Source organism: Schistocerca americana, chromosome 3, assembly GCF_021461395.2.
Source record: "Schistocerca americana isolate TAMUIC-IGC-003095 chromosome 3, iqSchAmer2.1, whole genome shotgun sequence".
NCBI lineage: Eukaryota > Metazoa > Arthropoda > Insecta > Orthoptera > Acrididae > Schistocerca > Schistocerca americana.
In genome coordinates this window covers 558,121,340-558,193,428 of record NC_060121.1, presented here as the reverse complement: position 1 = coordinate 558,193,428, position 72,089 = coordinate 558,121,340, and the positions used below count along the sequence as shown (strand labels likewise).

At 41.4% G+C, this 72,089-nt stretch overlaps 1 protein-coding gene and 1 pseudogene across 1 annotated transcript; one reads left to right on the top strand and one right to left on the bottom strand.

Moving 5' to 3' along the window:
• Nucleotides 1-15,683: 15,683 nt before the first annotated feature.
• Nucleotides 15,684-41,978, bottom strand: LOC124606221 (vegetative cell wall protein gp1-like). Its single transcript, XM_047138195.1, has 3 exons — nt 41,906-41,978; nt 38,373-38,786; nt 15,684-15,742 (listed from the first exon to the last, which is right to left on the bottom strand). Exons 1-3 carry the CDS (start codon nt 41,976-41,978, stop codon nt 15,684-15,686), a joined length of 546 nt encoding a protein of 181 aa, XP_046994151.1.
• A 12,181-nt stretch (nt 41,979-54,159) lies between these two features.
• Nucleotides 54,160-54,277, top strand: LOC124608028 (annotated as a pseudogene).
• The last annotated feature ends 17,812 nt before the right edge of the window (nt 54,278-72,089 follow it).

Genomic DNA, 72,089 nt, shown 5'->3' with positions numbered 1-72,089 from the left:
AGTCGGAAGACTCGATACGACGACGAAGACCGTCGCTAGAGTCACGATTGGCTGTGTTTACACCGCAACAGTATATTCTGACGTCGTTGCCTTTCAGTCTTAGCACATTCAAAAAATGGCTCTGAGCACTATGGGACTCAACTGCTGAGGTCATTAGTCCCCTAGAACTTAGAACTAGTTAAACCTAACTAACCTAAGGACATCACAAACATCCATGCCCGAGGCAGGATTCGAACCTGCGACCGTAGCGGTCTTGCGGTTCCAGACTGCAGCGCCTTTAACCGCACGGCCACTTCGGCCGGCCTCTTAGCACATTCCTTTGCGGAATGTTCCAACGGCAATACTAACAAGCGTTATATCATCGTACTCGCTTTTTCAAGAGGTTTCGGATGCTGATAAGAAAGTATATCGAACTATTACAAAAATGCTTCAATTTCTCAGTTGAGTCTATAATGTCAATAATGCTGCAAAATTGTGCGCTCCTCTGCATGTTACTATTTGCCAGAAACGTTGTTACAGTATGTTGAACAGTTCACGAAATGAAAAGGGATATTCCGTCTTACGCGAATCGCTCTGTGTACGTAAATATTCTTCAGCCATTTGTTCAAATGGCTCTGAGCACTATGCGACTCAACTGCTGAGGTCATCAGTCGCCTAGAACTTAGAACTAATTAAACCTAACTAACCTAAGGACAGCACACAACACCCAGCCATCACGAGGCAGGGAAAATCCCTGACCCCGCCGGGAATCGAACCCGGACCCCGGGCGTGGGAAGCGAGAACGCTACCGCACGACCACGAGATGCGGGCTCAGCCATTTGTGATACTTGGGAGCACAACATACGGTTATATCTTTGAGGCAGCGAAATTGAAGCAATACTATCATAATGAAATGAGTAGTTATAATTCGACGTAAGAACGAAGCTCTAGTCAAGGACGTCCTTACGATAGTTTGTAGCGAGAGGGAAGGAGGCGTCCTAGAAGTGAGGGTGGGGAGTTTTCTTGATATTTTGCTGATGAATGGCTACTTGTAAGTAGCCATAAAAAGTTCCAGTTGCGAAACTGCGTAATAACGGCTTCTAAACCATTTTTGTGAAAGAAAACCACCTCACTCAACTATATTTTATTTCTATACCTGAGAGTTAAAGTGGGAGGGGGTGGGGCGTGGGCACTGCCCCCATCGACCTCGAGTGTGGGCGCCCTCGGTTTCGTCTATACCATAGATCAGTGGTAGCTAACCTGGTTCTTAATGTTCACTAGTGAACGTTCCAGCTATCATGTTGAGCGGCAGGCGGTACCGGTTTGAAAATCATTTTCATTATGTTGTCAAATGGTTCAAATGGCTCTGAGCACTATGGGACTTAACAGCTGAAGTCACCAGTCCCCTAGAACTTAGAACTACTTAAACTTAACTAACCTAATGACATCACACACATCCATGCCCGAGGCAGGATTCGAACCTGCGACCGTAGCGATCGCGCGGTTCCAGAGTGAAGCGCCTAGAACCGCTCGGCCACAGCAGCCGGCCTTTATGTTGTTATAAAATTTTGAATACAGTATTTGATAAGTATTTATTATTATGTGCTTTAACTTACTATATTTCTGGTTCATAAATTTTATAAAGTGAAATTACTTCTATACGTTACAAATGACTGTTATTGTGGTATCGGTGGGCAGTTAGAAAATTTTGCTGTTAACTTAATGGCCAATATTCGAAATAGTCACGTACTTTATATTTTACAATTTCGAAAAAAGTATTTATTGTTTTTAATGAATTCTTATATTCCATATATGTTTTAATCCACAATGAATGTCATATTCTACAATTTCAGGCTCAGGGCCTTATTTACACATCAGTATCTCCTTAAAAAGTGTTTTGAGACTACAAATCAACAACAATCAACGAATTTTGCATTTTTAATTATTTTTTGTGATAGAGATAAAGCTAGTATTACGCGATATGTAAAGTATGTTGATATTACCAACAGCGTGCTTAAACATGCTTTCACGTTCTAGAACCAACTTACTCATCATTATCTCTTTACAAATAATGTTGTTGTTGTTGTGGTCTTCAGTCCTGAGACTGGTTTGATGCAGCTCTCCATGCTACCCTATCCTGTGCAAGTTTCTTCATCTCCCAGTATCTACTACAACCTACATCCTTCTGAATCTGCTTAGTGTATTCATCTCTTGGTCTCCCTCTACGATTTTTACCCTCCACGCTGCCCTCCAATGCTAAATTTGTGATCCCTTGATGCCTCAGAACATGTCCTACCAACCGGTCCCTTCTTCTCGTCAAGTTGTGCCACAAACTCCTCTTCTCCCCAATTCTATTCAATACCTCCTCATTAGTTATCTAATCTACCCATCTAATCTTCAGCATTCTTCTGTAGCACCACATTTCGAAAGCTTCTATTCTCTTCCTGTCCAAACTATTTATCGTCCAATAATATTGTTAATATAATTCACCAACAATAATGACGAATTTTGCTCTTTTAATTTTTTAAGGTGGGCAAAAAGTAACCCCTTCCCCCGTTGGTGACGTACGTTATAGAAAATATGTTCGTATCACTAGGGTTAAAAGAGATACAAATGTGGGCGGTAGGTGAAAAAGATGGACTACCCTGCCACAGAGTGTCTAAACGGCATTTTGTGTGTTTACAGCTGTTGTGAACAACAGGAGTGCTATGCCTGTTGCGATTCGCCTTGTATGTCGCAGCTCTGGACGTGACAAAGAGGATAAAAACGGCAAGCTGCAAGCGAGTAGAGCGCTGTTGTTTTTAGTACTGTACTCACCGTATGGCGGCGTGACGAGCGCGCTGAGTGACGTTGCGTTGCTTGACTGTGCCGGGCGCGCTCGCGGCGGGTACTGGCGGAGGAGTAGGCGGCGGCGGCGGCGGCGGAGGCGAGGGGCGACGCGACGTCACAGCGGCCGTGGCGCGCCTCGCGCACACACAGCCAGGGAAACGTCACGCAGGCAGCGCTCTTAATGACGCCCGCTTGCAGCGTACCCCACACGACACAATGGGGATGGGAAAAACCAACCAGTTAAAACCGACACCGGTACTTTAGTTCCGAATAACCGGTAATTTTCGGTAATTGTTGGTCTCTGTTATAACAGATGTTTCTTTTATTTTTTCATTAATGACCTAGTAAAAAACCGAAATATCAATGAGGCATAGCTGCAGTGCTAAAATTTTTCGATTTTAAATAAATCTTTTTTTTAAAAAACGAATATTTTTATTCGCACAAATTGATTGGTTTGAAATATGGCATACGAACTGACACAGTATTGTTGGGACAATTATGTCCCTGTTGCTGAGTGTCGTGGCTTAAGGTACGTGCGTATCTTCAATGTATAACACTTGCCCCCACCTGGCCTATACGGTAGCTTTTTGCTGTCGTCGCCGGACATCCTTCGTACTGCTGAATGATATCAACCCTTGTCTGAAAGCATTGTTACAAAGTGACATAGCAATGAAGTACAATGCTTCATTTGCCTTAAAAGATTAAAGCAGTGTCTGCCGCCGGCCGAAGTGGCCGATCGGCTCTAGGCGCTACAGTCTGGAACCGCACGACCTCTGCGGTCGCAGGTTCGAATCCTGCCTCGGGCATGGGTGTGTGTGATGTCCTTAGGTTAGTTAGGTTTAAGTAGTTCTAAGCTCTAGGGGACAGATGACCTGAGAAATTAAGTCCCATAGTGCTCAGAGCCACTTGAACCAGTGTCTGCCATTTCTATGAACTAATAAACTACTGAACTCCGTCTGAACAGATTTTGAAAGACCCAACGGTACCGATGGGCCGCCGTGTCAACCGCAGCCCACAGGAGTCACTGGAAGCGGATATGGAGGGTCATGTGGTCAGCACATCGCTCTCCCGACAGTATGCCAGTTTACGAGACTGGAGCAGCTACTTCTAGATCAAGTAACTCCTCAGTCTGCCTCACAAGAGATGAGTCCACCCTGCTTGCCAACAGCGCTCGGCAGACTGGATGGTCACCCATCCAGGTGCTAGCCCAGCCCGACAGCGCTTAACTTCGGTGATTTGACGGGAACCGGTGTTACCACTGTGGCAAAGTCGTTGGCATGAAATAATAAAATGGAAGTAAATTATGACAGTAATAAACTAAAAATTTAAGAACATTTCATTCATAGTACACAACAAAAAAAAGTTGATCTGCTGCCTGTGTCTACGTAATACGCCTTTATCCACCTGTCGCCCTCGAAAACGGACAAATCAGCACGTAAAACAGAGTCCTTCAATCTCAGTTTTCATGCTTTAGATATGACTATTTGTAATGCCCAAATAATGGTATGATCCCGGATTACATGATCTTTGAACAGAGTTTCAAAAAATTAGAATATATAGGACAATATTGCTAATTTTTTGTAGTATTCAACCACTTTCCACAAAAGTAGCGGATTGTGGCCGGACTAAATATCCTTTCATTTGCCTATTTAATTTAATATTTTGATTATATGCATATTGAACCTGAGAGAGTCAAAATATTTCAGTCTTTGTTCGATTTCTATGTTTATTACAGGAAATAATGGTAATAAAAAACCGAAAATTGGTTATTTCAGAAACCCTTCAGTCACATTAACCTGGCTTGAAAAAAAGAAAGAAAAGAAGCTATAGCCGAAAACCAGTCGTTTTGTGATAGCCGCCATCCCTACGACACACTCGAGAGCAGAGTGTCTCATCTACTTCACCACCCGAAATAACCTATTGCCCACAAGCAAAATAAATAAAAAAGTATGTAGTAAATGTTGTTAGCTTCCAAAGGAACTTTAAGTTTATTGTAATTATTGTTATTATTATTATGATTCGTTGTGAAAATATGAACTGCGGTACGTCTTTTTAGGGTTCCATGCCTTCATCGCTGCAGTCATGGACTGTGCAGCTGGTCCCGGCGAAGGTTCGAGTCCTCCCTCGGGCATGGGTGTGTGTGATTGTCCTTAGGATGATTTAGGTTAAGTAGTGTGTAAGCTTAGGGACTGATGACCTTAGCAGTTAAGTCCCATAAGATTTCACACACATTTGAACATGCCTCCGTCGGCAAAAACGGAACCCTTTATAGACTTACTTTGTTGCCTGTCTGTCTGTCTGACTGTCAAGAATCCTTTTTCTCAGGAACTGCTAGACTTGTCAAGTCAAAAAATGTGTCACATACTAGGGTCTACAGTTCCTCGGCGGCAAAAAAATTACGCTTCCAAGTCAGTGCAATCAAAAGAGACAGCTAAATTTTGATACTCACAAACTCACTCATCAAAACCTATAAAGTACTTCCCTTTCACCTAGAATCTTGAAATTTGGCAACAAGCAAGGTTCCACAGTGTAAGTAATCCGAAAACTGTTAAATTGTATCACAGCATGTAATTTTTTTTTTTTTTTTTTTTTTTTTTTTTTTTTTTTTTTTTTTTTTTTTTTTTTTTTTTTTTGCCATTATAAACTTGCCTTGCATTCGTAATCTGTCAAAGTCTAGGAAATGCAGCAGGGATTTCAGTTATTGGTAGAGTGAGTCACGAGGAAGGTTTGTGTCTGTAATTTACAAATACTTCGTGCTAATTGGTCAATCTACAACGAAGTGCCTGCGGAAACGATGCCTCTGTGTTCTGGCGGTGACACGCATAAGGCCGCCCGACCACCACGCCGACAGTCTACGCCTGCGGCACGCATAGCGTCTGTCATGTTTCAGAGCAAGCAGTACCGGTAATCGATGCAGGATTGCGCTTCCATTGTTTGGGATGAGGTTCCGATAGCCCATAAAGGAGTCCTCTGAACTGCTCCACACAGCAGTTCTACATTCACGAACCAACAGTAGCCCCGTGGCCGGCTGTACCGTATTCTTCTCTGAACACTTCCGTCAAATCTTGCCAGTAATCACAACTGGGACGAGCGTAGACGAAGTCAACACAACCGCAATTGTCAATTGGCATAGCACATTAATATAGCTTCAAACATTAATAAAATAAATGGAAAGTTACAATATCAAATGTTAAAGTACACAAAAAATAGAAAATTATAACTTAACATTAAAATGTTCTCGAAAATCTTGAAATCCCGGACTAATACCATGACAGTCTTTTTTTTTTTAGTCATCTGTCTTCTGATTGGTTCGATGCGGCCCGCCACGGCTTCCTCTCCCGTGCCAGCCTCTTCATCTCAGAGTGGCACTTGCAGCCTACCTCCTCAGTTATTTGCTGGATGTATTCCAGTCTCTGTCTTCTACGGCTTTTGCTCTCTACAGCTCCCTCTAGTACCATGTAAATCATTCCCTGATGTCTTAACAGATGTCTTATCTTCCTGTCCCTTCTCCTTGTCAGTGTTTCCCACATATTCCTTTCCCCTCCTGTTCTGCGCAGGACCTCCTCATTCCTTACCTTATCAGTCCACCTAATTTTCAACGTTCGTCTGTAGCACCACATTTCAAATGCTTCGATCCTCTTCTGTTCCAGTTTTCCCACAGTCCGTGTTTCACTACCGTATAATGGCGCACTCCAAAGGTACATTCTCAGAAATTTCTTTCTGAAATTAAGGCCTATGTTTGATACTAGTAGACTCCTCTTTGCCAGCAATGCCTTTTGGTCAGTGCTAGTCTGCTTTTGATGTCCTCCTTGCTCGGTACGTCACTGGTTATTTTGCTGCCTAGGTAGCAGAATTCCTTTACATCTACTTCGTGACCATCAATCCTGATGTTAAGTTTCTCCCTGTTCTCAGTTCTGCTACTTCTCATTACTTTCATCTTTTTTCGATTTACTCTCAATCCACATTCCGTACACATTAGATTGTCCATTCCGTTCAGCAGATCATGTAAATCTTCTTCACTTTCACTCAGGATAGCAATGTCATTCCAGAAGCTTTCTTATGTTTTCACCATTGCTTCTTCGATGTACAGACTGAACAGTAGGGGCGAAAGACATCGCTGTCTTACATCCGTTTTAATCCTCGCACTTCGTTCTTGGTCGTCCGCTCTTATTATTCCCTCTTGGCTCTTGTACGTATTGTATATCACCCGTCTCTCCCATTAGCTTACCCCTATTTTGCTCAGAATTCTGAACATGTTGCACCATTTTACATTGTCGTACGCTTTTTCCAGGTCACAAATCCTATGAACGTGTCTTGATTTATCTTTAGTCTTGCTTTCATTATAAACCGCAACGTCAGAATTGCCTCTCTGTAGCTTTACCTGTCCTAAAACCAAACTCATCGTCATCTAACACCTCCTCAGTTTTCTTCTCCATTCTTTTGTGTGTCCGCAACTCGTGGTCTCGCGGTAGTCTTCTCGCTTCCCGAGCACGGGGTCCCGGGTTCGATTTCCGGCGGTGTTAGGGATTTTCACCTGCCACGAGATGAGTGAGTGCTGTTGTGTCGTCTGCATCATCATCATTCATCTACATTACGCTCGGAGGAAGGCAACGGCAAACCACTTCTATTAGGACCTTGCCTAGTACGCCGGTACGGACCTCCCGCACCGTTCCTCTATGCTCTGTCAAGAAGCATGGGACTTCATTTAAATTCCTCTGTGTACTATTCTTGTTTGCAACTTCGATGCATGAGTTGTAAAGCTGATTGTGCGATAATTCTCGCACTTTTCAGTTCTTACAGTCTTTGGAATTGTGTGGATGATATTCTTCTGGAAGTCAGATGGTATGTCGACAGACTCACACATGCTACACACCTTGTTGACTAGTCGTTTTGTTGCCACTCCCCCCAATGATTTTAGAAATTCTGATGGAATGTTGTCTATACCTTCTGCCTTATTTGATCTTAAGTCCTCCAAAGCTCTCTTAAATTCTGATTCTAATATTGGATTCCCTATCTCTTCTAAATCGACTCCGGTGTCCTCTTCTATCACATCAGACAAATCTTCACCCTATAGAGGCCTTCAATGTTTCCACCTATCCGCTATCTCCTCAGCATTTAACAGTAGAATTCCCGTTGCACTCTTAATGTAACCACCCTTGCCTTTAATTTCACCGAAGGTGTTCTTTCGACAATCATTTCTTTTCGACTTCTTCATATTTTTCATGCAACCACTTCGTCTAGGCTTCCCTGCACTTACTATTTGTATCACTCCTCGGCGACTTGTATTTCTGTATTCCTGAGTTTCCCTGAAAATTTTTATGCATCCTTCTTTCATCGATCAACTGAAGTATTTCTTCTGTTACCCATGGTTTCTTCGCAGTTAACTTCTTTGTAACTTTCCAATTTCTGTGATAGCTCTTTTTAGAGATATCCTTTCCTCTTGAACTGTACTGACGACTGAGATATTCCTTATTGTTGTATCTATAGAACTTCAAGCGTGTATCATCATTCCATTCCTATTGATTCTTCCTGACTAATCTCTTAAATAAACCTATTCTTCATCACTACTACATTGTGATCTGAGTCTATATCTCCTAGCCGGCCGAAGTGGCCGTGCGGTTAAAGGCGCTGCAGTCTGGAACCGCAAGACCACTACGGTCGCAGGTTCGAATCCTGCCTCGGGCATGGATGTTTGTGATGTCCTTAGGTTAGTTAGGTTTAACTAGTTCTAAGTTCTAGGGGACTAATGACCTCAGCAGTTGAGTCCCATAGTGCTCAGAGCCATTTGAACCATCTATATCTCCTCCTGGATACGCGTTACAACCCGATATCTGATTTCGTAATCTGTGCCTGACCATGAGGTAATCTAACTGAAATCTTCCCGCATCATCCGGCTATTTCCGAGTATACCTCCTCCTTTTGTGATTCTTGAACAGAGGATTCGCTATTACTGGTTGAAATATATTCCAGAACTCAGTTGGTCGTTCTCCTCTCTCATTCCTTGTCCCAAGCCTATATTCTCTTGCAACATTTTATTCTACTCCTTCCCCTACAACTGCGTTCCAGTATCCCATGACTATTAGATTTTCATCTCCCCTTACGTGCTGCATTGCCCTTTTAATATCCCAATATACTTTCTCTACCTCTTCTTCTTCAGCTTGGGACGTCGGCATGTATATCTGAACTGTCGTTGTCAGTGTTGGTTTGCTGTCGATTCTGACAACAACAACCCTATCACTGAACTGTTCAAAATAACACATTCACTGCCCTAGCAACCTATTCATAACGTATCCTACTCCTGTTATACCATTTTCTGCTGCCAGTCGCGGTGGCCGATCAGTTCTAGGCGGTTCAGTACGGAACCGCGCGACTGCTACGGTCGCAGCTTAGAATCCTGTCTCGGGCATGGACGTGTGTGATGTCGTTAGGTTAGTTAGGTTTACGTAGTTGTAAGTTCTAGGAGACTGATGACCTCAGATGTTAAGTGCCATAGTGCTCAGAGCCATTTGAGCCATTTTCTGCTCCTGTTCATATTACGCTATACTCATCTGACCAGAAAGCCTTGTCTTCTTTCCATTTCACTTCATGACCCCTACTATATCCAGACTGAGCTTTTACATTTCCCTTTTCAAACTTTCTTACTTCCCTACCACATTCAATTTTCTGACATTCCACGCCCCGAATCGTAGAACGTTATCCTTCCGTTGCTTATTCAGTCTTTTTTTCACGGTCACGTCCCCTTTAGCAGTTCCCTCCCGGAGATCTGAATGGCAGATTATTCCGGAAACTTTTGCCAGTGGAGAAATCATCTTGACTCTTTTTCAGTTACAGGCCACATGTCCCGTGTGTACAAGTTCTGTGTCTTTAGTATAGTGATTTCCATTGCCTTCCGAATCCTCATGCCGCTGATTATTGCTAATCCTTCCGCCTTTAGGGGCAGTTTCCCACCCCAGGGACAAGAGAGTGCCCTGAAACTCTGTCTGCTCCTCCGCCCTCTTTGACGAGGTCGTTGGCAGAATGAGGGTGACTTCTTATGTTGGAGTCTTCGCCGCTAGCGCTGATAATTTATCGAAATTTGAACAGGGGTGGGTTTCGAAAATGGGAACAATAACGTTTTGCCTACCGATCAAAGACGTTACCCGTAGACCAAGCGAGCATAATGCCAATAATAGGTAAATATAGTGCAGATCCTCGATTTCCGGGACGGATGAACTACATATAGATAACTACGTTTGCACGGAACCATCGGTGCGTAAGTTCCACTCGCCCTACATTCTTTATTCGGTAATTCACTTTTACTCAATAGCTGTTTACAATCACATTGTACCATTGGCGTAAACATGAGGTTATTAGGAGTGTAACAGTGACTTTGCTTTTAATGTGGTAGCACACAACGCAGATACCCTGGGAATCCCAACTCGTCCAGTTGTTGGAGTTGAAACTAAACATACGGAAACTGTTCAGTCATTCACTCTTCATCAATGTGAGCGTATTGTCATCCCCATCTTACTCGATGTCTGAACGTTGAATTACCGCGCCGGCGCACGTCATTTGATTTGAGGCATTGTCGCCGGAACTGGTCATTGTCGCCAGCACGATCACGAGATGGTCAGCGTGCGTTGGGACCCGCGTGAGCAAATAGACAACGTTGTATCGCCGTAACATGCTACGCAGGAAGTGGTGATATTCCGACTAATACTTTATTTTAATGTGGTTCGAATATTGTGAAGCGGACGGAAATATTAAAAAAAATCTAGACACTAGAGTATGAGATCAAAGCTAAGAGGAAAAATATATGTTGTTTATTGACCGAGTATCAAGGTCCTTACAGAGTTTGCATTCATTTAAAGTGTTTTAGCTTAGGAAAAAAGGATGTTTTTTGGTGATGGACTGAAAGTCCTTTCTGCATGGACCAAAATAGATTTTCACGCTTTTAGTAGTTTCTTGAGGAAAATATTACTTTGAGGATATGCTTATAGTTTAGGAATGTTAAAGGGTCATGAACATTAGGTAAAGCAAAACAACTGGTCTTCAGTCAATATTTATTAAGAAAATAACTGTGAAGGAAAACAATTCAATGCATCATTTTGAGTTTCTTTAGTCATCTTGCTCTTCTCTGTTAACAACGTCACTTGTGGGCCAATGTGTCAGTTAGTGGTAGACTTCTTCATGCTCATTCGGTATATAAGGTAGTAATCTAGAAATGTCCTTTATATTTGCTGCTTTTATTGGAACTTTCCCCATGGGATATGCACAGTTGGGTGGAAAAGTAGAATGAGACATACGGCCAGGTTGAGACAGACGGAATGTGTGTTTCACAATAGCATCAATACACTGGGATGTTATTATAAATCAACAGTGTTGGCTACTGTATGAAAAGTGCATCATTGTACTGATTCCCAAATCTATTTTCTGGTCTCGTAGTACTGACTCCGGTATAGTTTCTTCTGATATTCAGTTTCTTTTATAAAGAATTGGCCACCAGTTCTTGAAATCCAAGATATCCTCTGTTTTCACTTCACATACTTCAAATTTCACAGATGTACTACTTTCTACGATCAGTTTGGTTATTTCATATACACAATATAGTCTTCTAAGGGTGCGCTTGATTGTAGCAAAATCCCTGTCATAGGGCAGAAAAGAATGACCTCTGACTGGAAAGAATTGCTCGATTTGTTTAAATCGGCCAGTGGCTGTTAAAAATAGAAGCAGCCTTACTAAAGCATGGTTCTTATTCTGCCCTGCACAGTTATCGGAATACAAATGTAGCTATGTAATTTCAGCAGGAATGTCCTGCAGGTAATTATACAAGAAAGAGCATACCTCATTACACCCTTTCCTGGCAATTCCCTCGTGATAAATATGTATTTTAGCTTTATTTTTCTCGATATTATGAATGCAAAACACATTAGTAGTCAGCTGGCGCATGTAAAAAGTTTCCTGGACAGGGGTCACTGGTATCTGAATGTTCTGGATAAAACTATTGCCAGAGATAATACATGGTGTTTATCTTTCATTTCAGTTTCCGCTTCAAGTTTATTACAGAATTTTTCAGCCCATCTCTTGTGCACCATCAACTCAGCCACTGCACACCGTTTTGCCGCGTCATTAATATGGGGATTTCGAATCTTAACTTTTAATTCTTCACACAAGCGGCATGCATCTACCTGAGTCGCCCAAATGACAGAGAGTAGTTTTCATTGAAAAACAAAGCAAATGCCTGGTAGCTACATTTAACGTCAGCCCCCCCCCTCCCCCATGAACCATGGACCTTGCCGTTGGTGGGGAGGGCCAGTCTGGATGATTGATTGATCTGGCCTTGTAACACTAACCAAAACGGCCATGCTGTGCTGGTACTGCGAACGGCTGAAAGCAAGGGGAAACTACAGGCGTAATTTTTCCAGAGGGCATGCAGCTTTACTGTATGGTTAAATGATGATGACGTCCTCTTGGGTAAAATATTCCGGAGGTAAAATAGTCCCCCATTCGGATCTCCGGGCGGGGACTACTCAAGAGGATGTCATTATCAGGAGAAAGAAAGCTGGCGTTCTACGGATTGGAGCGTGGAATGTCAGATCCCTTAATCGGGCAGGTGGGTTAGAAAATTTAAAAAGGGATAGGTTAAAGTTAAATATAGTGGGAATTAGTGAAGTTCGGTGGCAGGATGAACAAGACTTCTGGTCAGGTGACTACAGGGTTATAAACACAAAATCAAATAGGGGTAATGCAGGAGTAGGTTTAATAATAAATAGGAAAATAGGAATGCGGTTAAGCTACTACAAACAGCGTAGTGAACGCATTATTGTGGCCAAGATAGATACGAAGCCCACGCCTACCACAGTATACGAAGCCCACGCCTACCACAGTAGTACAAGTTTATATGCCCAACTAGCTCCGCAGATGACGAAGAAATTGAAGAAATGTATGATGAAATAAAAGAAATTATTCAGATAGTGAAAGGAGACAAAAATTTAATAGTCATGGGCGACTGGAATTCGGTGGTAGGAAAAGGGAGAGAAGGAAACATAGTACGTGAATATGGATTGGGGGTAAGAAACAAAAGAGGAAGCCGCCTGGTAGAATTTTGCACAGAGCACAATTTAATCATAGCTAACACTCGGTTCAAGAATCATAAAAGAAGGTTGTATACATGGAAGAATCCTGGAGATACTGACAGGTTTCAGATAGATTATATAATGGTAAGACAGAGATTTAGGAATCAGGTTTTAAATTGTAAGACATTTCCAGGGGCAGATGTGGACTCTGACCACAATATATTGGTTATGAACTGTAGACTAAAACTGAAGAAACTGCAAAAAGGTGGGAATTTAAGGCGATGGGACCTGGTTAAAAACTGAAAGTATCACAGGTTGTACAGAGTTTCAGGGAGAGCATAAGGGAACAATTGACAAGAACTGGGGAAAGAAATACACAGTAGAAGAAGAATGGGTAGCTTTGAGGGATGAAGTAGTGAAGGCAGCAGAGGATCAAGTAGGTAAAAAGACGAGGGCTAGTAGAAATCCTTGGGTAACAGAAGAAATACTGAATTTAATTGATGAAAGGAGAAAATATAAAAATGCAGTAAATGAAGCAGGCAAAAAGGAATACAAACGTCTCAAAAATGAGATCGACAGGAAGTGTAAAATGGCTAAGCAGGGATGGTTGGAGGACAAATGTAAGGATGTAGAGGCTTATTTCACTAGGGGTAAGATAGATACTGCCTACAGGAAAATTAAAGAGACCTTTGGAGAAAAGAGAACCACTTGTATGAATATCAAGAGCTCAGATGGAAACCCAGTTCTAAGCAAAGAAGGGAAAGCAGAAAGGTGGAAGGAGTATATAGAGAGTCTACACAAGGGCGATGTACTTGAGGACAATATTTTGGAAATGGAAGAGGATGTAGATGAAGATAAAATGGGAGATATGATACTGCGTGAAGAGTTTGACAGAGCACTGAAAGACCTGAGTCGAAACAAAGCCCCGGGAGTAGACAACATTCCATTAGAACTACTGACAGCCTTGGGAGAGCCAGTCCTGACAAAACTCTACCATCTGGTGAGCAAGATGTATGAGACAGGCGAAATACCCTCAGACTTCAAGAAGAATATAATAATTCCAATCCCAAAGAAAGCAGGTATTGACAGATGTGAATATTACCGAACCATCAATTTAATAAGTCATAGTTGCAAAATACTAACACGAATTCTTTACAGACAAGTGGAAAAACTAGTAGAAGCTGACCTCGTGGAAGATCAGTTTGGATTCCGTAGAAATATCGGATCACGTGAGGCAATACTGACCCTACGACTTATCTTAGGAGCTAGATTAAGGAAAGGCAAACCTACGTTTCTAGCATTTGTAGACTTAGAGAAAGCTTTTGACAATGTTGACTGGAATATTCTCTTTCAAATTCTGAAGGTGGCAGGGGTAAAATACAGGGAGCGAAATGCTATTTACAATTTGTACAGAAACCAGATGGCAGTTATAAGAGTCGAGGGACATGAAAGGGAAGCAGTGGTTGGGAAGGGAGTGAGACAGGGTTGCAGCCTGTCCCCGATGTTACTCAGTCTGTATATTGAGCAAGCAGTGAAGGAATTCAAAACAAAAAAAAAAACAAAAAATTCTGAGTAGATATTAAAATACATTGAAAAGAAATAAAAACTTTGTGGTTAGCCGATGACATTGTAATTCTGTCAGAGACAGCAAAGGACTTTAAAGAGCAGTTGAACGGAATGGATAGTGTCTTGAAAGGAGGATATAAGATGAACATCAACAAAAGCAAAACGAGGATAATGGAATGCAGTCGAATTAAGTCGGGTGATGCTGAGGGAATTAGATTAGGAAATGAGACACTTAAAGTTGTAAAGGAGTTTTGCTATTTGGGGAGCAAAATAACTGATGATGGTCGATGTAGAGAGGATATAAAATGTAGACTAACAATGGTAAGGAAAGTGTTTCTGAAGAAGAGAAATTTGTTAACATCGAGAATAGATTTAAGTGTCAGGAAGTTTTTGTAATGGACTGTAGCCATGCATGGAAGTGAAACATGGACGATAAATATTTTGGACAAGAAGAGAATAGAAGCTTTCGAAATGTGGTGCTACAGAAGAATGCTGAAGATTAGATGGGTAGATCACATAACTAATGAGGAGGTACTGAATAGGATTGGGGAGAAGAGAAGGTTGTGGCACAACTTGACTAGAAGAAGGGATAGGTTGGTAGGACATGTTCTGAGGCATCAAGGGATCACCAATTTAGTATTGGAGGACAGCGTGGAGGGTAAAAATCGTAGAGGGAGACCAAGAGATGAATACACTAAGCAGATTCAGAAGGATGTAGGTTGCAGTAGGTACTGGGAGCTGAAGAAGCTTGCACAGGATAGAGTAACTTGGAGAGCTGCATCAAACCAGTCTCTGGACTGAAGACCACAACAACAACAACATGTTTCTCCTCGAACATTTTATATATCAACTTAATATTGAGTCTTGCGTTTAAATACTTAAGGGTTCTCCCACTGTAGTGGCTTTCTATTACTGGGTAGCTATTAATATGTTCTCTCATGAGTTTTCTGACTTCGGCTGACAAATCGTTTAAACTGGGAGTTTTCCCTTCTTTATCATGTGGACTCTGATCTGATACAGACAGCTTTCTCAGTCGTTTCACTCACTTGTCACTTTAAGCTAGAAGAGCCAGAAATGCTTTGTAACATACCTTCCTTTTGGTGTTACCCACAATTACATGGTAAGTAAATACTTTGTCGACCTGTCGAACTGATTCGTCATTTCTAGGTCAACGTCGCTGGACGTTACGTATGTCTATAAGTGACTGAATATAAGAATCTTGTTCGTCCTTAGAAGACAAGTTAGGAAGCCGTACTAAAATACATCCCTTTTCATCTGCACTGATGTCTTGAAAGCACTTGAACCTCTTGCACCTGAAAACAAAAAGAATCCTATATAGAAACATATTCTCAATTGACTGCCATACTAGCAGAGGCGATGCCAAAATGTGCGTGGTGAACAAGAGCAGCGTCATGGACGATCCATAATAAAGTTTAGCCCAAACACTAGTTACAGTGTTCAAAAAACTGTCAGTAACATCCAATATAATTAAAAATTACCTGCAGGCACATCCTGTAATTTTAGCTGGTATGTGTTGTCCTTTATAGTTAATATATTCTTTGCCTTTCAGCTTTGCTGTTTTTGAAATATTCCTCTTATATGTTGAAGGATTCCTTTTCCTTTTCTTCCCTTGTCTACTTTCTTCTTGTGATACAGTGGCGCCTTCCATCGCTTTCGGAAATAAATCTGGAAATATTGTCAATAAACGAATGTGTAGGTTAACAACGTACACTTTCAGCTGTTTCCCTCCACTGAAGAAGCTGTGCAGGTTAGCCAACATGCTCGGCGCATTGACGTTAACATTTCCGTGTGAAGTGTCCAACTTCGTGGCTGAAATGCAGTTGCATAACAAGAAGAGCTTCAGTCCTTGACTGAATTCCTTTCTGCATATCACTCAAAACAAGAAGCTTCATTTTGTGTATTTCCAAGCACTGGACAGAATATATTTTTGCTCAGAATGATGGGAACAGGCATAAAGATACGATTTCCATCATAATCTCGTTTTCACAATTTTGTGACAAGCCATTTCTGCATGGAGCGGTTCAATGACCGTCGCCAGATTTTTTGTGGCTGTATCACCAAGAAACATCAGTAACACAACTAAATTAATCGGTGTTTCTTGTGTATATACGTGTATACCGACAGAAAGACACTAATACTTATAATCTTTATTGTAGTATTAGGTCGCATAAATATTCTGTACTCACACAAAATGAACAATCAATAATTAGTTTTGGCTACAGACGTACTATTAATAGTAACCAAATGTAAAGTGCAATTGGTTATTTACATCGAAAGACTTCCAGAACATAAGTTAGCGTATTTTCGAGTTTGTGACACGTTATTCACGACTCGCATTACTTTTTTCCTTTCATGTTATAGCTTTCGGGCGTGCTCATAAAGCCACCTCAATAGTAGTGCCACTAATTATGAAACGAAAGTAAAGACAACAGGACATCCAGTCCTTGAGCGGACAAAATCTCCTACTAGGCCGGGCATCGAACCAAGACTCCTTTGCTTGACAATTCGCTGTGCCCCCGCCCAGCTACCGAGGCGGACGTTAACTATCATTCAGGTAAGATGTACTACCCACGTTTTATTTCGTACTGCTCACTGTACAGTTACAGGAAAAGAGGTCAAATATCACAATAAAAACAGTACCAATAATACGACACCGTGCGAGAGGCCCTTCGGTGTACGAAGGTGGACTGACTTCGGCAACGTAGCGGGAAACGAGTGATGGAAACAGAACTTCTCTCAATTACATGTTACTTGCTTGCGTATCTACCGGTACTATTATAATGAGAAGATTTGTGTTGGAAGTCGTACTCCTGAGAAAAATACTAATGATAGTGAATGGACACTTCGATTTTCTATTGTGAGAGTTTCGAAAGTTTTTTGCTATTTTAAATCTTAAATTAACTGCTTGACGCAAATCCTTGTCAAATTTTCGGATGAGTGGTTTTCAAATGCTGTACTTCTCTCAATTATATCACTAAGCACTGATATAAAAAATTACCATTATGTTGAAAAATTTTATATATTTCTTTGCAATTCAACAATTTATTGCTACTATTATACTAAATAATGTATTACAGCTGACGTCGCAGATGACTCAGTAGTACCTGTTGGGCCAAAAAAAGAAGCAGTAGCCACGTGCTGCTTGACTACTGCACGCGACTGTTCGGCCACCCGTCTACATAAGATCTCCATCCTGTTGTCTCCAGACTGTGTTCTGTACCACAAGATTGGTTCAGTCATCAACAAAGAATATTTAAAAGAGTGTACAAAATTAAGCGCTTTGAAAGGGGGCTGTCCTATTTACCATGACGATTTGCGGGAAGTTTTGGCCATAAATGTGAATGAAGCTGTGAATTTGATGAATGTACTCAGCCTCTGTAGTATCGATATAATCATGTTCTTTGCAAGATTGTGTTTGAGACCAGAGATGGTGGTCAGAGTAAGAGAGTAGCAGTCTGTGTCTGACTGTGTGGCAGTGTACTTGATTCGAAAAGGACGGAAGCTGGTTTGCTCTGTAATGGAGGCAACATTACTTAAAATGGTTTTTGTAACAATGCGTTTTGACGAATGTTACTAAACAAATGAGATTATATTAATTGAACAATGATAAAAGACAACTTTTAAGATTATCTATTTTTTATGTATATGTAACTGCGTAGCTTGTTATTGTTAATGGAACAATGATAAAAGCCAACTTTTAAGATTATCTATTTTTTTATGTATATGTAACTGCGTAGCTTGTTATTGTTGGAACATTGCGTATGGTTGAAGTTTGCAGTAGAAATCTTATAATACAACGTATGGTCTTGTCTTATAGTTGAAACACGTGTCAAAGAAGGCAGTTGTGCACTGGAAGATTGTTAGGAAATATTTTGCTACTTTGTCTAGGAGTGAGAACTTTATGAAAAAGTGTGTTGTTGTTATGGCGTAATGAAGCATAGTTAAACCTGGAGTCTCTTTCCTCATTTGTCAGTCGTTAATATTAGTTTCCAATTGTGGTTTTACTTTCATGCAAACTCGCGTTGCAGATCGCGAGTTGTGTACTGAGAAGCAGTTTTACGAAAATTGGTAAGATACCGTCTTGCATTGCACATCGCACGTACGGCAAATGAAATTAGATTTTTGACAGTCATATCGTTATTCTTAATAGAAACAAGTTGCAGAGCAGACGAGCGTTCCGTGTACAGGTAGGCCAACAATTTAAACTACCATCGAAGTTCGAGTCCACTGTAAAGGTGCAGTGATTATCAGAGTGTATATGTGAAAACAATATATCAGTTTAGGGGCTTAATACCAGCATAGGATTTCAGTAAAGTGCTATCTTGTGAGCTTTGAAGCAGTTCTATCAGAAAGTCCAAAGTGTTAATTTTTTTGTTCATTTTCTGTGTGATAATCATAACAGTTCTGATAGAGTGTTTTTGCAAGACCAAAGATTAGCAACATTCAGGACCAACGTTTTAATCTGAATTATTTTGTTCTGGAGTCAGATGACATACATAAATTTCATTGAAAACGGATTGCTTTCTCGCAGACGAATTGTTTGATATATTGGCTAGTCTGGATTTCGCACCCGCTCCAAATATTTTAGTTAAAAATTAATTTTTCACATTGTTCTTTTGCTCCTCACAGAGGTATACATATTTCGATATCACAGTAAGTTTTGCACATGCTTCAGATACCCATACATAAGAAACTTTGGGATTGTAATTCAGAGCCGGCCAGAGTGGCCGAGCGGTTCTACGCGCTACAGTCTGGAGCCGCGCGACCGCTACGGTCGTAGGTTTAAGTAGTTCTAAGTTCTAGGGGACTGATGACCCATAGTGCTCAGAGCCATTTGAACCATTTTTGTAATTCAGACGTAAAAACATGGTATTGGGAAGGAAGAAGGCAAATGACAATAAGTCACGTGCCAGAATATTAAACTAATAATAGCAAAGGAGAAGGACCAAATATGGGCTACCGTTCGCTTTTAAACAATAAAATTTTTCAGGTAATGGTTAAATTATTGAAAAATTCTCAAACTGTACTATAGAATATGTACTTCATTGTTACGGAAGGTTAAATAATTCAAAAGCAGTCTTTTCATTTAAAATAACGTATTTCGAAAGCCATTACAAACACGCCAAATTTTTTCTTACGTCCAAATACAGGCTACCTTCAAATTAAGTAAAACAATTTCAAAACACGTTTAAAGTGCAGGTTTATTTGCAATAATCACAAATGTAAATATCGTTGTCCACCCCTGCATACTAAATATGAGCAGACATACGGCACTGAGCACACTTAATTTAAGTTTCTCCACTGCCGTCCACTAAAAAAGGGCTGTCACAGAACATGCACGATACGTCTTTCCCAAAAGGCGTGCGGTCTTCAGAAAACTCTAAATTGTTGTCCTCGTCATCTAGAGAAGGTTCACCCTCATTATATGATTCGTCAGACGAAGATATTTCCTTCTTTTTCCGTAGAATTTTTTTAAAATTTCTGTTGCCTTTTTTATATGAATTTTCAGTCTTCGTCACTTTTGAATCACCAAGAAGTAGTCATTTTTTCCTCTTCACTGGCCTTTCCAGTAAACGTGTGAACTCTTGTTTGTATGGTAGTCCTGTAATGACGCAAGATTTTGCAGCTTTCCGTCCTTTCTTGGATGTTTTCTTTTCGATTGTGGTTGGTGAGGAAATATCAAAAGGGCTGAAAAAAGCCGGATGGGTCTTTGACGGGGGAGGGGTGAGCTGCGGAACTTCCGGAGACTTTCCTGGCTGAGGTGAGGATAACCGTGATTACAGCAAGCTGCCGGAGGTCCTGTGTTTTCATGCAGGACGATCTTGGCGGAGGGCTGAATGAGGCAAGAGACGTATGTGTTGCTGAGGGCATGTCAACAGCGTCTGGTAGCACTTCAGTAGATAAAGCCGGTGGTAGTTGTCAATGAGGAGGTGCTTGGTAAGAGGACAAATCTCTGTCGCTGTAAAACCACTTACTGCAGTCTGACCGGTTTGAACTTTCAATTGAGCTTTCCCGAACAGTTCCTTTACCTCATATGCTGTAATAACTATCTGAGCATGCGCCTTGTATTGTTTTGTTTCCTCACTATAGTAGGCCTTCAATCGTCCCATGAAAGTTTTGTCTAGGAGCTGGAGCTTGTGTATCAACTTAGGGGGCAATGAAATCAAGCTATTGTGGCTCATCCTGGCCTTATCAATCACTTTCGGGTTGCAAACATGGATGCAGTGCCCCTCTAAAACGAGGATAACGGGGGAATCTGCATCTCGCTTGACCGTTTCGATGAAGTGGTCGAACCACTCTGCAAACAATGATTTTGAACCCAACTAGATGGGTGAGCTCGTTCGATATGTCCTGGAGCGGCTCCTTTCATCAACTGGTCTGACATTCTAGTCCAGGGAAAAATAATATAAAATGGTTCAAATGGCTCTGAGCACTATGGGACTCAACTGCTGTGGTCATCAGTCCCCTAGAACTTAGAACTACTTAAACCTAACTAACCTAAGGACATCACACACATCCATGCCCGAGGCAGGATTCGAACCTGTGACCGGAGCAGCAGCGCGGCTCCGGACTGGAGCGCCTAGAACCGCACGGCCACCGCGGCCGGCAAAAATAATATAAAGAAGAATAAGACGTCCTGAGGTGCGGATACAAGCTATGAATGTGATAGTTGAACTTCTTCTTGCAGATGTGCGGCGCTGAAGTTTGACGCTTTCCATTTCTTGCGATTGCTTGAGGCATCTACTCTGCGCAACACTCATAACTGTCTCATCAATGTTATACATCCTGCCTGGTGGGTAGCGGTGTTTACTGTAAACCTCCTCTAATAGTTCACAAAAAGCTACGACATTGCCATTGTTGAAATCCAATGCACTTGACAAAAAGAAGAGCCACGGGGCTTACGAATTGATAAGCGAGGTGAATGGCGGTTCAGAAACTCCTACCAGCTTCGTTAGTACTCTCAGCTAGTTCAGAAATCGATAAAGTAAAACCAAAAAACTTTTTTTCCATGATCAACAAGTAAGAATCAAGCTCTTCTTCCATACGTGGTCCTGAAGCACAAGGTTTACCGAGCTTAGAACTGGTAGCAGGGGGAGCGGGGTACATTATACACTTTTGCATCGTAAAGAGTTCCCATTTTCCTCGCCCTCACAGCAGTAACGGCTTCAGCCATCTTCAAAGGGATTCCTGTCTTTCTTTTGCCCTTGGTCTATCATTTAGGCTTCTTAAGCGGTATCCTGCAACAATAAAACTAGTGTACGTTTCAGCTAAAATGACGGGAATATAAACTGGTCCAAATAGGGGCTAGCTTCAGACCACACTGTGATTCCCACAAAATGCCCACAACGGTCATTACGAAATGCCGACACAAGTATGGAAAATGGGGAACAGCTGGTTTAACATGTTAGTAAAACAGTTCTATGACCGAAATACATGCAGAAGGAAGTCAAAATCTCTCTATAGATTGCAGTCCGCAAAACATAGTTTTTCATGCGTCATAATTAACTGAACCCAAGCAATACAAGTTCAAACAAGCACCTGGTAAGTCATCCTTGGAGGTAGTGGGGAGTTGATTCACCCATTCCCCAAGCAAGTGGCAACGTGTATTGTACCCCAAACCTCCTAACTAGAGTTGTAAAACTGCCGTAGACCATCATAAGGAAGCATAGACTGCGGTAATTTTCCTAGTAGCTTTGGTCATTTAGTTACCTGTATCTTAGATGTATAGCATACCTACCGGCATTACCTCATCTCGATCGCTTTGTTCGCATATACGATCAGTGTCTTACTAGGTTTCCCTAGAAACCGGAAGCAGTGAACAGTCTAGACACTGTGTGAGGATATATAAAGGTGTGCATAAGCTACATTTCTGTACTACATATTATCTTCCTGTTAAAAGAAACAGTATTCATAGCAGAGTTAGCCAACAGCCTTATGTAAGTAGTCTGTTTGTATGTTGGCAGCGCTATAGACTGTGTTTAATATCGCTGACAGCGCTCTGCGCCCTCGGCAAGAGATCTGTGGTTGGACGGACTAGCAGTTAGCGGATGGATAGAGGAGAGTATGTATAAAATAAATAAAATAAAATATTAATTATTTTATCTGTATGATAGTGATTGGTTGTAATTAATATTTGCTTATCTGGAACGTGGACGTTTAATTATTTGGTATCAGACGCTTGACAATGGCTTTTTCGTAAATGCAATGTTACTCGTAGTTGACCGTGAAATAAGACTCAAATAATCGGACTTCGTATTTAAATCGTTTCCAAAGACTGCTGCGGTAGGTGCGGACTCAAATCTAAATTCTCAATATTAGAGTAATTTTGCCAGCCATGTCAATACGTCGTACAGAGGTGACTGTCTACTAAACATAAAAAGTTTACACAGTTAGTTAAATCAGATATATTCAACCAATAAGCCTACAGTTAAATAATTCTACTTACTTTCATAAATATAAATTCTTTACAGAATCGAGTGCCTAGTAAGATTGCAACTCGCAGTGTTCTTATATAACATCAAATATGGCGGTGTGCCAGTCAATGAAATATACGTGCTTCCCGCACCACTTATCCAAGACCTCTCTTTCTTCTTAATGAAACATAAGAGTATCGTAATTGTGTTTTTTGTTTTATCAGCGACATAGCGCTGCAGTTCTGTGCCATAGGCTTTATTTATTTGTCAGAGATTAATTATTTAATTAAGATTTCGCGTTTCCGAGGAAACTCACGCACGGCATGCAAATGTGCCTTTATATTGCCCCCTGAATTGCGAGGCGAAAGGACACTCCTGCAGGCGAGCAATTCACCTAAAGGCACAAGAAAATCTAAGTTATCTACAACTATTTACATGACATACATTATACAGTATATTATATACAAAATTTGAATGACGCGCGTGCGCCGTAAAAGTTCTTATGTTGGCAAAATAGAGGGCACGCATGCGCAGAAGCGTCAGTATGCCTCCGGCACTGCCGTTATATCGTAAATTTAGATCACGCGGCACAGTATTGCAGTTCATATTGTTCGTGTGCGCGCGCATTTCTTAGTCGTTGCACAAAGAAAGTATTCCACCAAGATTACATATGAAGACTACATTCTATGACAGGTAACTTAGTTTTAAAATTACAATGTTTGTTATAATACAGTGCAACTTTAGATTGTTGAATGTTCTTAGTTACATAGTATTGCATTGAAATGCTTCAAAGAAAAATATGTCTATGTTTCAGGTGCGTTGACCTATACACATCGTGTCGTTATTACAGTTTATATGCATCTGCTGCACAATAATTTTTCACAGGTTAGTGTCGTCGTGGTAAAGTTTTTTTTTTTTTTTTATCACAGTAACATCGCTGTATAACAACGTGATTGATACATAAGCATGTCCATTTCCTATTTCCATTATAGTCGTTGTGATGCAGTTCGTTGTGACAAAAAGCATTGTTTATTACAGATCAGACGTGACCTGTCGAGTAATTGGTCCATATGCAGTTTGTTTTCGATATTTCGTGGAAGCTTGGTTGCAGAACCTCGGTCGGCACATAGCTGTCGTCGATCCTTGGACAGTCCAGGTAAGTGTGGCCGTCACATTTCGAGAACATTCCATTCCCTGAAGTTCCAACCAAAATTCTTCCACTCGTCGTGTTGTTTTCTGGACAGGCACGTTGTGACCATTTAATCCAGTTAACATCTTGAAGTTAGATACTGTAGTAATGTCACTAGACGATGCACCAATTACGCACTTCACATTTTCAGTTTTTTTTTTTTTTTTTTTTTTTGGCTCTCGTTATTGTTCAAATTTTCACATAGTAACAGTTACATTATACATCAGTTAAAAAAAAACATAAGTAAGCATACATATACACGTCACATATTTTCTTAGCATAAACATAATACAGTTACACATAAACATGTTTACATCATCATTACATAACTATAAATTATTACATTGTGTCACATTTGATTACATGAATTGCAGATATTTACGTCCTCTTTAACGGTTTTGCTGGGATTTTATCGATTTTTTTTTTGTGATGTCATCTGAAATTAAGATAGGTTAGACACAACATTCACTACATCAGTAGGCAAGACCAGGCGTTTTCACTACTCAATAAATATTCAAAATAATAAGAGACGGAAAACTGTTCGATTCCTCGCGTTTTGTGCGTGTGTGTATAGTGTCTGTGTGGCCTTGGCTACTGGTAGATGCTTTTCTTGCTGAGAGATGTGCGTCTAATCTATTTCTCGAAGTAAAAGATCGCTTCACAGATGATGTCTGTCGGTTCGTCAGGTGTCATAGCAAGTCAGTGGTACCTACAGTCACAAATGTTCCGTGAAAAATTAATATATCATTCACTGCTACGTAATCATAAATTTTACTTTAATATTCAGTCTTCTCGGTGGTGCCGCGGCGTTGAAAGAAAAGCTCTTCTGTCTTCAACTGCGTCTCTGGAACCGCTGAAATGAAAATTTCTATACTACTTATTATCTGTGTTGTAGCAAACAGAGTTTTGCGAGTTGCTTAGCAATGTTTTCATGGGTATGACTTTGACATTATTTAGCATGAAATGCTCTAAGATCTCGGTGTGCGTATAGCCCAATAATTTTGTTAGTTCTAGGATGTTGTAGCAGATACGCACCAGGATGCGGATTGTTAACAATTATATAAGGTCCTTCATATAGCAGACGCCACTTAGCATTGCGTCGTTTGAGTGCTACAGATTTATGATGAGTACGAAGTAGTACAAGCATTCCTACCTTGAATTTTTGTTTTCTTTTTATTATGTTTATGTGATGTTTGTTTCGTATCTGTGCGTGATGTGCCAGTGTAGTCAATACTTCTTTTATTTTCTGTTCAGGTGTGATTTCCTTGTCTGACAACTTAGGTAATGGTTCTATCCATTGATCGTTCTGTTTGCAACTGAACATGATCTCGTTAGGTGTGTAATTTGTATTGTAAATATTTAAGTTATTGTGTACGTCTTCGAAAAGACTTAGGTAGGACACCCAATTAGTATGTTTTGATGAAATATAGGTCCTCATGAATCGGTTTAGTTCTCGGAAAAGTCTTTCAGTCGCGTTACATTGTGGACTAAACTTTGAAATAAATATACTTTTAATGTTATTGCCCTTCAAGAAATTTCTCCATTTGTACCCAGAGTAGTATGCTGCATTATCTGACAGAATTGCTTTAGGGTTTCCCACTTGCGTCAGGTAATCACTTGAGAATCTTCGTATTATAGCATTTGCAGTGGCGGATTTTAAAGCATAAAGTTTTACATGTTTAGAAAATATATCGTAAAAAGCTAAGATATATTTGACACCTCCAGAGCTTGCTGGATGCGGTCCACTGATGTCAGTACATAGAATTTCCAGGGGTTTACTCGGTAAAATAGAATGTAAATCTGTTTTTGTGGATAAATTCTGAGGTTTTGATTTTTGACATATGACACATGTTTTCAGTTCCCTGTAAATTTTTCTTCTCATATTGCTAAAATAACAGTATGTGCTGAGCTTTGCCAAACACTTTTTCGTCCCATAATGACCCCAAACTAAGTGTGTGTGCCAAATCAGATTACGTTCAGACTCTTTGGGAATGCATACACACCAGTTAGTAGCATTTGGATGTCGGCGATAAAATAACACACCATTGTGTAACTTGTAATACCTAGTCAAAGGATGATTGTGTTTTTCTACCAGTAATGTTATCTTATACCAGTGAGGATCAGATTTTTGTAATTTAGCCATGTTTCTGCACATATCAATATAATATTGGTGATACTGCTTGTCTTGCATTAAGAGAATCCTGTAGTCATTTATATTTTCTAAGTCACTTTTGGTTTCATTCATACCTTGTGGAAGTCTAGACAAAGCGTCGGCAATGGTGTTGTCCTTACCTTTTATGTACTTAATTTCAAAAGAGTAGTTCTGAAGTGCAACTGCCCATCGTGATAGTCTAGGATGTACAAGTTTACAAAAATGTCAGGGCCTGGTGATCGGTATAAATTACTGTATGTTTTCCAAATAAATAATAATTGAATTTCTTGAATTCCCAGACTATGGAAAGTGTTTCTAACTCAGTAGTGGAGTATGTACGCTCACATTCAGTTAGAGTACGACTTGCAAACCCAATAATTCTTATCTGTTCCTTTTCTTTATTCTTTACAACTTGAAATAAGCAACAGCCCAAGCCAGTACGTGAAGCGTCACAAGTCATACAAAAATCTAAATTGAAATCTGGATGGCTCAATATGTTTGCATTCACTAAAGCATGTTTAATTGTATTAAAGTCATTCTGGCACTGTTCCGACCAGATCCAAACTTGATTCTTTCTGAGTAGATTTAGCAGATGTTTACTGTTCAAAAGTGGTTGTGGTAAAAAACGTCTGAAAAATGAACATAGCCCAAGGAATGATTTTAACTGCTTTTTAGTTCGAGGGCTAGGAAAGTTTCTGATAGCATCTAATTTACTGGGATCAGGACGTATGCCCTGTGAATTAATGATATGTCCTAAATATTTTATCTCACTGCAACCAAATTCTGATTTTCTAAGATTGGCTGTGACTCCAGCTTGTGCAAATTTTTCTAAAATTTTTTGAAGTGTGTCAACGTGTTCATTCCAAGATTGTGTAGCTATCAGTATATCATCTACATAGTGTGTGACAGTCTCAACTAAATCATCGCCAAGCACGGTATCCAGGGCTGTAATGAATACCCCAGAACTGACATTCAATCCGAGGGGTAGAACACAAAACTGATAGGTTCGCCCCCCGAACATAAATGCAGTATATTTCCGAGAATCAGGAGTGATACCTACTTGCCAAAATGAATTAGCGAGATCTATTGTGGAAAAATATTTTGCATCTAGAAATTTCTGTAATTGCTCTTCTAAATTTTCGGGTTTTGTGTGAACCGGTAAAATTATTTCATTAATTGCTCGTGCGTCTAACACTAGCCTAATGCTACCATTTGATTTTTTGACAACAAGTAGAGGACTACAGTAAGGTGAGGTGGATGGTTCAATGACCTTCCAGTCTAACATTTGTTTTAATTCTTGCCAGACAGCAAGTCGTTGAGATAACGGTACGTTATATGTCTTGTGGTAGAAGATCTTGTGAGGCTTAACTTCAATCTTGTACACATACGTGTTGATAACACCTAATCGTTTGGTAAAAACTTGTAAATATTTGGATAACACTTCCTGTAGTTTTATACGTTCATGTACACTGAGAGCTGTAGCTTCATTTATCTTATGATCAAGCAATGTTTTCAAGTCCATTAGCTCTGTGTCAGGTGAGTGTGTGTGCGTGTCTTGAATGTCATTGTCAAGTACTAACTGAACCTTGTACCCTGTACAGTGTTTGTCATGCTTTAGAGTTCTCCTGTCCAAATCAATAATAATTACACTGCCTTTATCATTTAAAATGCATTTACCTTTGGAGAAGTCTATAATGCAGTCCTTCTCGCTCATAATATCTATTCCTAATATGCAATTTGTCACAAGGTTTTGTACAACCAGGAATGGCCATTGTACGGTTCCATTCCCTATTTTAATGTTTACAAAAACTTGCTTCGTAACCCTACATGACTTATTACTTAGAGCAGTAGTTATTTTACAGTTTTGGGCAGGAAACTCAGGCACAGGCTCCAATTCACACATCTTCTTATAGAAATTAAAAGACAAAACGCTCACAGCTGCACCTGTATCTAAGATAATAGTAGTTGGAATCCCACCTACTACACCAGTAGTAGATGCTAAAACAATTTCATTTGTGTTTGAACGACATTGTGTACTGTCTTGCAAAAGTTCGTCTGATATATTGTCATTGTGGTTGTATCTTATAAATAAAACAGGTAGTTTTTGTTTAGAATTATTAGGCATATCAATATTTTGTTGTTCAATTGTGGTGTCAAATAACTGATTAACATTGAAGTCGCCCCCCAAGAATTCTTCAGCCACGACCCGGGGCATAGAAGTGACTGTTTCTAGTTTGTTGGATTAGCATTTGTATTAGGTACTGACACAGATTGAGGTTGTGTATCAGGTGTCATTTCTATTATATTCACATTCGGATATTGCCTGTTGTGATCTCCAAACTTTTGCGGTTGTTGTTGCTGTTGTTGCGCATTATAACTTACCTGTCGGTCGTAAGGTATGCTCCAATTTTGTCCTGGTGGCTGCTGTGGTAAAGCAGTGTTTGAATGAAAGTATTGATCGCTACGAGTCCAGCCTTGATGCTGTCTTGGCTCGTAGTTATTATTATTATTTCTATTTCTGTTTGTGTTTTTGTTGTTACATTTGTATCCGTTGTTACCGTTGTTGTTATTACCGCGGTGCCTTTTGTATGGATTGCCGCATGGAGTGTTATTACTGTTGTAACTGTTGTTCGTATTGGAATACGCGTGTTGATTTTGATTTCCGTATTGAGACGGCATGTGAGTTTGCTGTACCGCGTATCCAACTGTGGGCGCGCCAGAATTTAGTTGGCAAGCCTGCGTGTTTTGCATACCACTAGTATAAGCATTGTGGCTGCTGTTTTGCCGCGCGAAGCGCTGATCTAGTAACATGTCGACCGAATCTAAAGCTGTTAAAAAATAATCTGGATCGTCATCCGGAATATGTAAGAGTTTTTCTTTAATGTTGAAAGGCAATTTGGCCTTCAACGCACGGAGTATATCACGTGTTGCGACTGGTTCGTCTAAAAAATGTCCCATGTTCAAGTATTTTTCAAAATATCTGCGTAAGTTACCATTTTTACTGTTAAAAGTTTCAGGTTCTAAAATTTGTCTCCTGAGTCGCTCCTGGACGGATTGCGACCAGAATTTGTTCAGAAAGGCACGCTCAAACTCACTGTACGTGGTACATACGTCAGCTTGACTGTATGCCCCGACAGCTGTATCGCCTTGGATGTAACCGACAATATATGAAATCTTTTTCCGGTCACTCCAAGTGCGTGGAAATGCGTTACTAAAAGATTTAAGAAAAATCACCGGATGAATGGTTCGTTTTTCTGGGATAAAAGCCTGAAATTGCCTGTGTTTTATTAAGCTTTCTTCTTCCTTTGCATTATGATATGGATTTGTTCCACTGTAATTACTGCAATGTTCAGCTGGCGAGTAATTACGATAATGTTGCTGTGGTTTACCATGATAATAGCTTGTGTTTGTGGTTGCACGTCGTGGTATGTGTTGTAGTCGTGGTGTGTTTTGTTCTTGTGTGTTTGTCGTGTGCGGTATGTGTGCGTCATACTCGAATGTATATTGGTTTCTGAACTGTACATTTTGACTGATATCTTCGTTACATTCAGACTGTGGTTGATCGGTGAATTGTCTCATGGGTGCAGTGACGGATTGTACTGCGTCACTAATCAGCTGTTTGTTATTAGTGATGTATTCCGCTACGGAGTCGTGCACAATTGTTGGTAAATTTTCACGTATGCATCTATCAAAATGTTTGTCTTTGTTCTCTACCCAATCATGAAATTCTTTATTAATATTTTGAAAATGAGCTGTGGCATCAGATTGTAAGATGTCAGTCAGGTGTTGTTCAACATCGTCAAATTTATTCTGCACGTCAGTAATTTGTTTTTCAAGGTTGTCGTGTACTGAAGGATATGTTTGAATTTGTTCAGTAAGAGCTTCACACGTGACATTAAGGTTTTTTAATTGTGTCTGTAAAAGTGCTACGTCATTTGTAGTCTTTTCTTGTATCGTATTAAGCTTGGAAAATTTCGTACTGAGCTCAGTCATCTGTTTGGTCAGTGTGGCGTCTATAAGTTCTACACGTTTACATAAAGTGTCATTACCTGTCTTGATTGCTATGAGATCAGATTTAATTTCGTCATTTTGTGTCTTTAACTGTGTCTTTAACTGTGTCTTTAAGGTTGCCATGTTTTCCGCGTTCTGTTTCATTAGCATTTGTAACATGTTGGCAATGTTTACTGTTTGCAAGGTCTCTGCCCCCGCCGCGTCATTAGACGTGACGTCATGTATTAACATGGGCTCTGACTGAGACTTTGAAATTTTTGTGGTGGACGGCCTATTGTCAAAATTTCCGTTAACACTTGCGTCAATATATGATGAATCGTCACTACCGGTTGCTGTCGTAAAGTCATTTTCTAACACTTGTCTCTCGTCCGACTCGGATTGCGTCTGAAAAGTATGTCTTTGCTGTTCCATCTTTGCGTATTGTTTTCTAGTTATGACCATGCCACACGTGATATATGTTTCAAGAAAATAATGTTTGACACTGGTTTTAAAATAAAATGCAGTTGAGCATGAATCGCTCGTAGCAACAATGGCTGTTTGTTAATTTAGAAATGTAAACTGAATATGGGATTATTGTTAATGGCTGCTGTCCGTGTTACAACGTATCGTACAGAAGTCGGCCATATTGTACACTCGTGTATTGGTATTGTTGCAGAAGTTATTGTTTAAGAAAAAGTACTGAGAATGAAATTTATCACTGAAAACTGCTACGCGCGAAAGAAATACTACAGAATCTACTGAAGAGTTAATACACTGAATTATGCGTCTGGTCAAGCCTGCCAATGCAAAGATGCTGCGTCTTACCTTATTTTGCTGGAAGCTTCATTGCGTCTTCCCGCAAAATTTTATAATTGGCAAATATCTTCAGATTTTTGTTACTTCTCATACAGTCAAGTCCAGAAAGTTGATTTTTCACATGAAACAAAGAGAACAATGTAACAAATGACAAAATAACAAGTCCGACACGCAGTCGCCAATATAAAATAAGTAAAATAAAATAAAATAAAATATTAATTATTTTATCTGTATGATAGTGATTGGTTGTAATTAATATTTGCTTATCTGGAACGTGGACGTTTAATTATTTGGTATCAGACGCTTGACAATGGCTTTTTCGTAAATGCAATGTTACTCGTAGTTGACCGTGAAATAAGACTCAAATAATCGGACTTCGTATTTAAATCGTTTCCAAAGACTGCTGCGGTAGGTGCGGACTCAAATCTAAATTCTCAATATTAGAGTAATTTTGCCAGCCATGTCAATACGTCGTACAGAGGTGACTGTCTACTAAACATAAAAAGTTTACACAGTTAGTTAAATCAGATATATTCAACCAATAAGCCTACAGTTAAATAATTCTACTTACTTTCATAAATATAAATTCTTTACAGAATCGAGTGCCTAGTAAGATTGCAACTCGCAGTGTTCTTATATAACATCAAATATGGCGGTGTGCCAGTCAATGAAATATACGTGCTTCCCGCACCACTTATCCAAGACCTCTCTTTCTTCTTAATGAAACATAAGAGTATCGTAATTGTGTTTTTTGTTTTATCAGCGACATAACGCTGCAGTTCTGCGCCATAGGCTTTATTTATTTGTCAGAGATTAATTATTTAATTAAGATTTCGCGTTTCCGAGGAAACTCACGCACGGCATGCAAATGTGCCTTTATATATGGACGTGTTATTTCTTAGTGGTGACTCTGTGTTGGTAGGACATGCATTGTAAAGTGAGACGCTAGGAAATGTAAAATGAGGATGGATGCTGTTGGTAATGTTTGTTTAGTGGAATTATTGACTACAACATAATTTTTGGAACTGGATGTCACATGAATAAGCCGGCTGTAGTTGCTGCTTACTGTAATTGTTGTGGTTCGTGTTATGAAGATTTTCTGTGAGATAAGTGACATAAAAAATGCGGTTCGTGTTTGATGTGAGATTAGGCAATTAACAGAGTTGGAGGTAGCTCCATATTGCTTTAATTTCATACCGTTTGGACTTTTATTATTGTTAGGATTTATTGCAATTCAGGACTATTTTTTTACTGTTAATTATTCGAAGTCATGTTGGCACTGTATAGCAGTCAGATTGCTTTGGGCTTGTATATTGTGGGTAATAAATGAATAGGTTAAGTGTGAGTTGTCTTTGTTAGGGTAGTTTTGTAGCTGTAGTTTCTTATTGTTGTACTGTGTTGTCATGAGCAAAATAGTTGTTGCGTGCATGTGGATTTGCACTAAGTATCTCGCAGTCGCTTTTGCAACTACTTTATTTTCAGTGCTATTTTAGCGTTTCTTCGTATTTTTGCTTTTCAAGTTGTTTACTTGGGTGTTATTGTGTAAAATAGTGCGCTAATCATGGCGAGTGAAGAGCGCAAAACTAGGCTCCAAAGCAAATTGAGAAATGACAGTGACGACGAGCGTAGCTTGTTAGCACCACCTAGTAACGAATTGACGGATGTTCAAGACAATAATTTGGTAATAGAGCGTAGGGACATGGGCCAGACACTAAATAACGGAGTAGAAATTGAAACAATCAGTGAACAGGGAACTATTGTTGATCGATCGGTCGGTAACAGTTCGCCGCAGGAATGCGAAATAAACGAACAAAATCTTTCAAAAACCATAGATTCAAGTTCTGCATCAAACACTTTTCTCAACTAAGTCAAGACACAATCTACTTTTCAAAATACGAATATTGCCGGTGCAAATGCACTGACGAAAAACACAAAGGAACATGTTTCAGTCACTAATGCATTTTTAATCCAATTAATTCAAAAATTTGATCAAACAGAGAAACAAAGATAGCAACAACTTGAAAAGTTAGGCACAATGGGACAAAATCAAACAAACGCAGCAACAAATGGATCAAAATCAGAAACGAACACACCAATAACTTCAAAAGTTAGACATATTATACGAAATTAAACAAACAGTTGAACAAACACGTGAAGATTTAACTGCTGAGATATACAAAATCGAATCGAAATACCAAAACATTTCTAAGGACGTAAAAACACAAATTTGTGAGCATTTTCAGCCTATTTTTTCGCGACATGAAGATCATTTTACACGAAAATCACGATACCTTGCAGGCTGAAATTTACTCTGTTGCATCTACCGAAACGAACACAAAAGAGAAATACGGGGAGTACAGGATCAGTTGGCACAGGTGATACAAGAATTACATATTTCAGAGGATACTCGCGCTGCGACACGGAAAGAGCGGTTTAGAAATACGGAAAAGTCACACAGTAGTAATGCATGGTATTTCCGAGATCTTGGAAGGAGTGGGCAGGGTGCACCGACCCTTGAGATGGAACCGCCGACAAGGAAAGGCCTCTGGACCTGATGGGATACCAGTTCAATTTTACACAGAGTACGCGAAGGAACTTGCCCCCCTTCTTGCAGCGGTGTACCGTAGGTCTCTAGAAGAGCGTAGCGTTCCAAAGGATTGGAAAAGGGCACAGGTCATCCCCGTTTTCAAGAAGGGACGTCGAGCAGATGTGCAGAACTATAGACCTATATCTCTAACGTCGATCAGTTGTAGAATTTTGGAACACGTATTGTGTTCGAGTATAATGACTTTTCTGGAGACAAGAAATCTACTCTGTAGGAATCAGCATGAGTTTCGAAAAAGACGGTCATGTGAAACCCAGCTCGCGTTATTCGTCCACGAGACTCAGAGGGCCATAGACACGGGTTCACAGGTAGATGCCGTGTTTCTTTACTTCCGCAAGGCGTTCGATACAGTTCCCCACAGTCGTTTAATGAACAAAGTAAGAGCATATGGACTATCAGACCAATTGTGTGATTGGATTGAGGAGTTCCTAGATAACAGGACGCAGCATGTCATTCTCAATGGAGAGAAGTCTTCCGAAGTAAGAGTGATTTCAGGTGTTCCGCAGGTGAGTGTCATAGGACCGTTGCTATTTACAATATACATAAATGACCTTGTGGATGACATCGGAAGTTCACTGAGGCTTTTTGCGGATGATGCTGTGGTGTATCGAGAGGTTGTAACAATGGAAAATTGTACTGAAATGCAGGCGGATCTGCAGCGAATTGACGCATGGTGCAGGGAATGGCAATTGAATCTCAATGTAGACAAGTGTAATGTGCTGCGAATACACAGAAAGATAGATCCTTTGTCATTTAGCTACAAAACAGCAGGTCAGCAACTGGAAGCAGTTAATACCATAAATTATCTGGGAGTACGCATTAGGAGTGATTTAAAATGGAATGATCGTATAATGTTGATCGTCGGTAAAGCAAATGCCATACTGAGATTCATTGGAAGAATCCTAAGGAAATGCAATCCGAAAACAAAGGAAGTAGGTTACAGTACGCTTGTTCGCCCACTGCTTGAATACTGCTCAGCAGTGTGGGATCCGTACCAGATAGGGTTGATAGAAGATATAGAGAAGATCCAACGGAGAGCAGCGCGCTTCGTTACAGGATCATTTAGTAATCGCGAAAGCGTTACGGAGATGATAGATAAACTCCAGTGGAAGACTCTGCAGGAGAGACGCTCAGTAGCTCGGTACGGGCTTTTGTCAAAGTTTCGAGAACATACCTTCACCGAAGAGTCAAGCAGTATATTGCTCCCTCCTACGTATATCTCGCGAAGAGACCATGAGGAGAAAATCAGACAGATTAGAGCCCACACAGAGGCATACCGACAATCCTTCTTTCCACGAACAATACGAGACTGGAATAGAAGGGAGAACCGATAGAGGTACTCAAGGCACTCTCCGCCACACACCGTCAGGTGGCTTGCGGAGTATGGATGTAGATAGATGTAGATGTAGAAGACGTAACAATGACCGATTTGCGACTCGGCGACACAATGACTGACTATAAGCTCTCCATCACAAAGCGTAAATTTAAAATTTTCTTGCATTCTAATAATGACATACATCCACAAGCTTGGTGTAATCAACTTTCTCATTGTTTTCCTCGAATTTGACATCAAAGCATATATTACAATTTATGTGTGGCTATTTAGAAAATGAACTAGCTGTAAGAATAAGATCGGTTATTCGCGACTATCACAGTGCAGGAGATTTTTATCATGCCTACCGTTCTGCATATTGGTCTCAGGCTACACAAGATCGAGTATAACACAATATTGCAATGATGAAGCATATCAAACAGTCTGAATTTTCCAGCCCTGTAAAACATTTTGAAGATACGTTACACAAGGATCAGTAATTGTCAAAACTGTACAGCTCCTCGGAACTTATTCGCATTTGCTTAATTCAGTTGCCTGAACACTTAAGGAATATTATTTTGGCTGGACGTTGTAAAGGTAATATTGAAGATTTCAGGGACTTTTGCAACAACTGGAAATCGACAAAGACAATCACATGATGCGAAAACAATAGCAATTGCAGGTCTAATCCATCACAATTTCGTGACGACAGAAACAATAAGCATACACGACAAGTCTACTGTTATAACGCAAATCGTGACCAAAACAAACACCACCCGTATGACAACCATTGGCAGAGCAACAATAATTACAGAGAAAGATCGCCGCGCGGGATTAGCCGAGCGGTCTGAGGCGCTGCAGTCATGGACTGTGCGGCTGGTCTCAGCGGAGGTTCGAGTCCTCCCTCGGGCGTGGGTGTGTGTGTTTGTCCTCAGGATAATTTAGGTTAAGTAATGTGTAAGCTTAGGGACTGATCACCTTAGCAGTTAAGTCCCATAAGATTTCACACACACAGAGAAAGATCACATTTACGTGGTAATGACTATGACAGAGATAACTGTAGAAATACATAATATGGGAAATAGATTATTTTTTTCAGGGAAGACAAAATGACTTCAGACGCAACAGTCCACCTAGTAATTACGATTCCGGAAGAAATCCTCCACCATTTAATCAACAAGATAAAATTACAGAAATTACGTACAAGACGACAGACGCTACAGTCATGATAACAGACCCGAATTTAATCAGAACTGGCGTGATTCAAATAGGGCAGGGCACTCCCGACAAGCTGAAACATGTTCGTGGCGGCCTCCATCGGTAACGCTGGAATTCAATATGGTGTTGGGCCAACCTTAGCCTTGAGGACAGCTTCCACGAAGTCGGCGTTCCAAAACATAGGATTCAGGTCAGGATTCCTTGCAGGCCAGTCCATTACAGGGATGTTATTGTAGTGTAACAGCCTCTGGCCGTGCATTATGAACAGGTGCTCGATCGTATTGAAAGATGCAATCTCCGTCCGCGAAGTGCTCTTCAACAGCGGGAAGCAAGAAAGTGCTTAGAACATCAATGTAGGTCTGTGCTGTGATAGTGCCACGAAAAACAAGGAGTGCAAGTCCCCTCCATGATAAACAAGACCACGCCATAACACCACCGCATCCGAATTTTACTGTTGGCACTACACAAGCTGGCAGATAACGTTCACCGGGCATTCGCGATACACACCCTGCCATAGGATTGCCACATTGTGTACCGTGATTCGTCACTCCACACAACGTTTTTCCATTGTTCAGTCGTCCGATGTTTACGCTCCTTACACTAAGCGAGGGGTCGTTTGGCATTTACCGGCGTGATGTGTGGCTTATGAGCAGCCGCTCGACCATGAAATCCAAGTTTTCTCGCCTTCCGCCGAACCGTCATAGTACTTGCAGTGGTTGCTGATGCAGTTTTGAATTCCTGTGTGATGGTCTGGATAGATGTCTATCTATTACACATTACAACCCTCTTCAACTGTCGGCGGTCTCTGTCAGTCAACAGATGAGGTCGGTCTGTACTCTTTTGTGCTGTACGTGTCCCTTCACGTTTCCACTTCACTAACACATCGGAAACAGTGGACCTAGGGATGTTTAGGAGTGTGGATATCTCGCGTACAGACGTATGACACAAATGACATCCCATCACCTGATGACGTTCGAAGTTTATTAGTTCCACGGAGCGCCCTATTCTGCTCTCTCACAATATCTAATGACTACTGAGGTCACTGATATGGAGTTCTAGCAGTAGGTGGCAGCACAATGCACCTAATATGAAGAACGTATATTCTTGGTGGTGTCAGCATACTTTTTATTACATAGTGTAATAGACAAAGACTCGCACCGCAGGTAGCCACAAAAGGTGCTTATGAAGCTGACGACGTAGCTGCCACGACTATCAGTCATATGAAAATGGAAGACATTAGGTGCATTTTACTGCAGGAAAATGACATGAAACAGAACGATATGCATATCCTGTAATTCACATCACAACAAATGACATAAAACTTATGGCAGTACTGTTTCGGTAATTAGTGAAATAACTTTCAGTAAATGCAACAAATCGAACTATTGTCCCACACTTCATTTACGTAAGATTAAATTATAAGGTGTAATTTTGGAAAAAGTGTAGTAGTACTAACGTAGAAGTATTTTGTCAAAGCCACAGATTTATTATGAATTTTCTTATTGTTCCTTTTGTGGCGGCGTTCGTAGCGACAAGCAATTCGCTGTAGAAACGGCTTACGAAGTCACCGCCACACTTTTAATAGCGGGCCGACCGGTCCGCTGGAACAGTGAACAGAAAGATGAAAACCCAAACACTCTGATTAAATAAAAGTCGGTACTTATCTTTATTAACGAAGATACAGAAACACAGTAGTGAACTCCGTGTCTACAGAAATCTGTCTAGTTCGAGTCGGAGCGGCTAGGTCAGCGTCGGCTGACGACAAACAACAACTCTGCTGCGATGAACACACAACTGACTAGCAAGTACACAATTCGGTGGCGAGTATACAACTGAGCGGCGAATACAGAACTGTCCTAGCGCTCGCGACTCCAGCGTTTAAGAAACCAGAAGCCAGCGGTGGCGCGCGCAGACTTGCGGCGATTTCCTGTCTCGCTGGCGCTGCTTATGCGGACGGCGTCCGGACTTTGATGCTGCCAACCTTTTGGCAGCGGGCTCGGGTGGCATTACTGGCTAGGATATAACACTCCTCCCCCCCAAATCGCCGCACCGTCGTTGAATAATGACGTGGCGAGCGTCGACGGCGGGGGAGGGGTCTGGCCGCAGGCGTAGCAGAAGAGACCGGGGCGGAGACTGTTGTCGGTGGCAGTCCCCGGTCCGCACCCCAGCATTGGCTGCGCGGGGCCTCGGGAAACACCGACTGAAAACCGAGGTCAGGGTGCACGCCTGTGACCACGGGCGCAGCTTCTGGTACTGGACGCGACGGGGCGTCGGGACCCACGAAGAGAGGCAGCGTCTCCTGACGCTGCGTCGACGGCTGCTGAGTGGGCGCCGAACAAGGCGCTGCGGTGTCAGACTCCTTGGGGGTGCCCAAGGAAAGCGGCTGCAGGACAGGCTGCACAGCCACCGCTTGGGAAGGCGGCCCGGCTGAGGGGTCGACGTCCATCAGCTCCGAAGGCGGTGGCGACTGAAGAGGGACCGCAGGCGCCGGAGCGACCACCTGGGGCGCTCCCGGATGAAGCTGCGCGGGAGGCATCAACGGGACGGGCTGTCGGCGTGGTAGCGGCGACGGCTGCTGCTGCTGCCCTGGGGGCGGCAGCGAAGTCGGAAGGCGCGGCTGGAACCCACCGCGGACCAAATCTGTGAACAAAGAACGAGCGGCAGAATCCGGGCGGCCAGCGCGGCGCAATTGGTTCTGATGCCTCCTGTGCACCCCAGTAGCACCTTGAACAGTATAAAAACCGCGACCCTGGACACTTATCACGGTACCACGTTCCCAACGACGGCGACCGTGATAAACCCTGAAAAAAACGGCGTCGTTGTGCTGAAAACGCGTGCGATGCTCAGAAGCGGCGGGTCGATCCGGGGGGGTGCAACAACTGTAGTAGGGTGCGATGACGACGGCCGTGGAGAAGCTCCGCAGGCGAAGGGCCGTCGCGTGGCGTGGTCCGGTACGACGACAGGAACGTGATGAGGGCCTGCTGACGAGAGTGCGTAGCACGAAGGCGGTCCATATGATCTTTGAATGTGCATACAAAACGTTCCGCTGCACCATTGGATTGAGGGTGGAACGGCGGAGTAAGAACATGGCGAATGCCATTGGCAGAACAAAAACTTTCAAATTCAGCAGAGGTAAATTGTGGACCATTGTCAGACACTAAAACTTCTGGAAGACCCTCAATACAAAAAATTGAAGTCAACGCCTGTATAGTTTGGGCAGACGTTGTAGACTGCATGGGCACAACAAACGGAAAATTACTAAATGCATCTATCACGATGAGCCAACGAGAATTCCAATATGGACCAGCGAAATCAATATGTACTCGCTGCCAGGGACCGGCAGGGCGTGCCCACTCAAAATAACGTTGAGGCGGAGCAGCTTGGTGTTCGGCACACGTCGAACAATCTGTAGACATCTGCGTAATCTGCTTATCAATGCCAATCCATGTACAATGACGGCGGGCAAGCCGCTTGGTGCGGACCACTCCCCAATGACCTTGATGCAACAAGTCGAGGACCTTGGATTGGAGCACTTTGGGAACCACTACACGAAGCTGGTCATTCTCGGTGCGTAACAGCAAAACTCCGTGCGAAACGGACAACAGATGACGTTGCGGATAATAGCGACGAACCACAGGATCCGATATGTCCTTTGCCTTGGACGGCCATCCACGTTGAACAAAACGTAATAGTAAACTCAGATGAGGATCCGTAGCTGTCTCACGTGCCACCTGACGATAATCAATCGGAAAATCCCGGAGGGATTGATGCTCATCGGCGTCAATCTGATGGCAAGAGTCGTCAGAGGAATCGAATACATCATCCGCAGCAATCGGCAATCTAGAAAGCGCGTCAGCGTTGGCATGCTGAGCTGTAGGGCGATACAGTATCTCATACTGGTATTGTGATAACAAAAGAGCCCAACGTTGTAGTCTCTGAGCTGTCCGCTGAGGAACTGGTTTAGACGGATGAAACAGTGACGTCAGGGGCTTGTGATCTGTTACTAAATAGAATGGTCTACCATAGAGGTAGTGATGGAATTTTGTGACACCGAACACAATAGCCAACGCTTCCTTGTCCAATTGGCTATAATTACACTGAGCTTTGTTTAGCAATTTAGATGCGAACGCAATAGGACGTTCGGTGTTACCGACTCGGTGAGACAACACAGCACCGAGGCCGAAAGAAGAGGCATGACAAGCTAACACCAGAGGCTTGTTAGGATCGTAATGGACCAGACAACGATCATTCAATAAAGCCTCTTTAAGCTGCTGAAAGGCTGATTGCCAATCAGCTGACCACACAAACGGAACATTCTTACGGCGGAGACGATGCAACGGTGCAGCAATCTGTGATGCATTAGGTATAAACCTAATATAATATGTCAATTTGCCAAGAACTGCGTGCAATTCATGCAGATTGCGAGGGGCGGGCAAATCACGAATAGCTGCTAAATGTGACTGGGAGGGATGAATGCCTTGAGCATTAATAACATGTCCCAGATACCCCATCTCCATAAGGAAAAATGAACATTTATCGATGTTGCAACGTAGGCCTGCCTGAGACAACACTTTAAACAAACACTCCAAATTACGGAAATGTTCAGCAGGCGTCCGACCGGACACAACAATATCGTCTAAATAGTTGCAACACGATGGCACATTAGCCAGAAGTTGTGACAAAAAACGCTGAAAAACAGCTGGAGCTGACGCACAACCAAAAGGCAAACGCAGAAAACGGAACAACCCCAACGACGTGTTTATGACAAAATACTGTTGTGATTGCTCGTCGAGGGGCAATTGCAAATATGCTTCACGGAGATCAATTTTGGAAAAGAAACGAGCTTCCCCTGACTTATCCATCAGCTCGTCCGGTCTAGGCAAAGGAAAAGAATCAATGACAGTCTGAGGATTAACTGTCGACTTAAAATCAGCACACAAACGTAACTTGCCAGACGGTTTCTTTATAATAACTAAGGGAGAAGCCCACTGGCTCGCTGAAACGGGTTGAATAACACCGTTGTTTTGCCAACGACGAAGTTCATCTTCTGCAGGTGCCCGGAGGGCGTGAGGCACTGGACGAGCACGACAAAATCGAGGCTGAGCATTATCTTTTAACGTAATATGAGCAGCAAAGTTCGCAGCACAACCTAGTTCGTCTTTGAATATGTCACTGTATCGTTTACACAAATCGGTTATGCTGTCTTGAGGAACAGCAACAGAATTAATTTGCAACACATTGTCTTGGATAGACAGGCCAAACAAGTCAAAACAGTCTAATCCGAAAATGTTTACACTGTCTGTAGCGCGGAGCACTGTGAATGAAACTGTTTTTGTATTGCCACGGAATGTGGCTGGCACGCTACATACACCTAACACAGGAATTTGTTCTCCACTATAAGTAGCCAAAGAATGTTTTGCCGCTGAAAGTTTAGGGCGGCCGATAGCCGCATACGTAGCACTATTTATGAGAGTCACAGACGCACCAGTGTCTAATTGAAAATTGAAGGTCTTATCCTGGATGCGTAGCTTCACAAATAGTTTATTACACTGTCTCTGGATCGGTGCAGTGGAGGCGGAAGACAAAATCAGCGCGTTTAGCGCGTGTTCGCTGCTTACGACAACTCGTGGGTTGGGCGGGTGGAACAACAACTCCCGCTTCACTTGCAGTCTGTACATTACTTTTTACAGCGTTTGAATTACGCTTGGGTCGCATAGCAGAGGGCTGGGTGGGTGGCGTATTGCGAACAAGTTTATTACCCACACGAACCGTGGAAGAGTCTTTAAACGCGACCTTCTGGGCGGGCTGGCTTTGAAGAACATGAATATCCATGGGCTGGGCAGCACTAGAATTGTTCCTGCGTTTACGCAAACAAACAGTCTGGATGTGTCCTTTCCTTTGACAAAAGTGACAAACCGCGTCTCTCAACAGGCAACGTTCACGAGGATGAGCAAGAACACACTTAGGGCAAGACTTAACTCTATCATTTTGCACACGCGGCTGACGAATGTGTTTAACATGACGCGGCCGGCTAGTGTTTACAGTCTGACTCTGCCGGTGGGGCCGCGGGCGTGACATAACTTGCTTAGCACAGGCAATTTGAGAAATACATGGCTGATCTAACTCACACTCAGCATAGTCAAAAGTATCTTGGGCTTCAATGATGTTCATCACAGTCTCTAATGACGGGTCAGGCAACTTTAAGATAGCAGCACGAATACGGGAATCTGCAATGTTTTGAGTAATAGCGTCTCGTAACATGACATCACTGTAGGAAGCTCCACACACACAATTAAATCGGCACTGACGGGTGAGGCCCCGTAAATCTGTTAACCACTGTTTATTAGATTGATGTGACAGTTTCTTTAATCTGAAGAACTTGAATCTGGCTGCTGCCACATGAACTCGCGACTCGAAATACTCTGCAAGCTTGTTAACAATAACGTCATAGTCTAAAGCTTCTGGCTTGGATTCCGGGAACAACTTACAAAGTAGTCGATAGACTTCCACGCCTGCAGTGGAAATTAAATAAAGCTGCCGCTCAGTACCTGTGATTTTGTAGACAGTCATGTGCGCCTGCAACTGCGCGAAATATTCTCGCCATTCTTCTCGTGATGCATCAAAAGCACGGAAAGGTGGTGCTGCCTGTGCTTGTTCCTTTTGTGTTGGAGGATTAGCCGCTTGTTTGGCGATTGCTTCCACCAGACTTTGTATTTGCTGACTCTGTAACAAGATCAACTGTTGTAAGTCGGCAGACATAGTGAACACAAATTAAACCAGCCCCCAAAATTTTATCGCTATAATTAGTATAACCAGAAACAAGTTGAACCAGCCCTGCACACGAGTTCGGAAGTCCTCGTCGCCAGTTTTGTGGCGGCGTTCGTAGCGACAAGCAATTCGCTGTAGAAACGGCTTACGAAGTCACCCCACACTTTTAATAGCGGGCCGACCGGTCCGCTGGAACAGTGAACAGAAAGATGAAAACCCAAATACTCTGATTAAATAAAAGTCTGTACTTATCTTTATTAACGAAGATACAGAAACACAGTAGTGAACTCCGTGTCTACAGAAATCTGTCTAGTTCGAGTCGGAGCGGCTAGGTCAGCGTCGGCTGACGACAAACAACAACTCTGCTGCGATGAACACACAACTGACTAGCAAGTACACAATTCGGTGGCGAGTATACAACTGAGCGGCGAATACAGAACTGTCCTAGCGCTCGCGACTCCAGCGCTTAAGAAACCAGAAGCCAGCGGTGGCGCGCGCAGACTTGCGGCGATTTCCTGTCTCGCTGGCGCTGCTTATGCGGACGGCGTCCGGACTTTGATGCTGCCAACCTTTTGGCAGCGGGCTCGGGTGGCATTACTGGCTAGGATATAACAGTTCCATTACTGTCGACGGAGATTACATTAGGTGTAGACTCTTTGAATGAGTATAAAGCAATTTTAAACTTTGACGACGCTGAAATAAGTTTAGAGAAAGAAGGCAAGACAATAGCTTTGAAATTTTAAGATCGGCTTTCAAACCATGACGAGGAAATCAATCAGCTTCACCTTTTGTCAGATCACAGTTTCGAACTTTCGACGTACTTTGACACAAATAATCTCTTTGCAAGTACTGACAGGGATGCTATTGATTACGTATTAGATATTGACGTTTTAATTCAGAAAAAATTCAAACAATTGAGTACTCTAATGACACTGATAGGTCCTTTTTGACATCTTACAAGACCATTCCACGGTTTTACTCACAAAACAGGAACAATTAATGGATTTCAATACAAATTTCGAGTTTGTAAGCATACAAAATTTTGCGTCGGACTATACTTAATTCCGGCACATTATAGGGACCGTATTGGAACGGAAATACAATCTACGCTTGACGAGGGCATTATTGACAGTTTCGAACTTTCGACGTACTTTGACACAAATAATCTCTTTGCAAGTACTGACAGGGATGCTATTGATTACGTATTAGATATTGACGTTTTAATTCAGAAAAAATTCAAACAATTGAGTACTCTAATGACACTGATAGGTCCTTTTTGACATCTTACAAGACCATTCCACGGTTTTACTCACAAAACAGGAACAATTAATGGATTTCAATACAAATTTCGAGTTTGTAAGCATTCAAAATTTTGCGTCGGACTATACTTAATTCCGGCACATTATAGGGACCGTATTGGAACGGAAATACAATCTACGCTTGACGAGGGCATTATTGAACCAGCGGTGAGCTCATACAATAATCCAGTACATATTGTTGAGAAGAAAAACGGGTCGATCAGGGTTGTCTGAGATTCCAGACAAATAAATACCACAATCATTCCTGAAACAGACAGGTCGCAAACGCTGAATGAACTGCAGCAAAATATCATTGGCGTAAAAGTGTTGTCTTCTATTGATCTCAGATCCAACTTTTATCAAACTGAACTTTATCCAGAATGTAGAAAATATACGGCTTTCCTTTGTTTCGGCTTTTGTTATCAATTTCGGAAACATCATATTGGTTTGAACATTTCTTTGGCAGCATTCTTTCGTGGGTTAAATTCTAATTACCTGAGTTCTTAAAACGACGTATCACTTCTTTCGTGGACGATATTTTATTAGCAGAAGCCCTTTGGGAACAACATAATCGTATCCTCAACAGTTTGTAACTTATTTTTGCTGAATCTGGAATATCGGTTAACTCAGAAAAATCTGAATTCGGTAGGACAAAGGTGAAGTTTTTGGGTCTCATTATTTCTTCTGAGGGCATTGAGCCGGATCCTGAAAAGTTTAAAACAATCAGAGCTATTCCTGTTCCATCCACAAAAGGACAAGTTCCTAGTTTTCTAAGTCTCGTGAATTTCTACCATCGTTTCCTGAATATACAAATTCTAATGACTCCAAAACTTTTTTCTCGCACTGGCAAAAACACTATCTGGAAATGGGACTAACAGGCACAGTTAGAATTTGATTCTTTGAAAGAAGCGCTACTTAACGCACTAGTCTTAGCACATCCAGATCTGTCACAGGATTCCTGTCTTAGCATGTATTCTTCTAAAGTTGGCCTTGGTTCCCATTTTTTCAAGAAGCTATAGAAAATGACATTACTGTTCAGAATACCATCGCTTTTGCTAACTGCGTGCTAACAAAATCTGAGAAAAATTATTCCGTCACTCATATTGGAAGCTTAAGCTATCGTTTTGGCATTTGAGAATTTCGGTTCTTTCTTTCTGGCAAACATGTAAAATTTTATAGTGATCATCGAACGTTGCACTTTTATTATCTCCTCAAACTTAAATCGTGACGGACTGAAGCGTTGTACATCGTTTCTGCAAGAATTCCACTTCACAATAGTCTACATTCTTGGCATCTTGTTGCAAATGCACCGGCTGGCCTTTAGAAAAGCAACACAGAAGCTAACTTTGAAAAAAATTTCAGTATTCTTTACACTCAAAAAGTAGCTTTTGAAAACTTCGTCACTGCATCTTTAACGAACATTGCTTTTGAGCAAGATATTTGAAAACTTTGTCGGAAAGCTAAGCAGTCTACTACTCACATCATTCTCCATTGTTTCTTATTATTCCTACTAGATTAAAAGAATTAGCTGCTATTGATCTTCTAGGACTCCTTGTAATGTTAAAACATTGAATAGGTTTTCGTACGTTCTCGTCGCTATTATACTTACTTCAAACTTTGTTTCTTTTATACCGTTACGCAAAGCCACTGGACGTTCTGTATCCAACGCATTTGTTAAAAATTTATTATGTGAAGTTGGACACGTTGACGTCATTTCAGATAACAGATCACAATTCAGATCTGTTATTTGGTTTCGCTAGCTTCGGAATCGTAAAATCAAACTTGTTTTTGTTTCATTGTACCCTCCACATTGTAACCTGTCTGCACGCATGATGAAAGAAATTAATAAGCTTTGCAGACTTTATTGTCACAGGAAGCATCAGTATTCGGACAGATACTTACCGTTAATTCAAAATGTACTGAATGAAATGCCTCATGACTCCACTGCTTTACCACCTATTCTTGTACTAAAGAATGAGGAATCACCGAACAGAATCAGAGAGCTTGTACCTATTCCGAGTACACGTAAACTTTGACATTTGGCTATTAAAAATATAAATTCTGCTGCAGACAAAAGGAGAAAATTACACGGTAAGACAAATGCAAAGGAACTACACATTCAAAAAGTTCTCATTAAAGCCCATTTATTGTCGCATAAGAAGAAACATTTGGGTCACAAATTCTTTCTGATTTACAATGGACCTTACAGAATCCGACGTATACTGCATGATAATTGCATTGAAATTGCAACTCTACGTACTAAGAAAAGTAAAGGATTACACCATGTTTCTCATGTAAAACCTGTTATTGAGATATAATTTGCATTCTGACTTAGTTATTGCTATGAACCTTTTTCTCTTCAAGTTACTATTACGCGTTGTCACATTTAGAAACTGTTAGCAAGCAACGATGTTTGGAAGTCAACTATCGATATAAGAACTTGTGGAACATATTAAGACAATTTTAAGATTACACTTTTATAAGGAACAGACGACACGGTCTTACTGTGAGTACATTATCGCTTGTCAAAATGGCTCTGAGCACTATGGGACTTAACTACTGAGGTCATCAGTCCCCTAGAACTTAGAACTACTTAAACCTAACTAACCTAAGGACATCACACACATCCATGCCCGAGGCAGGATTCGAACCTGCGACCGTAGCGGTCACGCGGTTCCAAACTGACGCGCTAAGAACCGCACGGCCACACCGGCCGGCTATCGCTTGTCAGTTGCACGATTACATCAGGACTATAACGCCCACATTCTTGGAACATATATTGCTAATGATGTTTACTGCAACATTTTGGTTTACTTGAAAAGACCTTTTTAGTAAACTACCTTCTGAGATGTCACAGATGACACAGTATTTGGTTTGTTCGACAGCTACACGATTATAGTACGACGCTACTTGTGAGTGACACAATTTTCGTTATCGCTTTTACGCTGTATCTGTTTTATGTCTGCGCAGTTTTTCTGCGTTCTTATGGAAAGTAAAACACGTATTGGTAATGACTTTCACAGCGTGGGTATAATGAGACAGCTATTTTCGTAACTCAACAATAGGTCACAGTACAGTACTTTCAAGATCACGGCAATGAACTTAATAACTACAACATTTATACACATAGCACTTTACTTTTGTATATGACAAGTACATTGACATTGGCAGAACATTGCTTATGAATGACGACAAGAAGTACAGTTTAGCGCCACATGACACGCATTTGAGTGATCACTTTTTGTATTTGAAACATTAATAGAAATTTTTTTGAACTACAATGATACGGAGAAGATTTTTGGTGATACATTTCATTCCGCAATTCTAAACTGTAAGATTTGATATATAATTACGTTATCGCTCATGGGGAAACGTCTACTTTGTGTACCATGTGTGTGGCAAGCGCAAGAAGCCCTAGCTAATATGGTATTTGCTTAAACAGTTTTATACATCGGTACCACATTTCTCTAACACAGAATTACACAGCTATATGACATTTAACAGAGAGAAAGAAACATTTTAACTACGTCTCTGACATATGCCTTAAGTAATTACACAGTTGGATTACTTCGCATTTATGAAATTGCACTTCGTCTGCATTTTGTGATCTGTTCACATACACTATGTGATCAAAAGTATCCGGGCACCCACAAAAATACACGTTTCTCATATTAGGTACATTGTGATGCCACCTAGTGCCTGGTACTCCATATCAGCGACGTCAGTAGTCATTAGACACCATGAGAGAGCAGAATGGGGCGCTCCGTGGAACCCATGGACTTCGAACGTCATCAGGTGATTGGGTGTCACTTGTGTCATACGTCTGTACGCGACATTTCCACACTCCTAAACATCCCTAGGTCCACTGTTTCCGATGTGTTAGTCAAGTGGAAACGTGAAGGGACATGTACAGCACAATAGAGTACAGACCGACCTCATCTGTTGACTGACAGAAACCGGCGACTGTTGAAGAAGGTTGTAATGTGTAATAGGTAGATATCTATCCAGACCATCACACAGGAATTCCAAACTGCATTAGCAACCACTGCAAGTACTATGACGGTTCGGCGGAAGGCGGAAAAACTTGGATTTCATGGTCGAGCGGCTGCTCATTAGCCACACATCACGCCGGTAAATGCCAAACGACCCCTCGCTTACTGTAAGGAACGTAAACATCGGACGACTGAACAATGGAAAAACGTTGTGTGGAGTGACGAATCACGGTACACAATGTGGCAATCCTATGGCAGGGTGTGTATCGCGAATGCCCGGTGAAAGTTATCTGCCAGCTTGTGTAGTACCAACAGTAAAATTCGGATGCGGTGGTGTTATGGTGTGGGCCGGCCGAAGTGGCCGTGCGGTTAAAGGCGCTGCAGTCTGGAACCGCGAGACCGCTACGGTCGCAGGTTCGAATCCTGCCTCGGGCATGGATGTTTGTGATGTCGTTAGGTTTAACTAGTTCTAAGTTCTAGGGGACTAATGACCTCAGCAGTTGAGTCCCATAGCGCTCAGAGCCATTTGAACCATTTTGTTATGGTGTGGTCGTGTTTTTCATGGAGGGGGCTTGCACTCCTTGTTTTTCGTGGCACTATCACAGCACAGGCCTACATACACTCCTGGAAATTGAAATAAGAACACCGTGAATTCATTGTCCCAGGAAGGGGAAACTTTATTGACACATTCCTGGGGTCAGATACATCACATGATCACACTGACAGAACCACAGGCACACAGACACAGGCAACAGAGCATGCACAATGTCGGCACTAGTACAGTGTATATCCACCTTTCGCAGCAATGCAGGCTACTATTCTCCCATGGAGACGATCGTAGAGATGCTGGATGTAGTCCTGTGGAACGGCTTGCCATGCCATTTCCACCTGGCGCCTCAGTTGGACCAGCGTTCGTGCTGGACGTGCAGACCGCGTGAGACGACGCTTCATCCAGTCCCAAACATGCTCAATGGGGGACGGATCCGGAGATCTTGCTGGCCAGGGTAGTTGACTTACACCTTCTAGAGCACGTTGGGTGGCACGGGATACATGCGGACGTGCATTGTCCTGTTGGAACAGCAAGTTCCCTTGCCGGTCTAGGAATGGTAGAACGATGGGTTCGATGACGGTTTGGATGTACCGTGCACTATTCAGTGTCCCCTCGACGATCACGAGTGGTGTACGGCCAGTGTAGGAGATCGCTCCCCACACCATGATGCCGGGTGTTGGCCCTGTGTGCCTCGGTCGTATGCAGTCCTGATTGTGGCGCTCACCTGCACGGCGCCAAACACGCATACGACCATCATTGGCACCAAGGCAGAAGCGACTCTCATCGCTGAAGACGACACGTCTCCATTCGTCCCTCCATTCACGCCTGTCGCGACACCACTGGAGGCGGGCTGCACGATGTTGGGGCGTGAGTGGAAGACGGCCTAACGGTGTGCGGGACCGTAGCCCAGCTTCATGGAGACGGTTGCGAATGGTCCTCGCCGATACCCCAGGAGCAACAGTGTCCCTAATTTGCTGGGAAGTGGCGGTGCGGTCCCCTACGGCACTGCGTAGGATCCTACGGTCTTGGCGTGCATCCGTGCGTCGCTGCGGTCCGGTCCCAGGTCGACGGGCACGTGCACCTTCCGCCGACCACTGGCGACAACATCGATGTACTGTGGAGACCTCACGCCCCACGTGTTGAGCAATTCGGTGGTACGTCCACCCGGCCTCCCGCATGCCCACTATACGCCCTCGCTCAAAGTCCGTCAACTGCACATACGGTTCACGTCCACGCTGTCGCGGCATGCTACCAGTGTTAAAGACTGCGATGGAGCTCCGTATGCCACGGAAAACCGGCTGACACTGCCGGCGGCGGTGCACAAATGCTGCGCAGCTAGCGCCATTCGACGGCCAACACCGCGGTTCCTGGTGTGTCCGCTGTGCCGTGCGTGTGATCATTGCTTGTACAGCCCTCTCGCAGTGTCCGGAGCAAGTATGGTGGGTCTGACACACCGGTGTCAATGTGTTCTTTTTTCCATTTCCAGGAGTGTAGATGGTTAAGCACTTTCTTGCTTCCCGCTGTTGAAGAGCACTTCGCGGACGGAGATTGCATCCTTCAATACGATCGAGCACCTGTTCACAATGCACGGCCAGAGTCGGTTACATTACAATAACATCCCCGTAATGGACTGGCCTGAATCGTATAGAACACCTTTGGGATGTTTTGGAACGCCGACTTCGTGCCAGGCCTCACCAACCGACATCAGTACCTCTCCTCGGTGCACTCCATGAAGAATGGGCTGCCATTCCGCAAGAAACCTGCCAGCACCTGATTGAACGTATGCCTGCGAGAGTGGAAGCTGTCCTCAAGGCTAAGGTTGGGCCAACACCATATTGAATTCCAGCATTATCGATGGAGGGCGCCACGAACTTGTAAACCATTTTCACCTAGGTGTCCATATACTTTTGATTACATAGTGTATATTGTCATTTTGTCATTTGGAGATAGTGGGTGGAGCAGTGGACGCTAAAAAATGAAGTGCCAAGGGGTGAGATCAGAACATTTCCGACATATTATTCTGTTTAAGTTCAGCAGAAGGCTGACAATAGCGGAGGCAGCCAGAAACATTTGCACCGTGTATGGGGGAAATGCCATTGGTCTGAACACGACAAGTGAAAGGTTTTCTCGTTTTAAGGAGGATCATTTGACATTAGTGGTTCTTTACATTCAGGGAAACCTTAAGAGTTTGATGAAGATCGTTTAAAGGCATTAATCCGCAATGGTCCACCTCAGTGAACTTGATAACTTGCAAAGCTGATAAACTTTGATCATTCTGTAGGGAAGCAGCCTACTCACGCCGTATAAAATTCACATCAGTCTTTCCATTGTGTGCCAGTCTAGTCCGCTGTAACTAGCTCTGATGTCATAAATGTTGCGCAATACTTTAAAAATCATGTAAATAACCTGAAACAATTCTAGTATGTCAGGAGTAATACTAAATCAATATGGGTTGAATAACAATTCAATAACTTTAACCATTTTCGAAATTTGGATGTTTTTCTGTAAAAATCATTGGCGCAACAGAAAAGAACTAGAAACTTAAAAATTTATATTTAGATTCCTTTTTCATAACAATTTAGTAGAAACAGTATTCTGGACCTCACAAATTAAAATTTTAGTTGAAATTCATGATTTTCTGGTTTTTGTCTTAAAAATTAAGGAAGCAAGACAGATTAAGCAGGCGAATATATAAGCTAGGATGTTTAAATTTAAGTAGAAGGGAGAACCGCTATAATCATAAAGATGTGAGAAGTTTCAACTGAATAACTATAAAACTATAGCGATAGCGTATCTCCAAAGGGCAAGTTCAGAGCTCGTCTACTGCGTGTAGTGTAATTAAATTAATTCTCTCGCCCAAAATATTTTACTTAGCCACGTGATTACTTACCTGTGTGCTGATTGCACATTTAAATTGAGAGCTTCATCGGCCATCAGCAAAGGAAGCAATTATTTATTCAATAACTTAAAGTGGTGCATTACTAGCCCAGCGGCTAGTCGGGAGAGCGGATTTGATCAGGCGTTCCCTTAGCCGTCCGCACCGTGGCTTTATATATAAGAATGCTGCGCGAGAGAGAAAGGCCCCAGTTCTCTCCAGACGCTGGTTAGCACACCACCTGTGCCGGTAGTCGCGTCGCGTTGGTATCATTGCTATAAACAGCCTCGGATGCCGTAATAAGTTACTCGGGACACGTGTAACCATGAAATCGTTTTCGAGTGAAGTGTTAATTCTTGCATGACTTTAATGATCTATCTTCAGTTTGCGTATGTTGTATTTTCACGTGCCGCTGCGGGACAGACATTCTACCATTATTTAACGTGGCATTTGATGAACATTATCATCAAATTATGGCGAGCATTCACTTAAACATTCAATTTGAACAGTTATAGTTGCATCAGCGCATTAGACTCTGAACTGCTCTGATAGTTGGATTGTGTGGATTCCTTTTGGTCCGTGATTTTCAGAATATAATGAACATTTTAGAGAAAATAGTTTTTGATTGTGAATCCCAGCACAAACTCCCAATTCCTCAGAGCTATAAGCTGTAGCTATAAATGTATTTTTCAGATAAAGTGGGCACTAGGAATTCTAATTACAGGCTTCACGTTTTGCTAATCACTTTCTGGTTGCCAATATTGTGGTTAGAGAGCCAGTGTTGAGAACGGCAAACAACAGCATTAAATAAATAATAGGAAAATTTTTATACCAATTATTTCCACCCGCCGCCCCACAATTCCATCGTCGTTTAACATTTGTGCGCAATGGGGTAGGTTCAAAAATTGGATGTTTGGCTATCGCATGTTTTAAGTCAAAATCTCGAAAATCAGTAGGTGGGTATAGTTTCATCTCTGCTCGCTCGTCATCAAATGGCTCGTGAACGACACCAAATATTCCTGTCCTGTATCGTTATTGGCAACGAGAAATGGTGTCTTTATGCTAACAGAAGGAAAAGAAAGGAATAGTTGACGCAAACAAAGCAGAAGCTCCCCGCACAAAGACCGGTGCGCATCCACAAAAGATAATATTAGGCATCTGGTGGAACAGCGATGGTATGGCTTTCTATGAATTGCTTCAGTGAGATATAACCGTTACTGCCGACTTTTGTCAACAATTGAGACGTCTTGCACACGAAATCCAAGAACAACAACCAGGAAGACCGCGTGAAGTGATGCTCCACGATAACGCCCGGCCACATACTGCTAGAATGGCAAGAAACACTACCAGGAGTTGGGTTGGGACGTCATTCCGCACCCATCTTATTCGCATGATCTTGCACCCCCCAATTTTCACCTTTTCCACCCACTGTCGACTAGCCGCCTAGGAACTTCCTTTCCAGATGCGCTCCGAACATGGTTCGACGAGTTCTTCGAAACAGAACTGCCATTTCTATCGTCGTGGAATCGAAAAGTTATGAGGCGTTGGCAGGCTGTTGTAAGTAATTAAGGAGAGTTTGTTATTGTAGACTAATATCCTGTTATGTGTATATGTTGTGTTTATTAAGTTTATGGAAAAACGCATCGAATTTATGCACCAACCCAATATTTCACATCACTTTTGCAATTTTGGTCCTTGAGCCATTATCAAGCGGTACTGCAAAAGCTAAAACAAATATGCAGAAAATGAAGCACAGGGTGTATATACAGAGTCACACAAACATGACATGACATTAGTCATAGTACATTACAAAAAAATGTGATTATAACATGACTTACATTTTGCTTCAGCACATGTCAGACTTTTAAAATTCTTCTATTAATATACACGTCATGTCCACTGTAGGAGCATATTAATTTCCAAGAGCGCGAAACTCTGTACATCGTGAAAAGAAGTAAATTACGTAAACTGTTAAACAGTGTTGCCATTTTTAAGACAAATCAGTAACATCAATGTTCTAACACACTTTTTACACGTGAACTGAGGCCGTTGGTGCAAAGATACGAGTACATTCACAAGTCATATTTTCTGTGCACTTATCAGGGATAGTACATTCCAGTGGTAACAATTCCAAGCTTCATATCATAAAATAGAGCTTTCTATGTGATGATAGAGTCGTAAGGTAGAAAGGGAAATTTTGCACAACGAAACATTTTCGGAAAACATGTTAAATAAACAGTGTTGAACAGCCACAGTTTTTTCAGCTATTTTCGAAGTTTTTTTCTATACAATTAAATATTTAATACTGCAACCATTTCATAAGATCAGGTCCCATCTGCTATCTACACAAATAATTGTTTTACAAACGACATCTACATATAAACAATATTGTAATGTCATTGTGAAATCTTAGAAATAGCACTTCTGTACACCAGAAATGCCAAACTGTATACTCCATACAGAAAATAATGGTAGAAATCAAGATTTGCTAGAACAACGAGAAATAATTGAGAGGTCATATTCGACACTGGGCAACGGCCTTGCCGCAATGGATAGCCCGGTTCCCGTCAGATCACCGAAGTTAAGCGTTGTCGGGCGTGGCCGGCACTTGGATGGGTGACCATCTGGGCCGCCATGCGCTGTTGCCATTTTTCGGGGTGCACTCAGCCTCGTGCTGCCAATTGAGTAGCTACTCGACCGAATAGTAGCGGCTACGGTCATATAAAACCATCATAAAGACCAGGAGAGCGGTGTGCTGACCACACGCCCCTCCTATCCGCATCCTCAGCCGAGGATGAGACGGCGATCGGATGGTCCCGATGGACCGCTTGTGGCCTGAAGACGGAGTTCTATATTCGACACTGTCAGTAGAAAATTACATTTAGATATTATCCGCTTTTTTGAAACGTGTTTACAAATATGCTGTAGGATGAAAAGTGTTATATGTAGATAAATATGTCTACTCATACTGTGCTTAAAAACCATGTAACCATTACTGGAAATAGTGCGTAATTTTTCGGTATTGTCCTAGTTTTGCAAAAATTGTAGTCACAATACGTCACTTTGCAGTAAACCTATGTATCCTTAACAAGATCAGTAGTACCCTAACTACGAAGTATGATAAGGCATTTGAGGATGACTCCCCAGAGCTCGCAATGGATCGTGCATTGGAATAAAAATCACCATTTGCGATTGAAGGCGGATTATTTTTTATTTTACGTAAAAATCAGCATTTTGGGGAAGGTGAGGTAAAACGCAGAGATCACTATCATTTCACCAGTGCATACCGAGGCGCAGCACATGCTACAAGCCCCACTATATGGGGCCTGTCGTGTTCCACAGTCTTAGCAATTATGAAGTGCATTTTTTAATGACGAACATTTCCGAACAAAAGAGGTCAGCTGGAGATGAAGAAATTAAATTATATCTAGGCCACATTTCTATTCTACCATCAAACATCGAAGAACATAAATATTTTACGAGAAGTATTGAAGTATGACACCGAGAGCGATACTATAATATAAATTTCCAACTTGTCTGTTCACTATCCCTCAAAAAGTGCGCATCTTACCAGAAAACCGATTAACCGAACACAGTGAGGACATAATCGTCCTGATGATCGAGAGTTTAACCTAGTTACATAAGGTGCGTTTTTCCATATGAGTATGTGAGCAACGAATCGACTTTACTGGAACCTTGCCTACGCTCAATCGAGAAGTTTAATAGCTTGCTAGCAGGTGAAATGAGTGCAGAGGCCAAATATCAGAGAGACTGCATTGTATGTAACGTACTCAAGTGTATAACACTTGCAGATCATTCTGTTACACACCTGAAAGTTGATGTGGTACTCCTTGGTGGTGTATTCGAAAACTTTCGTGGTCCTTGAGTTAACACATGTGAACTGGGTCCTGCCCATTACGTTAGTTTGCCTAGCTTGTCATGGGATGCTCTGCTAAAAAATACTGTAGTCGAATTGCAACTTATTACCAACACTGAGCAATTACAATTTGTTGGGCGTGGCATCGGAGATGATGATTTTGGATATGGAGCATACAGCATCACAGTCATTAGTGGTAGGGTTGATCTGAGGAGCACAGCTTTTAAAAGGAAGTGAACTGATTGAGATGGAGCTAAAGGGATCATTGGGATTTCTGGAGGGTAGGGAGGATGGCGAGGAATGCAGTCATCGGCGTACCGGGGGAAATACACAGAGGGAGAGGACTTTGGCATTACCGCACCCTAGGGCGCACCTGCAGTGGGAAGGAAGATACAGGAGTCGGTGTTGCTAGTGTGCAGGATGCAATCGTCTGCATGTTGTGGCTCACATCATCACCAACGACGCCTGTTGCACGGGTTCTGAGGCTATCCTCAGTTCGTACAGATTGCTGGCGGAGGTTTTGACGACTGCTGGCCTCGAGTGCGTGCTGTAAGCAGAGCTCGCAAGTTGGAGCATCGTTCTCACAGGTGATCGGAGTGCTTTGGTTTGGAGCCGAATGTAGCGTCTCAACCAAAGGCTTCGTCGACCCTGTGACGGTCTTGGCTGCAGATTCCTAGACCTGCGTTATCGTGTGGTGTCTGCAGGTCTCCCTTCGGTAGGTCACGGGTGTACTACACAAAGGAAGCAGCTACTCGGGTAGCAGAGTACTTGTGGAGCGCACATGTGGGATTTTTAGGCTAGGCAGTAGTTTGAGGTACTCTGATAAACGCTCGCCAGTCTATGTGCAGCAAGGGAAGTCAAACTGCGTTCAGAATAAAGACACTTCGACTGTCACAATTTTATCAATAAAATGTCGAAGTATTCGTAATAAGTTCCCGGATTTACTGCTCTCCAAGAAAGTTCTCGCACTCAAATTATCTTGGGAGCGGCAGCTGGCTGAAGCCAGCTCTGAGAAATTTAGCGAGTTGTCGAACTTACATCGGGAACAGAGGAGGGGGAATGTTCATTGCAGTTGACAAAACTATTGTCTCTATTGAGGTCGAAGACGAGTGTGACAATGAAGTCATCTGGTTGAGTATATCATGTGTAGGTGGAACCAAGTTAGTAGTTGGATGTTTTTACCGTCACCCGATTCTTCTGTGACACTTCTAGAGTTGTTCAAAGAAAGACTACGGTCAATACTGCGTAACTACCCACGTCATGCAATACTAATTGGAGGCGACTTTAGCCGCCGATTATAGACTGCGATGTCTATGGAATCATTGCACAGAGTACAGACAGACAATCATGCGAAATACTTTTGAACTTGTTTTCTGAAAATTATCTTGAGCAGGTATCTGGTAGCCCACAAGCAATGGGAAATATCTTAGATTTTGTAGCTACAATCAAGCCAGACCTTATCGACAATGTCATTACAGAAAGGGGGATTAGCGATCATAATGTCTTTATAGCAAACTGATTACGAAAGTTAATAAATCAATCAAGAAGACTAGGAGATTGTTATAAACATCTAACTTAGACAGTGATTGACATCACTTAGTTCCAGTCAGACGGATGTAGAGGAATTATGCGCAAAGTTTAAGCAGATTGTAAATTGTGGTCTGGAGAGTTACATGCCTAGTAAGTGGATAAAGGAAGAAAAAGACCTACCATGACTTAATAACGATATTCGGCGGATGCTAAGAAAGCAGAGGCTGTTGCACTCTCGATTCAAAAGGGAACGCACAAATGACAACAAGCGAAGATTAGCTGAGATTAGTGCGTTTGTGAATATATCTATGCACGAAGCATACAACAACTATCACCGTCACACCCTAGCAGTGGATCTGGCAGAGAACCGGAGACAATTCTGGTCGTATGTAAAATCACCAAGCGTGTCTAAGGCTTCCATTTAGTCCCTAGTTGCCCAGTCTGCTGTGACAGTTGAAGACAGCAAAACGAAAGTCGAATTATTAAATTTCACATTCAATAAATCGTTCACACCGGAGAATCGTACAAACATACCGTCATTTCACTATCGGACAGATTCCAGTATGCACGACATAGTAATACGCATACTTGGGGTAGAGAAATAACTGAAAAATTTGGAAGCAAATAAATCACCAGGTCCGGGTGGAATCCCAGTTCAATTTTACAGAGAGTACTCTACGGCATCGGCCCCTCACCTAGCTTGCATTTATTGTGAGTTTCTCGACCAGCACGAAGTCCTAAGCGACTGGAAAAAAGCACTCTGATATATAAGAAGGATAGAAGGAGGGACCCGCAAAATTACAGACCAATATCTCTCACTTCTGTTTACTACAGAATCCTTGAACATATTCTCAGTTCGAATACAATAAACTTTCTTGAGATTGAGATGCTTATGTCCATTGACCGTGCGAAACTCAGCTTGCCCTTTTCTCACATGATATATTGAAAACTACGGATGGAGGACAACAGGCAGATTCCATATTTCTAGATTTCCGGAAAGCATTTGACACGGTGCCCCTTTGCAGGTTGTTAACGAAGGTACGAGCGAATGGAATAAGTTCACAGATATGTGAGTGGCTCGAAGACTTCTTAAATAATAGGATCCGGTGTGTAATCCTCGACGACGAGTGTTCATCAGAGATAAGGATATCTTCAGCAGTGCCCCAGGGAAGTGTTACAGGACCGGTGTTGCTCCCTGTATACATAAATAACTTGGTGGACAGGGTGGGCAGCAATCTGCGGTTGTTTGCTGATGATGCCATGATGCACGGTAAGGTGTCGAAGTTGAGTGACTGTAGGAAGGTACAAGATGTCTTAGACAAAATTTACAGTTGATGTGATGAATGGCAGCTATCCCTAAATGGGGAAAAATGTAAGTTAATGCGGATGAGTAGAAATATCGAACCTCTAATTCTCGGGTACATTATTACTAGTGTCCTTGACCCAGTCAAGTCGCTTAAATATCTGGGTGTAACGCTGCAAAGCAGTATGAGGTGGAAACAGCATGTGAGCACTGTGGTAGGGAAGGCAAATGGTCGGTTCATTTGGAGAATTTTAGGAAAGAGTGGTTCACCTGTAAAGAAGACCGCATACAAAACGCTAAACGCTAGTGCGACCTATTCTGTACTGCTCGAGTGTTTGGGATCCACACCAGTTCAGATTGAAGGAAGATATCGAAGCAGTTCAGATGCGGGTTGCTAGATTTGTTACCGGTAGGTTCGAACAACACGTAAGCGTTACGGAGATGCTTCTGGAGCTCAAATGGGAATCCCTGGAGGGAAGACGACTTTCTTTTCGAGAAACGTTGTTAAGGAAATTAGAGAACTAGTATTTGAAGCTGACTGCCGAACGGTTCTACTACCGCCAACACATTGCGCTTAAGAACCATGATGATAAGGTACAATAACGTGAGGCTCGTACAGAGGCATATAAATAGTCATATTTCCCTCGCCCTATTTCCGAGTGGAACACGAAAGGAAATGGCAAGTGATGGTACAGGGTAACCTCCGCTACGCACTGTGCGGTGGCTTGCGGAGTATTTAGGTAGATGTAGACGGTGACGTAACATTGGCGCTTAGAGAGAAAGGATGTGATAAGGTAGACATAATTTATGGGAAGCGCATAGTTCGGGAGGTTAAAGAGGAAGCTGGAATGCCATACATGCTCATATGCTTTGTCGAGATCAAGGGAGTCAAAAATGACGGATTTGCGTTTGTTAATTTTGTGGGATAAGAGATTAAGATACAGGAATTGATCATCGTAGGAGAAACAGACGGAATCCATATTGATGTACAGGAATTGGTAGGAGTTGTTCTGGGGATTTATGGATACATTGGGATAGGATGGACTCAAAAACCATGCTAAACACAGAGATGAGGCTGACGGGACGCTAGGAGGAGGCGTCAGTGGCAGGTCTGTTAGGTTTGAGAATTCGAGAGATTTTCCATGGATAGAAACCCGTGTGAAGGATTATATTATAAAGGGTGGTTAGGATTACTGGGCAGGAAAAGAGGCACTCTTTCAGGTGTCTCTAGTTTATGCAGTTGTGACTGGGAACAGTGTTGCGTTTGTTATGGAGTATTTATTGAGTGTCTTGTATCGTTACTGGAGTACTGAGTTGTGACTGTGGATGTTGTTGAGGTACTAGAAGCTAGGAGCGAGAGGTGGGAGGGAGGTATCAGTATGCACCTGGACCGTCGGGAAGTAGGAGTCGTCTGGGATTGTGAACGTGTCAGCGATAAGACGAAAAGTGGTTGGCTTTGCTTAGGTTGTCGGGGAGATTATCGTACAGGAGGAGATAGGAGGGAGCAGCGTTTTTGCCAGTAAGACGTTAAGTACCTGTCAGTATCTTAAAGAGTTTATGGCAGTGTGGCGGTGAGGTTCATTTTTAATGTGTCGTTGTAGTTGTCGGTGGTATATGTGTGGGTCTCGTTCACAGGTCTGCAAAAAAGATCAGTACAGGTGACAGGATTCATGGAGAACGTGGAGGGAGTGTTTGATGCTGTGGATAGATGGCATTCGTTGAAATGTGGCGAGTTATGACGTTTGACAAGGCCTGTTGTAGGAAGGTGGCAGCATGGTGGATGTCACTGGGGTGTTGGAAGGATACTGGATGGCTTCCGAGTTGGATAGCAATGAATTCCTCGTAGGCATCCCAGTTGGTGTGGGAGCAGTCCTGGATGTGTTTGGGAGAGGCAGGAGAAGTGGGTGCACGGGCGGGGTGTGTGGTGTACGGGATGGTGCGTAGTCCATGGAGATGGTCACTTCTAATGGAGTCGAGGACTGCTGTGATAATGCACCCAAGGAGGTTAGGAGAGGTGAAGATAGCATCAGGAATGAAACTACTTTCAGGATGGGTATGTAGTGGGAGAGAAACTGTCTCCCCATGGAGGAAGTTAGTAAACCGATGCCACAGCTGGAGTTCAGCGTGGGACTGGCTATTGATGTTAAGGTCAGTGGCAATAATATTAGTTGAAAATTTAGGGTCTATGTCGGTGAGAAATTCGTATGGGATTGGATGATGTGGTCACTGTTGATGGATCGTGGCCAACAGTAACTCTGCCTCAGGCCATAGGGAGTGGGTTGGTTACCTGTTCAGTGGAGGATGTACAGCGATGTCACAACGGTGAATCTCATTTGAAGTTCTATATCATTTCCCATGGAATATTGGAGAGAGTAGATAGCACACTTCTCTATAAATAATTAAAATCCAACATTTGCTTGTAAAATATAAATAACAAAGTAGGAATTCATATTTGTCGAAAATGAGTTTCACCTGAAATACTATTACAGAAACCCCGAAACATGAAATAAAAATAAGTTCTGTTTCACATCCCGCTTGCTTCTGTCAGCCTCTTGTGGCAGCAGAGTTGCAAATCAGTACTTACTGCCACCAGCAGATGGCTGCATTGTAAAATGAGCTAAGTTCGATCTGTGAACCACAACTTCTTACTGCTACCAATATATTGTTGCAAGGTTAGAAAACGCAACTGAGTCGTAAATTAATTATTTTCGACATCTAAGACGTCACAGCATTCTAAAATTTCTGTAAAATACATCACACCACACAGTCCTAACAGCAGGGTGGTGTGCAAACTGGCTTCCTTACATACTGCGTAACTGCGTGCTGTGCAACCCCACCAGACAACAGCAAATGCAATTAGTCATAACTGTCACATCCTATTCGCTGTTACTTTAGTTGCTGCAAATAGTTTCACTTTCATAATTTACTAGCTGTTACCTGTGGCTTCACTTACATGTCAGTAAAATGAAACTAAATGTGCGTAATGGGTTTATTGTCCGGGAAAGACTGGTCGGGATGTTCAGGTACTTGATGTAAGTGTTATTTGACGCCACTTCAGTGGCTTGCGCATGGGTGATGATAAAATGATGGAAACAACACATGCACCCAGTCGCAAGTCAAAAAAAACCTGACCTGGCCATAAATCGAAGCAGGGACCTCACGACAGTTAGCGTGCAGCACTAATTAAATGACCACGGGTTGTTGATGCAAATCATACATGTCTCTAAAGTTATGATACGTGTGACGCTGAGTGGCTATAATGCAATCGGCTTGTGACTGATATTAATATGAAAGTATGGACTAAACACGTAGATGATGTGTAAAAGCATTGTAATCATTACGTCAAATAGTATTACGCAGATCATTTCAAACAACAAAAGCATCTCCATAAATATAATAAAGTTCAAAATTGAAACAGTAAATAGCTTTTTCAAAAAGTAATTATTGTTCCATATTTCGAGTTATATTCTTCAAGTCAATAAATATGTTGTCCTTCACAGTTTCTAAAGTAGCCTATGTTCTTCCTCATCGTTTATGCTGTCTCCATGCCAAATTTCATCAAGATCAGCTCAGAGGTTTGGTCATAAAAGCTTATTGGACAGATTTACTTTCATGTTTATAAAATTAGTATTGAATTATTGATTGTCTTATACTTCTCACAGTTCTATACTTTCAGTGTTTGAAATCTTTTAATATTTAATAACACTTAATTTAGTTCTAGATACTAAACATAATTCCACTTTTTTAATTTCACAATCTTATTGTCTTCTTCTGTTTATACTTACATTGCTGTATACTTTCAGTATCTTAGTAAGAACTATTGTAAAATTTTAGTTTTTATACTTTCAGAGCAAGCCCCCTATGATTTTATACTTTCATTGTTGGTACTTTTAATATTTTAAGATGCTACGTAATATGTTTCCATGTTTATAACTTAATTTTTTATGGCTTTCACATTTTACATATGTATTGACCTACACCTTTAATATTTTAATGGTAAATTGTCACCTAACTGAACTTCTGCAATTTTAATATAACCCTCCTCTCTTGTTAAACTCATGACAACCCTACAACTCCCCTCCACCTCCCGGTCCCTGCCTTCTTCCCCAAATCTCAATTTTACTCTTTTATGCTGTTTACTGTTTACACACCCATTGTTCAAGCTATTAATATTTAAATGAGATTTTTTTACATAATTATATTTTTCATAATTTTAGCCTAAGACCACTCCCCCTTCCATGCTTCCCCTCTCCCAATCATCCTCGCTCTACTTTTCCCATTTCCCTCTTCAACCCTCTCCTCTACCTCCAATAAATACAACGATGAGCGCAGTTGGAATCCACAGTACACTGACAAGAGGTTCTAACACTTGTCGAATACTTTTTGTAGGCTGACATATTCTATGAAGAATAGTGTTTTGATTTTTCTAAAGTAGACTGTTGCTTCCATTATCAATCGTAACGTCAGAAATGCCTCTCTGGTGTTTTTATCTTCCCCAAACCCTAATCGATCATCATCTAACAGATCCTCAATTTTCTTTTCCATTTCTCCGTATATTATTCTTGTCATTAACTGATGTATGAGCTGTTAAGTAGAATATGGTATAGCTTTCACACTTATCTACCATTGCTATCTTCGGTATTGCGTGGATAGTATTTTTTCGAAAAGCTATGTCTTCAGACTTATAGATTCTACACACTAACCTGAATATTTGTTAGCCACTTTACCGCCTAATTTTATAAATTGTGGTGGACTGATAACTATCGCTTCTGACTCAAAACCACAAGTCGTTCAAAACTTTGTCAAACTCTGATTCTGATACTGAAACCGGAATGTCATCCACATTGATTCTCCTTCCATCTCCTATCACATCATTAGAATATTCCTCGCACTCGTAGAGGCCTTTGGTGCAACCTTTCCACTTATTCGCTCTCTCATCTGCGTTTAACAGTGAAATTCGAGTTGCACTCTTAAAGTTAACGCCTCAGCATTTAATTTTAGCGAAAGCTGTTTTTACACTTCTAGGAGTATATAATGAATCCGTCGTACGACAATTTCTTTTTCTATTTCTTCACATTTGTTTGAGAATCGTCTTGGCTCACCGACACTTCATACTTATTTCATTCGTAAGTGACTTATATTTCTAGGTTTCTGAATTTTGATGAACATTTTTGTATTTACTTCTTTCGTAGATCTGTTTAAGGATTTTTTTTCTGTATACTTCACAGTTACCTGTATTTTGCCTACATTTGTCTGTCCAGATTCTGTGATTGTTCTTTTTAGATATGTCGCAGCTGTCTGTCCAGCTTCTGTGATTGCCCTTGTTAGAGATATCCATTCGACTTCAGCTGAACTGTCTACTGTGGTTTCCATTACCGCGATATCTAAATCCTCAGAGAACTTCAAACGTATCTCTTCATTCCTTAGTACTTCAGTATTCTATTTCTTTCCACATTGATTCCTCCGGTGGATTCTCTTAAACTCCAGTCTATATTTCATCATCACTAAACTGTTATTTGAGTCTATATCTGCTCCTGGGTACACCTCACAGTCCAATATCTGATTTCGTAATCTCTGTCTGACCGTGATGTAATGAATCTGGGATCTTCCCATGTCTCCGGGATTTTTCCAATTATAGGCTACCTCCACTGCTTCTTGGATAGCGCATTCGCTATTACTAGCTGAAATTTCTTGCAGAACTCAGTTTTTCCTCTCTCTTATTGTTATTGTCTAGGCCACACTCTCCCGTAACTGTGTCTTATTCTTCCTCCTACTATAGCGCTCCTGTCCCCCATGATTGTCACCACCATTTTCATCAATTTTCAATACCCTCATATATTTTATCTATCTCTTTTTCCGCTTGTAATGTTGGCATGTATTTCTGGAGAATTTCTGTTATCCTCGGTTTGCCGTCGATTCTGATGAGAACTACCCTACCACTCAACTGTTCAAAGTAACTGCTACACCAGTTTTACTATTTTCTTCTGCTGTTGGTGTTGCCTCATTTTAGTCTGGCCAGAAATCGTTATTTTATTTATTTTTTTTTTTCATTTCACTTCCTTCACCACCACATCTTGAGTGAACCTCTGCGTTTTCCTTTCCAGAACCGAAAAACCGAAAGAAAAGTAACTTCCTCTGGTGAAATATCAAGAATTGACGCACTTCTCAAGAAATTAAAGGCTGAGGCTGTAAGGTCACTACACAGAGTTCTGCTCAACAGAGACGGAAAGGTCACTCTTCTAAGAAACAACACACGGAAATTCTGTGGGTTTCATTTTGACAAAAGGTATGATCAGTATAAGAGAAGGAACACATTCCGGGTATGAAGGAAGTGAGTGTCTTGAAAACTATTTGTTGTATTTTAGACGTGAAGAAAACTAAAAACATGACGAAACTGTAGAGAGAATCTTAAGTTTTTTTAGAGCACAAAAATTCTGGAGTGCCTATTCCCAACAACAAGCCAAAGCGGTCTGCAGCTCAGGCCATCAACAAGGGATATTCAGAATTTGAAGATGAAACACAGGAACGAACACTGCGTTCAAAGAGGGCTAAAGGAAGATATTAAAAAAAGATTCATCATATGACGAAGATATGTATGAATTAAAAGGACCATTCGAATTCAGAAGTGAAAATCGATGTAGGATCGAAGAAGCCAAACTAAAAAAAAAACTGTGGCTCCTCCCCCTTTTTGTAGTCTTCCATGGGTGCTAAATTTTAGTTTATTGAGTTGGCAAGTGAAGATGTCTTCGATCTCCAGGGTCGTGTTCAGTTTATTTTTATTTAAAGCAGGGAGAACGAGTCACAAACTTCATTAAAATCTCTTAAAACAGTAATAGCTGACGTAACGTAGCTTGACATCGTCGTAAATTATTTATTCACAAGCCCTGTTATTAAGAAAACTCAATCTAATTCGAAGAACAAATACTATTTGTTTTCGATTAGAATTAATTTCAAGAACTCGGAATTGAAAGTAAATGTATTGACACCTTATATTTGTCGTAATTAAGTTTTCGCGCCAGATTACACGCTGAAAGTCAGAGAGGTTGCCGCAATGTAGTCAGTGAAATTCTTCAAATAAATGACAGTCAGCCGACCGCTTTGTGTTGAGATCGGAAGTTAACTTTTTCATGAAAATTGTTTAACTGTTGTTGAATTGAGACTGATTTCAAAATTTTAGAAACGCAGTCTAGTATTTTTAAGCCAATCAGCCTCAGATATAAAATCGTAGAACTTCAACAATTGCACGTATTAAAATCCGTAAATAACGAAGCTGAACCAGAGAGTACTTTCGTAACTCGCACGAAGCGAAACTTTTCACAAATTACACTTTTCAGCAACAAACATAAATATAACCGTGATTCAAACTGAGAGAGAGTTAACAGAAGAAATCGCTACGGTCTAAAATATGTACTTATACTACCAAAAACAAAACATTGAAAGAGTGGCTTCAAAGCATAACTCTAAAAAATTTCTCAACAAAAAGTCTGGGAAGAAATCTGCTTGTAGGTCTTTCGCATTGACAGTTCCGTAAAAACCTAATTATAAATATATACAGTTTACCCGTTACGGGAATCAAGAAATTCGACCATTTTTGGTGTTATTAGTAATTATATAAAATGGTCGAGTTTCTTGATTCCCGTAACGGGTGATATATATATATTGTGACACGGTCAGCCTGAATGGAGTACTATTGATCAGTATAAAAATGGTCGCCTGCCTCTTGCACTGTGGAAATTAAAACATTCTCGAAAATTTTGGAGATCTGGGACCGACATCTTAGTATTACTAATAACACCAAAAATGGTCGAATTTCTTGGTCCCGTAACGGGAATATATATATATCACCCGTTACGGGAATCAAGAAATTCGACCATTTTTGGTGTTATTAGTAATACTAAGATGTCTGTCCCAGATCTTCAAAATTTTCGAGAATGTTTTAATTTCCACAATGCAAGAGGCAGGCGACCATTTTTATAGTGACCAATAGTACTCCAATCAGGCTGACCGTGTCACAATGGTAAAAGTCAAACATCAGACAAGGGATGATTTTGTTGCTCATATGACGCGTTTTGGAATTAATCCATTAACAGATACCCAGGAACGATTACTACATGTAGATATGGCGTTACAAGTTGTACGTGAAACATATATTTGGAATTCGAAGAACAGTCTGCGAATATTTGTTTCTCAAACAACTTGGAATCCCACATCTGCGTGCGGAAATCGCTCGTGTATATCTGAAGAGAGATAAATTTCGAAACGCGTCGTAAGAGCAATATAAAGCCATTCCTTGCCTGATGTCTGACTTTTACCATTGCGACCCAGTCAGCTTGAATGCAGCACTACTGATTGTTGTGATTTCAAGTTCGACGTTGGATAACAAATGACAAAGAAAATACTCTTTTCGTGTGATATAACTAAAATTAACAATTTTCGTAGTTTTTCCTTTACTTGTACTGTGAAACCTTACTTCTTGCAAAATTTCATCGTTTTAGATCAGCGGGAAGTACACTAGGTTTTGAAGAGTGAGTTTGGGGGTATCAAAACATATGCAATTAATGGCCGTGTCTTTTGACTGCACTAACCTAGAAGCTATCGTTTATTACACTGCCAAATGACCATGGACATTAATATCTGACACAGATTTCAACTTGTTACGTCTACCCATTCCTGAGAAAAATTGGTCTTGGACGGACGTATAGACAGTCGGATTAAAAAAAAAATGATAATTTTTTTCCTATGATATAATTACAAATTCACAATTTTCAGATTTTTCCCTTCAGTTGTACGGTGAAATCTTACTTCTTGCAAAGTATCACGATTCTAGGCCAATGGGTTCTGATGAGTGAGTTTGCGAGTATCAAATTATGTGACGTAAATGGCCGTACCTTTTGACTGGATTGACTTAAAAGCTTCCAATTTTTACACCTGCAAGGGACCATAGTCATCAGTGTGTGACATAAATTTCAACAAGATACGTCTACTTATTCCTGAGATAAGGGTTTTTAACAGTCGTAGAGACAGACTGACAACAAAGCGATCCTATACGGGCTTCGTTTTTACCGACTGAGGCACAGAGCCGTAAAAAAAAAAGGGGGGAATCCTTTAGCAAGAGTGATGACAAATCTGCATCTGAACATTAGCCACTACAGATGAAGAGATAAATACGCCCTTGAATGAAAATTTGGAGAAAGCTAACCTGTAGGAGATAATAATGAAGAGTGTTTGTGGACAAGGATATGCTCATTATCTATATTTTAATCACGCACGGAAGGAGGATTTCATTAAAGTAACAGTAAAAGCTTTGGTATCTACTTGAAGAATAAACTTCTGCAAGTTTTAATAATAGTCGTGCTGCACTTCACAAGTATCTTGCAGAATGGTATACTTCTCAAGACAACGTCACGTGACTTAAATTTTGTTTATAAAATAACAAAACATAATCTCTTGCAGTTCTAAAAAAAACTTTCATAAAAACACCGTGAGAATAAATCCAGGTGCCTACTCTAGTATGCACGTTTGTTTCGATGTTTCAAAAATTTATATGAACACAATCGAATATTTTTATTGCAGTTTTAGAAATCTTTTACTAGCGGTAGTTTTTAATTTCAGAAGCTCATTACTAACATCATATTTCAGAGAAGTTGTAACTTTCCAGTTTTCTGCAACCTTGACGTTCCGTATTCATACGAAAGATTTTTTGTAGTTTTGCTGCTACAGTATTTGATTTTTAACTGTACTATTCAGCTTTGTGCAAGACGACACAGTAGATAGAACTACATCTGCCAACATTGTGTTCATGCTTTAATTATTTTTACAACTTTTTTTTGCACTTGAAATACATTCCCTATGAATCCTGTATTGTACAAATATTTTCTGTTCAGTTTTTATTTCAGTCTGAATCATATTTGATTGGTAAGTTGGTATTGAACTTTTGTGATGTATTTTACAATGATTCTGACCTCGATTTGTGCTTGATTCTAATGGATATCGTCTGGTAGTTTATATGACGAACTGAAATATGGATTACTGTCGGATTTTGTTTCACAGTGGTAGTGTGGAAGCTGCATTATTCCGTTAATTATCAGCAGTCGTATAGAATGGTAATATTTTTACATTTCAAAAGGCCAATATCCAGAGTGTCATAATGATGGTGATCTGAGTATTTGTTGTGACGTTATATTTCATCACACTCTTCTGCAGCTTGTCCAATACGAGAACTCTTTTTTACAGTCTGTCTGATGGTGGTGACTTGAGTAATGTCCCGTATCACATTTGTAATTTTCTTTGTGTTTGCTAATTTAAAACAGAATCCTGTAACTGATTTTCAAATGTGAAGATTCTCTGAAATATACTCTTCCTTTGTGATGGAGATGAGTGCAAATAGATAGATGTATAAAAATCTCCAGGGATGCCGTCATGGTAGCTCAGCGTGCTCGACGAGAGAGCTGGTGATCTTCTGTAACTGAGTAAAGTTCTCATTGATGGAAATGGAACGGTGTTGTGAGACATCCATACAGAACCACTGACGAAAAAACAACCAAGTACCAGATCAAAAGAAAGAAAGAAAGAAAGTAGACTGGCAATCAGAACGTCATGATTCAAGGGTTCTAACCTAGCCACTGTTTAAATTTTGGATATAAATAATCAGCAAAAGCAAGAGAAGAAATCCGGTATACAAAGTCCACTCGTTGTATCAACCGCGTGTCAAAGAGGGCAGAAGAGTGGACATAGGTTCAGGGCACACTCTTGCTCTAGGGGTGGAAAACTGCCAAAAGGCGCAAGATTCAACGTTGACCAACGGCATGAGTATAATGAAGGCATTAAAATCACGTAATGTCAGGACATGTAGCTTATAAGTAAAAAAAGTGTCGTGATGAGTTCTCCATTGGTACAAGACTCCAGATTAGTATCCTACTCGATTCTTCGAGAGAGGATTGCCAAGTGGAAGGTAACCACGAGAAAAAGGGTGAATAACCAACGAAATTGGAGTGGTGGAATGTCAAAACTTTCTTTCTTTAGGGTCATGAAGTAAAGTTCTCCACCCTTTTTCTGTCTCTTGCACCCGACATTTTCCGGGCCGGATTCAGGAATGGAACTTTCGTCGTTTCCTGCGTCACCATCCTCATTATCCTCTCCGTCATCTTCTTCCCTTTCTTCTTTCTACCTTTTAATTTTGATAATCTCTTTTACGAAGTTTCTAGTTCCTCTTTCGAGTCTTCTGAAAGTTTTACTTCTTTTGTATCGATCGTTGTTCATTTTTCCTATTGAAGACATCCTTCATGTCCACCAGTTTCCGCGTTTTCGTTCCCCGCCGACATTTCCCAGCACACGCTGCTTTGAAATATAGACCACGGGCCTTCTACACATCCTTACACTCGTTTAATGAAGTTGCCTTCCAGTAGATAACAGGAACACCAGCGAACAACAAGGTGGTACTGCTGATCCTGTCTGACACTGTAACACCGGCGATCATATTACGCTTCCTTGGGCTACAGAAAACGTTACTTTCGTTCCTGTTGAACATTCACTGTCCAGTATAATGAATTGTGGCCTATCAGTCTAGCATTCTGCGAGTTAATCACATGTCTGAAGGTACTCCGTGCAATCATAAGGGTCTGAAATGTAATATATAAGAAATTACTTGAAGAATTTTGAGACTGAATTTATTGAACTGTACCGTCGTGAAGCTTGTTTGAAGAGGATTAAAAGTCAAATGTTCTCTGAATGCCAAGAAGAGAATGAGGAAAATATAATAGACTTGGTAATCGTAAAACTGTGACAAAAATCAGTAAGGATTGCCAGAAAAGGTAGCAATGAGACATAATTTTATAGCTTATGATAGGATTTGAATTCAAAGTGATATTTCTTGTAGTAAATTTTGACGGTGAGTGTTTTAAATATTTGAAAGCAGAATCTGAAGTCAACTTCAACGTAATATCGTCTACCATGAGGTGTTTCATCGTACCTCCCATGCACTTCTCTGGCACAATTAACTAAGTGTTTATGACAAAATTACATCATCGTCTTTGATATTACGTGTTTAAATCGTGATGTTCGAAACTGAGTCCACAATGATCGAATACTGATAAAAAGAGGAAATTTTTCCGCTCAGGCTGCAGCTTTACGTAACACTTTTATTTGCTATTGGCCAATTTCACCCTCATGGTCATTATCAAGAATTTGCATGTAATTGGTCGTATAGCACACTTAAAGTTTAGTGGATATTCTGCAGATAGTAGATATACGACTATTTACATGCAAATGCTCGATACTGAGCATGAGGTTGAAATTGGCTTATAGCAAATAAAAGTATTACTTGTTACTGCTGGAAATCGTGACGTACCAGCCACACATTTATGTGAACCAATTCAAGAAAATCTCCCCTTGTTTAATGAAAGGCAAAACTAAATGTCTGTACTCCGCATAATTACTTTTCCCTCTTCTTAACAGTATCACGTGCGGTGCGGTGGCTCAAGTTGTGAGAGCGAGATTACACATGCAAAGGTCCAGGGATTGATGTCCAATAGATCCAAGGATTTTTCCGCCAGTTTTCGCTTCTTTCACTTCTGCCGATGACTTATTAGTGTGAAACATGACGATTTGCACTCTGGTCCGGAGTCCACTTCTCCAATTACTGACTGGGTAGATCAGTTAAAAGATCGGAAGAAAGCAAGGGCATACGACCTTCAAAAGGACCGTGCATTTGAGATCACTCTAGTTTCCACTCCAGCCATCGGGCTATGGACAACTTTGTAGTTTTTCCACTCAGGCGAACGCCCGAGATTGTCGACATTATGAGAACGAAGTTTACTTCAAAATCTATTGTATCCCAGCCAAAATCGTTGTTGCCTTAAGATTTTCAGAAGGAGAATGACTATCTGGTGAAATTTAGCAAAGAATTGAAGGATGAATTGATATATAAGGACTCTTTACATTCCCCTGAGTATCTGAACGTCATAATTATATCGCAGAAAAATAGCAAAATACTTTGTTGACGAGATTAGGCAAGCCATCCTACTGCATAAATGTTGATTATCGTGTTACAATTTGTTTCCTTCCATAACACAGGGGCAGTTCTACTGTTAATTTTAGTATTGATCTGATGGAGAGCCGGAGCCACTAGCATTTCGGCTGGCTTTGGTGTCGACGTTTATCCGTTCTTTCCTGACATTTAAAGTCTACAACATCCACCTTAATCGACTTGTGGATTCTAATTTTAGTTTGTACGTAGTATTTTTCGTCTCTGCCGTTCCGTCTCCTACTAAGTTGACTATTACGTGATGAATTAGCGAACGTTCCATTAAGCAGTAAGTTCTGTTGCTAGTGTTTGCAATAGACTCTTGTATTTTCTAGTAGTCTTTATTCCATACCGTCTCTGAATTTCCAGTTCCTTCCTCCGCAGTTTGCACACGATCCATGTTATAGTAATAAAAAAAGCTGTTCCCCAGATATACGGTTTACGGTTTTAGGAACTTCTTCCTCAGTTCCTTATACTATCTGTAGCCAGTAGAATTGGTTGGTTGGTTAAAGGGACTAAACTACTGAAGTCCTTACTCGCCAGTAGAATTCCTCGCCGAACTGGTTTCTTCACCTGCTACAATCTGCTTCTTACGTTGTCTTGCTTTAGTTCCTCGTTCTGGCCCTGGGTGTGCCAGTCAGGTCAGACTGACCGCCATGTCATACTCAGACAATGACGTCATTTTATGCGGTATGGAGGGGCCTGTGATCAACATACTGCTTTCCCGCT

Coding starts and splice junctions, on each gene's coding strand:
- LOC124606221 (XM_047138195.1), bottom strand. CDS start 41,978: ATGGATATTCATGTTCTTCAAAGCCAGCCCGCCCAGAAGGTCGCGTTT. Junction 38,787..41,905: donor CTCTTCCACGGTTCGTGTGG/GTAATAAACTTG, acceptor CTTTGTTCACAG/ATTTGGTCCGCGGTGGGTTC. Junction 15,743..38,372: donor AGCTGCGCCCGTGGTCACAG/GCGTGCACCCTG, acceptor TTTTGTTTTCAG/GTGCAAGAGGTTCAAGTGCT.